At 37.7% G+C, this 72089-nt stretch overlaps 3 protein-coding genes across 3 annotated transcripts; 1 reads left to right on the plus strand and 2 right to left on the minus strand.

The window, feature by feature from the left end:
• Positions 1-7961: 7961 nt before the first annotated feature.
• On the minus strand, positions 7962-11048 carry LOC109184081 (pentatricopeptide repeat-containing protein At1g18485). The gene has a single exon (XM_019334118.1). The coding sequence runs from the start codon at positions 11000-11002 to the stop codon at positions 8402-8404; it is 2601 nt and encodes an 866-aa protein (XP_019189663.1). The 5' UTR covers positions 11003-11048; the 3' UTR covers positions 7962-8401.
• A 6743-nt stretch (positions 11049-17791) lies between these two features.
• Positions 17792-18823, minus strand: LOC109184098. Its single transcript, XM_019334140.1, has one exon. The coding sequence runs from the start codon at positions 18821-18823 to the stop codon at positions 17792-17794; it is 1032 nt and encodes a 343-aa protein (XP_019189685.1).
• A 7009-nt stretch (positions 18824-25832) lies between these two features.
• On the plus strand, positions 25833-32178 carry LOC109184198 (serine protease SPPA, chloroplastic). Its single transcript, XM_019334252.1, has 13 exons — positions 25833-26458; positions 26660-26843; positions 27388-27525; positions 27648-27818; positions 27954-28057; positions 28578-28645; positions 29043-29209; positions 29298-29367; positions 29532-29686; positions 30577-30682; positions 31241-31328; positions 31421-31564; positions 31708-32178. The coding sequence occupies exons 1-13, from the start codon at positions 26036-26038 to the stop codon at positions 31939-31941; spliced, it is 2052 nt and encodes a 683-aa protein (XP_019189797.1). The 5' UTR covers positions 25833-26035; the 3' UTR covers positions 31942-32178.
• The last annotated feature ends 39911 nt before the right edge of the window (positions 32179-72089 follow it).

Consider the following 72089-nt stretch of genomic DNA (forward strand, 5'->3'; position numbering starts at 1 on the left):
GCGTATGAAAAGTATAGGAAGAGGATTGCAAATGAATGAAAAGCATGACCAATGAGGTATTTATAACTATGAATTCGTGCAAATGAATAATTTGGAATTAAAGACTAATAGCTATTGCATTGCATGATTTCCGTGCATAGTAACATATGAATAATAATTCCCATGTTACACGTACATAGTAATTATAGTATTCTGCGTTTCCCAGCTGAAACACAAAAAACCACGTGCATAGTAATTATAGTATTCTGCGTTTCCCAACTGAAACACAAAAAACCAATAACACCTCCACTGAGGCTCAAACTCATAACCTTTCAAATGGAAATCCAACCCGGGTACCGTTAGATCACATAGTCCTAGTTAATTAAGGATGATTTAATTTAATTAAGGATGATTATTTGTTAATACTAAATATATAGGCTGATTTAATTTAAATGATTTAACTGAGAATGATTTAATTTAATTAAGAATGATCTAATTTAATTAAGGATGATTATTTATAATACTAAATATATAGGCTGATTTAATTTAAATAATTTAATTAAGGATGATTTAATTTAATTAAGGATGATAATTTGTAATACTAAATATATATGATGATATAATTTAAATAATTTAATTTAATTAAAATACTATACTATAATAACGAATTATTGCTACTATAATAATAATAATAATAATAATAATAATAATAATAATAATAATAATAATAATAATAATAACCAATATTATATTCTTCTTTTACTCAACATGTTAAATTACATGAATTTATTTATAAATTAGCTAATTCGTTATTATAGTATAGTATTATAGTATTATATTGTTATTATTATTATTATTATAGTAAATTATAGTAAATAGTAATTATAGTAATAATAATTCGTCAAGGCTAATAGGATGCATGGTTCCGTATTTCTGTATGTAAAAAATTCGTTTTGTGTGTGAATTATTATTACTATAATAATAATAATAATAATAATAATAATAATAATAATAATAATAATAAATAATATTATATTCTTCTTTTACTCAACATGTTAAATTACATGAATTACATGAATCTATTTATAAATTAATATGAATACAATAAATGTTTTCACATTTGGAGGAAAAAATTTTGTGACAATTATTTTGCTTTAATGTATTATATGTGTGTGTAATAAAGATAGAGATTTATTTTAGCGAGTTGAGCTAATGCCTTAGTTGCTCTTTATATGTTAAATAGTCATGACACTTCTAGTGTCTTGCTATGGATTTAGATTATAAAATGAGCAATTATATAAGCAATTGTGTTGTCGACAACTATAATATCTACTATACTAATAAGAGCCCAAGAGAGTTAGGCCTATAATAGGTAGAAAAAATGGCGGTCAAATTTTTTAATCAAATGAATGGCTCAGATTTGATCAGATTTTAATTTTTTCTTAAGATTTACTAATTTATCCTTAATTATATGATTATCCATTAAATATTATTTTCTTCGTTAGTTTCTGTTAGTTCACCGTTAACTTACTCATTGATTTCAATAAAAAAGGTCTTAAGTTCGAATCTCATCCCAATCAAAATTGTCATAATTAGTACTCTATTTTACTCTTACTAAATTAAAAATAATAATTTAGTAGCTACAACAAAAAATAATACATATGCATTTCTTTAATTTTGAATTATGTGTCTACAATGTCTTTATTCAAAAAAATTATTCATTATCAATAAATTAAATAAGAGAAATAATTTCATTAATTCTATTGTCTTTATTTTTCTCCAATATAAAAATTCTTTACATTCAAATTCAACAATTGATTATATTCGCTACATTGTCCCTACAATGTCTTTATTTAAAAAAAATTATTCCTTATCAATAAATTAATTAAGAGAAATACTTTTATTAGTTATATTGTCTTTATATTTGTCCAATGTAAAAATTCTTTACATTCAAATTCATCAATTGATTATATTCACTACATTGTCTATTGTCTTTTTTGTGCACTATTTTTTTAATTAAATATCAGGTTATAATACAAAATAATGCTATATATTTATTTACCAAGTATTTTATTAATACCATGACAAAATTTAAAAAATATAATTAATAAAGGCAATTATATTAACTATTTGGGAAATTTGTTGACAAAGAGAGTATTCAAATCACACAACAAATTGAAGTGAGAAGTGTCTCGCAATGTCCTTGTTTGACAATCAACAGTTAGCGAATTTGAGTAGCGAATTATATCAATGGTTGATAAACAGATATTTGAAAAAAATTATATCAAGGGTATACATATATTTAATAATAATAATAATAATAATAATAATAATAATAATAATAATAATAATAATAATAATAATAATAATAATAATAATAATAATATTTTTAAAAAATGAAAAATAAAAAAAAAAATGAAAAAATATATAATTAAGTCAATCATATTAACTACTTAGGAGATTTATTTACAAAAAGAGTATTCAAATCACACAACAAATTGAAATGGGAAACTATTTCGCAATGTCCTTGTTTGGCAATCAGCGGTTATCTCTTCAATAGTAGTAGATATTTAATATTTTATGCCCTAATTTTTATTTGCTCTCCCTTATGTCCCGTATTTGGTTTCAAAATACCTATACAATTATTTTATTGACAATTATAATCAATCTTGACTATATTATCTTGCATTTGTAAACTTAAAATTACCTATTTAAATACACAAATTCAACATTCAATTATCTATGCATGAACAATTTCAATATAATATTGCCTTGATATACTTTAAAGTACTTACTAAAGAAAAACATTGGGCATTATCCCAATCGCGCAATGCGCGTAAAAAACTAGTTTTTATCATAATTTTCTTTCATATTCATAAAATTCATGGCAATTTCTAAATCAACCAGATTGTTGTCATTTTCTAAATATATTTAGATCTGGTCGTTCTGCATCCCTAGTATTATGTTTGTTTGGTGCAACTATAAATTTACTAAGGTTTTTTTGTCATTTGGACGAATGTCTCCAGGACATAATTCTTTAAAAAATTTCAAGAGTGACAAAGTTTCTTTACTAAATTTAGTTTTATGATTCTTATATTCTACACGGATAGATTTCCTACACTTGACGCCAAGGAGTATCGATAGATATATTTGGTCTATGTTGGGAAGGTGTATGGGGCTTAGTCACCCTTTTATGATCAATATGATCAAAAGGTATATTTGGCAGATTATTTGCTAAAATTGCAAATTGATTATCTTTTGAACTTCTAGTTCAATCTAACTAGTACGTAGGTTTAAATAATGAAGATCTTTCCATTCCACGAAATTTCTCTGAATTCATTTGGGCACATATCTCCTCCTAATGCCGTGAACCGATTCTCATAAAGTATGAAGTTAGCGTACCTTACTATTTATAACAAAATGTATACCTAGTTTTATTAAAGAGTCCCTAGAGGTACGCTATGATGGTGATACTAATTATAAAACGCAAATGGAAAAATGTTTGATTTTGAACCACGTACTGATGTATAGGGAAATAGCTATGATATGTAGTGAGTCAGATTTAGATTCTAATCAATAGTATATTAAATTAGATGTCACAACAAAAATATGTAATTTTGGGATTTCTTTAACTTTTGTTTGACATGTATATAATGTCCAATCAAGGTTATTAAAATCCGACTCATCATATTTTACCTAGGATTATCCAATTTCTTATGCCGTAATTTAAAGTAAATGGTCATTAAATTTTGAAATTTAACGCAACATAGGAGACACAATATACCAATACTCACTAAACAAAACTATAAAGTATAGTGTAAAACTCTTGTAAATAATAATAGTAATATCCAATGGAGCAAATAAAAGAAAACATAGCAGTAATTTTATGAAATTTAAAAGTCTAAAAATAGATAAAAACGATCACTCACGGGCGTTTGGTTGAATATAATTTGGTTGTAATTGAATTGTAATTCAATGAAAGCCTGAATTACAGTGTTTGGTTGGATTGCAATACAATGAATTTGAGAAAGGAAAGTTAGATCAAATGACATTACTATCCTTGATTTTTATTGCTATTATTATTGTATAAGTGTATTTTAGTCTTTATATCACATTTTCCTTCTCATCCCCAATAATTCTATTCCTGCCTACCAAACAATGTAATTTAAATTTCTACATTATTCCTACCTTATTCTTTTTCCACCGAATTACAATTATTTTTCTTCTTAATTCTTTCCTTCAACCAAACACCCCTCATTGTCTCCAAAGTCTTCGAGCTCAGCTTCGAGGAGATCATCATCATCAGGCATAACTACATGATGTGATTCACCTTTAATCTCATTCATCTCATTCATTGATTTTTCCTTTTGCACTTTTTTATATGCCTCAACCAAGTGTATTGGGGTGCCGGCGGCAGATGCGAGACCAATGTCCCACGCAATCGCACTAAGACCATCTCCAACTATCTGTACTAAGGGGGTATATTCAATTATGACTTTTGTAGAGTTTTAAAAACTTTTAAAATGATATATTTTAATAAACTTTGATTGATTTTCATAGAGTCGTTCAAAACTTTTTAAAACTTTATAAGACTCTATAAAAGTCTATATAAAAAACATTCATAGATTTTTATCAACTTTTTATTTTAAAAAGTCTACAAAAGTCATTGAAATTCTAAATTGAATACATCCTTACAAACTTTCAATGATTTTGATTCTTATCATTTATAATTTTCTTACAAAACATTTATAATATATCATAAAATTCTTCTTATTATATTGTTCTTCACCCACATCAACATTCTCAACATTATTATTTTTATCCATAGTATGCTGAGACTTATATGTTAATTACTTATATATATTATTAATAAACATCAACAAAAAAAAAAAAAAAAACTGTTTCATTAGAAATTCATAACAATATTGAACAATAAAATTTATAATAAAAGATTGATCAAATAAAATATTTAAAAATATAATTACAAGTTGCATAAAATAAAAAAATAAAAATCTAATATTAATAATATATATAAAATTATCCTTGACATATTGCTAGGCATCACGCAAAGAACTATTATTTGCAATAGCAATTTGAGACTGCAAACAACAAGAAGGTGCTACTGTTTGTAACTCTAAATTGTTGTTGCGAATAGTAATTCGCTATACGTAGTAACCTGTTGTTTAAAAAAAAAAAAGGAAAAATATATATTACGAATATAAACATGAAAAAAAAAAAAACAAAACATATAAGTATTTATATGAATATTATGAAACATATACTAAAATTTGACGATGAAAATTTTGCTTTGTTCATGTATTTAGGAAGAATTAGAGAAAGCTAGGGATAAAAAATTCATAGAAAAAAATAAAAACCAATATAAACAAGAAATAATGAAGTAAAAATAATATTTTTTCGAATTTCTAGATGAAGATTCTAAAGTTTAGGAGAGAGAGAAAAATTGGTAGAGTTTAGGTATGAGGAAAATATAGGATAATGAAGAAAAAATAATTTTATTGAATTTAGATAGGTTTATAGAGGCATTCAAAAAAAGATAGGTTTATAGAGTTTAAATAGGGAGAAAAAATAGAGTTTAAATAGAGAGAGAAAACATTCAGAGTTGTTAGAAAGAAAATTTGAAATCTTGGGGTTGATGGTTGGATTTCAACTATTTCTATTTGAGAAGGAAAAGTCTACAAAAGTCTTAAAATTAAAAAGTCTACAAAAGTTCATAACTTTTTAAATACCACATGACTTTTAAAGACTCTTTAAAAAGTCTTAATTGAATACCACATGACTTTTAAAGACTCTTTAAAAATCTTGATTGAATACCGCCTGACTTTTAAAGACTCTCTAAAAGTTTGAATTGAATACTTCCAAACCCATAAAAGTCTTTAAAACTCTATGAAAGTTATGATTGAATACACCCCCCTAAATTCTGCACCAAATTTTACATCAAAATGAATATTCCCAGCTTATTTTTACACCAAATTTTTTTCATCTTCAACCCATTACACCAAATTTTATTCCTACACCCTCATAAAGTTTATATTTATACTTTTATTATTTTAACAAAACTAATAGTTGTAATTTAATAAATTAAACTTTAATTATATTTTATGTAATTTTATTTTTAATTAAATTATATATAATATTAGTTTTGTTTTAATCGTCTTGATTAGATCTTTCAAATGATATAATTTTATTTTAATAATATACAATTTATGTTTAATATTTGACGAAGTATGTAAATATATAAAAACAAAAAAGGATACAATATAATTATAATGCAAATATTATTTATTTCACAATAATAAATCATAGAACATTTGCTATATTTAATTTTCAGAATTACCATAATGTTCCCACATATGCTCGATCAATGCATCACGAAGCGCATAATGCGTTTATCTTTGGTTTGCCTATGTCGAGCAAGAAACTCTTCAAAGACAATTCTTTCATCTCTACCTATATCAACCTCAGGAGTCGATGCTTCTATCCTTAACAATTTTTTCAATTTTGAAGTATGTTTAAAGTAATTTTAATTAAGCTTTATGTGTTTGCTTTAAATTAAGTATGTAATTTTCTTTAATTTTGTTATAATTAAGCTTTATGTGTTTTCATTTTTAATTAATCTATGTTTAATATTAGACATGTTTTAATCGTCTTTGATGGGATCTTTCAAATGATATAATTAATTTTAATAATATAAAATTTATAGTTAACAATTTAACAAAATACACAAATATATTAAAACTAAAACAAAACAAAAAAAAAAAAAAAAAAGAATTACAAAAAGAGCAGGGGTCAAAATGCAAAAAAAAAAAAAAAAATCAGATTTGGCGCAAGGTGAACAGTGCAACGCCAAATATGATGGAGATTTGGTGAAATGGCGAGAAGGTTGGAGATGGTTTAATAACAAATCTGCTTATGGCGAGTGGTTTGTTGAATTTCACTTGATTTTTGTGCATCCCTTTTGTCCATGATCATTAATATTGTTGAAACGTCTTCCTCATCCTCGTCCCCGAACGAGAACCACTAGTATCTCCTCGACCCTCCCCCTACCTAGGGGTGTAAATGAGCCGAGCCGCTCGCGAGTCGCTCGTGAGCGGTTCGGTCAACGCTCGGCTCGAACTCGGTCAAAATCGAACTCGGCTCGAGCTCGAGTAGCTCGTGGATTAAACGAGCACGAACCGAGCTTAGGCATTGTAGGCTCGCGGCTCGACGAGCCGCTCGCGAGCTTTATAATATATTATATAATATATAATATATAATATAATTATATTATATTTAGTATATAAAAATAATAATTAGGGAGGGAAATTAAAATACTTTAATAATTATGTATGGATAAAAGTCATAAAACAAAAGTAGTTTAAATTTTAAATCAAACAGGTCAAATTCGAGATCAAAATTGAGCTCAAATTCGAGTCTAAACTCGATCTCGAATTCGAGCCTAAACTCAATCTCGAATTCGAGCCTAAACTCGATCTCAAATTCGAGCCTAAACTCGAGCTCGAGCTCGAGTTCAGGCTCGAATTCGAGCTCGAGCTCGAGCTCGAGTTCGAGCATCAGTTCACGAGCTCGAGCTCGAGCAGTGCTATCATTAACGAGCACGAGCACGAGCATGAGCATACCCAGGCTCGGGCTCGACTCGGCTCGTTTACACCCCTACCCCTACCATGTTTCCTTTCGCCCCTATGAGCAGTAGAATGTGCTTCAGGCACTGCCCTCTTTTGTAAAGTTATCTCTTTTGCTATCTATTAATGTAAATGTAAAGTTAGCTCTTTTAGTATCTATTAATGTTGCTCATTGTTGTTCTTCAAGTTTGCCTATCAATTACAATGCCATTGGAGTATGGTATGTACTTGTAATTTTATCTAACCATTTGTTTGTGTTACATCAAAAAAATGAAAGGGGTGGGGAGTCATTGAATTGTTGCGATTCCTTGGAGGGTCAGATTGAATAAAAACGAAGTAGTATAAGCAACAACAAACAAGATATTATAATATCTTCTATACAAGTTAGGGCAGCTTAAAAGAGTTAATCCTAAGCCAATAGGACCCACCCTAGAGCCACTGCATAGGTAAATCGTAAATTATGTGCGCACAAGGGATCTAATCCGCACCTTCATCCCGAACCTTTTTTCCATTCAGTGAGATTTAGACCCCCGTACTGACGTCTTCAATCGTGACATCAAGTTAGACGACAAACCACTACGATAAGCCCGGGGCTCAAGCATACCATTCTTGAAATCAATTCCATCTTGTTGCCCATCATATGGTAAGTAATAGGCATTACTAGTGGTCCATATTAGCCCTAAATTACAGAACTCTACAGCCTGCAAGACCAGCATCACCAACCTAAACTTCTTCACAAGATATAATGAATTCAATCCACCATGGCATTCTCGTACCAAAACTTAAGATTCAGAAAGTATATTGTTACCAACTACAAAATTATGAAATTTTCCCCCAACTTCGATATAACTGCAGCCAATATCCTTTTGCAGGTTTCTTTCTTTCATCATCCTTCTCAACCTTCTTACATCATTCCAGTTCCCAGATTCAGCAAATAAGTTTGAGACCAACACATAAGTTTCTGCTCTATTTGGCTCTAAATCTAACAATTTCTCAGCAACATTTTTTCCCAAATCCAACTCGCCATGAAAAATGCAGGAACTTAGCAACGAGCTCCAAATCCCAGTATCCGGTTGCACGGGCATATGGTTTACAAGACTTAATGCCTCGGCAAATCGTCCTGCACGACCCAGCATGTCGATCACACATGAATAGTGCTCCAATTTAGGTCTTACACCATACAAAGTCTGCATCTCGCCAAAATATTTCAGACCTTCTTCGATGAGCCCAGCATGGCTACATGCCATTAAAATAGCAGTAATTGTAGAGCTATTAGGGTTCAGACCGAATTCTTGCATTTCTTGAAATAGCTTAATAGCCTTCGTACCAAGTCCATGAACTGCACATCCTGAAATCAAGACCGTCCACGGTGCAACATCTTTTAATACCGAATTCTTGAAAACAATTTCTGATAATCCTATTAGCCCACATTTGGCATACATGTCCATAATCGAGCAGCGGACAAGAGTATCATCAGTATAATTAGCCTTTAATGCGAAGCAATGAATTTCCTTGCCCAGCTGCAAAGCCGATAACTTTGAACAAGCTGCTAAAGCACTTGTTACTGCAATTTCATCGGGTTGGACCCTAAGAGACACCAATTCATGGAAGGTGCGTAAGGCTTCATCCGCTTGACCATTCTGCAAATAACCAGCAATCATTACATTCCACGACACTGAACTTCTATATTCTGTCCCGTTGAATAAAACTTGTGCATACAATGGATTTCCACAGTTAAAATAAAGCGAAAGTAATGAAACAAAAATAGACGGATCCGTTTCTAAGCCAGTCCTAAGCACAGCCCCGTGTATCTGTTTACCATATTGTAGCAGTTTCGGCTCAGCACAAGCTAAAAGAAGGCTACTAATGGTAAAACAGTCGGGATGAAAACCTAAACCTATCATTTTCCGATACAGTCTGAAAGATTCAGATGGATCTCCGTTTTGTGCATAGCCACCTATAAGAGCATTCCAAGAGCTCACCGTCTTATTTTCCATGCCATAGAAGACATGCTTTGCAGAAGTAAGAGAACCGCATTTTGCATAAGCCATAATAAAAGCATTTGCTAACAATTCATGACTCTCTAGCCCATGCCTAATGGAGTACCCGTGCAGTTCCTTAACTCTCACCAGCTCCGACTCCTCTGAACAAACCGGCAAAGCGTTCAATATAGTAACCTCATTAACCTTTACTCCATCACCAAGGCTTTGCATATCCCTCACAAGACAAAATGTTCCCTTAACATCTCCTTCCCTAGAATAATCCGCGATCATTGAATTCCAAGAAACTACATTTTTGCACTCATTTTTCTCAAAAAGAATCCTGGCTTCATCTGAGCACCCAAATTTACTGTACATATCTAATAAGGAATTGTTCACTGTTAACTCCTCATTCAAACCCAATTTCACAGAAAAAGTATGAATCTGTTTTCCCATTTCAACTTCTCCTTCCTCAGCACAAACTGGTAATATACTCACTAATGTAGCAACATCCGGAATCAAAACTTCCTTTGCCATTAACATTCTCCTGAAAAGATCAAAAGTTTGTAGGAAACGTCCGTTAACTGAAAAAGCAGATATCATTGAATTCCATGAAACCAAGTTCCTCTCAGGCATTTTATCGAACACCACTGCGGCCTCGGAAACAAACCCAAACTTCCCATACATTGCTATTAAGGCATTACAAACATACGCATCAGCTGAGAAACCCATCTTTATTGCCATCCCATGAACAGTTTCTCCCAACCCCACATCGTAAAGCCATCCACAAGCCTTAATCACACACGGAAACGTGAAATTATCAGGCCGATATTCTGCACTTACTATCAACTCAATAAACAGCAAAACGGCATCACACCAGAGCCCATTTTTGGTGTATCCACTCACAAGAGCATTCCACTGATACAAATTTCTGTTCTGCAAACTATCGAAAACCGCCCGAGAATCTAAAGGAGACTCGCACATTGAGTACATTGTGATGAGTTGAGTATTGAGAATACAGTTATTCCTGAGCAAGGCCGATGCGCAGATCATTTCATACGCCTTGCGCCCAGTTTCGAGGTCCTTCTCGTTACCGCAGGCCCGCAACAGCGCACCTATGGCCTCGGCCTTTTGAATCGAGTCAAAGGCGCCATTGTTGAGATTCTCTTGCAAAAAGCTCAAGCCTTCTGCTGGGTTTTGGGATTCACAGAGTCGATTTATCTCATGGGGGAGACTGAACTGAGAGGCTTCTGAAGTAGAAGAAGCTGAAAGAGGTGTCGATTTTGAGAGAATTGCTGAAGGGGAAGTGGGAAGAGTTACTATGCTATGAGCAAGCGGGGTGAACGGAGGGCGCTGATGGTAGCGAGGGTAGTAGGGGAAGAGCGGTGGCGCCACCACAGCCATTGGGGAAGCTCGGCGGTGATAAACAGCTTAAGATTTTTCTTCTTTTTAGTTAGGAATAAGGGTCAAATAGGCCACTGAACTGCACACCGAGAATGTAATTAAGGTCACTGAACCTAAAAATCTTACAATTGGGTCCCTAAATTAACCAATTTTATTCAATTTGTCCATTTTTCAGGTTTCTCAAGTTACTAACAGGTTACCCCTCCACCTAGGATGCATATGTGGTATTTTTAAAAAATATAATTTATTTTTAAATTAATTTTTTAATGTTTAATAAATAAAAACTAAAATAATTTAATTTATTAATTTGTTTCCTATTAAACAATCGGATTCCTTGTTTAGGTCAAAGAGATTAATCGCAAGAAAATTTCTTGCAGACTTCATCACAGCCACCTTCAAATTAGATATGCATAATATATTTTACTTTTTCCATTTAACAATAGTACTACTAATGTATAGTATTAAAATAATTTAATTACTGCCAAATGTATAATATAATTCAATTACTGTATCGTGGCTAGGAACAAATAAAACAATTAACAAATTATTTATTTAAAAAAAAAACAAATTATTTGTATTGGTGATTTGCGAATTTTAAACAAATACAAATTATTTTATTTAAAAAAAAAAACAAATTATTTTAGTTTTTATTTATTAAGCATTAAAAGACTAATTTAAAAATAAACTATTTTAGTTTTTATTTATTAAATATTAAAAAAATTAATTTAAAAATAAATTATTTTTTAAAAAATGCCACATAAGCATCTTAGGTGTATGGGTAACTTGTTAGTAACTTGAGAAACCTGAAAAATAGACAAATTGAACGAAATTGGTTAGTTTAGGGACTCAATTGTATGTTTTTTAGGTTCAGTGGCTTAATTGCATTCTCGTGTGCAGTTCAGTGGCCTATTTGACCTTTATTCCTTTTATTTAGTTTTTTTATGGTTAATTTCAGTTTACCATAATTCTTTTGTCCTAATATAAGATTAAATAACTTTGGGAAAATGATCAAATCAACCTCTAAGTAAACCCGATAGTGCAATTAATCCCCTAAGTAAAAAAAAAAAAAAAAAAAGTTTTGTGTAAATCTCTTAAATCGGTAAAATAAGTCAATTAAATCCAGTTGTTCCTAACCCAACCGGTAAATGCTTAGTTGTCGTCAATGTGGATAAAGTTTTGCACTATCTATTCTAAGTGGAATTATTTTAAAAAAATAATAATAAATTTCACAGATCGAATTAAACTCTAATTATCTTCACCTATATCGTCGATCTCTCTATCTCTCTTACGCACTTTAGCTCTCTCAACTCACAATCGAATTAAACCCTAACTCGCTCTCTCAATTCAATCGATCAGTGCAAGAGACTAGGAACTACAAAGCTATTGGTAGTTAACATTGAGACGACTTCGCTTCCGTGTAAAGAGGTAATAATCGATTAGAGCTTGATTTGATAGTGTTGAGTTAATTGCATGTTGGTTTGTAAATTTTGATTTTCTAATAGTTGTAGTTTTATGTAGATATTTTATTCACAAATTTGTGTGGGCAATGTGTTATGTTGATATGTGTATTGTAAATTTTAGTTGTAGTTCCCTGGTTTGTTGAAAACAGTGTGTGAATGCTTTGGCCCCTCTCTGTAGTTGATAATGGAGACATGGTGTGTTGTTGTGGTCTCTAGAAATACTTTTTTTTTTTCATTTATATAATTACTCTGTTGTCGTTGTGGTCTCTTTCTATACTATTTATCTCAACTGTAATATGAACTGTATTACTGCTGTTTTGAAATTAGGGTTCACTCTACATATTGCTTACATCAATTTTTGCATCTTTACTGGTTTTCTTGGATACATCTAAGGGCGTTGGGGATTGAACTTGTAACCTCTTATCTAGAGTCGCTTATGCTACTTGACCATAAGGTCTTTGGCACTACTTCTTTACTAATAGATATTAAGGATATACCTATAGCATTGATCTTGTTTTCTAGTCAACATTAGAGTCTTTTACCCCTTTTGCCTGGAGATGGTCATCTTATGCTTCAATTAGCATCGTCATATGTATTTGCTAAATTTTTACTGATGGTGTTGCTTCATATTTGTGATGGTGTCCTTTTTTGCTTTGAATCTGAATTGATTCTTTTTTGAGTTGAGCTTATCTAGGTTTTATAATAACACAGTTATAAAAATATTTGCAGGCAGTAACCAACTATTAAGTTGGCGTATATTTCTTTGATCCACCTTCTATCTATATCTACCATATGCTCATATACAGTAAATGATTACTATTTCCATGTTCTAAATCATATTCAAGTATTTTATTTTCCCCAAACTTGAAATAATCTTTCTTATGTAGATGACACCATTCCAACTCTTCAATACCCATAGATGTTAAAATTGAAAAAGAAAAAAGAAAATATTACTCTTGTTTTGATTAATGCTTTATTATTGTGGTCTACACTAAAGTGTCTGTATTCTGTATATTTTGTTGTTATAGGATGTTTGAAGTAGTTGAGTTAATACATCATCATGGAGGTACCTTTGCAAAAAATTCTAGGTTGTCATATATAAAGGGTGAGGTAGAAGTAATTGACATTAACCGAGATAAGATTTCATCTCTTCACTTAATGAAGTATATTAAAAAAGACAGATCTGGACAAGTAGCTGCACTTTACTTTAAGGGAGTAGAGTAGTCTTTGGAGATGCTTGAACTATTATATGATGATTGCAGTACATTATATGCTATGCTTCTGGAAATAATTGTTGGATCACATTAGTTAACCCCTACATAGTAAGAATATCAACAGAATGCACATAACAGTTATGCCATAAGCAGAAATCAGGTAATTTAAAGTAGAATGCAAGCAGTAAGCAGTAAACATGCTCGTATCCAAATCCTAAAAAGTGAGCAGTAAGCATGCTCAGAAAACAAGTAAGCAGTAAAACATACTCATATCCAAATCCTAAACAGTAAGTAGTAAGTATGAATGCTCAGAAAACAAGTAAGCAGTAAGGAGGAGACCATCTTATTTATACTGTCGTTTTCTCTTTGGCTTAGTCAGGCGGCCCCTCTGCAACTATGCGTAGGTTGATTGATCGATGAGGCGAAGCCACTACTTTTGCAGGTTGTCAGCCGCTGCTCTGCAGGCGCAAGTTGGCCCTTATAACTTATCGTGTAAGTTACGTTTTCGGCTCTACAGGCTACGTCATCTTGCAGGCTGACCGGTTACCCTACGGTAGACCGGTCGGGTGAATTTTCGTCGGGGCAATTCCAAGGGTGATCCGAGAGCATCTTCTCTTGTCATGAGGCCTATTGGTACGAACAGTACGGTTGACCACAAGTGTTTTAGTCATGTCGGGTTCATGACCGTGACGGACCGGTTATACGGATCAGACTTCTGTGCGTATTTACCCATCAGCTCCAAACCATATATAAATTATTTGAAATGTGCAAAGAACATTTTCTACAACTCTATTTGTTTTTATAATTACAGTACTCCCTTGATTTGAGTTCAAGCATTCTTGAGCATAATCTCTTAATCTTTTAAATTGATCATCAAAACCAGCATTCACTTTCTTCACAATTGCCCTGATTGCCCTCCTAACCATGCTAACTGTCAAAGTGATTTTGAGCTCTGACTCAATATGTTTCTTCAACTCCACAATACCAATTGTTGGGTCTGCAATGACTTTATCTTTGTACTTATCCTCTAGCCACTTCTGGCTCACTATACCTAACTTCACTGTAGTGTTGCATCTATGATCATTAGTTATTCTTCTAAGTTGAAAACAACGGTACCTTTTATCCCAACGACCACAACAGTAGAAAAGGCAGTTCTCTACGCACTTAACTTTGATTCTATTTGGCTCATTCTTAGTAAATCTAAGGTTTCTCTTTTTGTCCACAACATAACTAATTATGGCTTGTTTAAATTGGTTGCTATCTTCAAACAACAAACCTGCTTTTAGAATTGGTGGATAAACTTTTGGGTTATATGAGGGGAACTTAACCTTACTAGAATGATCACCAACATCATTCAAATTATCCTCACTTTCATAACTTAGTGGGTCATCGGAATCATAATCTTCACAAAATGCAGCCCTATCTTCACATCCACTATCACCTCCAGTTTGTGGTCTGTCTTCAAATCCATTATCACTTCCAGTTTGTGGTCTGTCTTCAAATCCACTATCACCTCTAGCTTGCTGCCTATCTTCATCATTGTCTGTATTTTCAGCCCATCAATGTCTTCTTCAATTTGTTTCTTACCAGTCCTCCCAACTTCCCTTACCTCTTCATCATCATCGGATAGAAAAGGCTCAATATTGTCTTCTGCATCAGTCCCATCTATAGATATTTATAGTCGATCTTCTGAATTTAGCTCAAACAAACTGTCTTGGATTTCCTTCTGAACTTGACTTCTCAAGTTATTCACTTCTAGTCGTCGATCTTCATGTTCCAGCAAACGCCTGATCTCTGAACTATGTCTAAGAGCAAGTACAAACTCAATTTGACTTTGATGCAATTTCAGAGATGACTATAGAACTAGATCCTGAACTAATGAATTGTTCCATAAATCAAAACAATATGAGGGAGTAAAAGTTATTTTGTTTTTATAAGATTCTTTTTCTCAATGATCAATTTTATTAACATCCGCGATTCTGAAAGCATCGCCCTGGCCATACCTCTTCCTGAGATAATTCTAGACTTCTTCCGCAGTCTCCATCCACAAAACTCCTTGATCTACGCTCGGAATGACAAAGTGCAAGATCCATGAGAACACAAGGTTGTTAGCTCTCCGCTATGCAAGGAAATTTCTTTCTGTTTTCTTTGGCTTATTCTTCGTCAGTAGAGCCATGCGCATGGTTCTTTCCCAAGGATAATAGTTATTTCCATTCAGCAGAATGGAAATGAGATTTTGCGAAGGATTCTCGCTTGGAGAAGCGTGATATGGATTATTGGAGTCTTGTGGATTGACCACAATTTAAATCTTAGGCTCATCTTCTCGGTTGTGGGATCCTTGTGGCTTGTTCGAAGCAGCTTGATTGTTCGGAACACTCCAATTCTATGCTCGTTGCGGAGAAGCCATAGGGAGGACTGAAGTCCCTATACCAGGAATAGAGGTTTTGCTTTGCCATGCCATGATAGAGAATCACACTTTCTTTCCTTAACGCTCTGATACCATTTCAAAATTTCAACCATAGTTGTGCATGGACGGGAAGGTGTAGAAGGGATGAAGAATGGCTGAATGGGAAAAGTTGCAGATAGAAGGAATGAAGGAGAAAAATATTTGTGTTATTGATATGAAAAAAAAAACGAACAAAGCATGTATGTATGTATGTATGTATGTATGTATGTATGTATGTATGTATATATATATATATATATATATATATATATATATATATATATATATAAAAGGTTGCAGTAGGCGCTAGGCGCTAGTTGGGCGGCCGGGCAGTGCCTAGCGCCTAGACGGAATCTAGGCGGCGCTATGCGGGCTCTAAAAAAGAAAATTATAAAACAGTAGTAGACTTGCAGTTTGACAAATTTAATGAAGTTGTTTTCAACATTCAATCAAATAGCACGTCCAAATAATAAACTATCATACATTCCTTCAAACAACTAAACAAGTCAAACACTCAATTACTCAAACAACAATACCACATTTAATCATCCAACTAATGAAACAACATCCAAGTATCATTGTTTAAACTTACAAGTTACAAACTTACAACATAATTAACATTCAACATTCAAGTCCAAAATTTAAAATTTTGAAATCCAAAGTGATTCATGAATCATGATTGAATAGGATCATTGCCAATTTCTTCATCTTGTCCATATTGCTCAATAACACATTGCCCATCATCTTCAAACTCCACTTCATTTATTTCCTCCTCACTTTCCCCTTCCAATTCAAAGTTATCTTCATCAAGATCCCTCAATCTAGCATTTCTATAGGGTTGTAATGCTTCATCCACTTCCATAGCATTATTGTTGCAATCCAATCCCGGCTCAATCTCATCATTCTCAAGATTTTCCACAATCCAATCTTGTATTAAACTTGCATCACTACCAACCAACTTTTCAATATTTTTATCTTGCTTGTTCTTGTTCATCAAAGTAGCATTAAATTGGACAAAAACTAAATTGTTGAGACGATATAATTCAAGCCTATTTCTCTTCTTTGTATGTATCTACAATTCAAGTAATAAAAACATTCAAAAGTTTAAATAATGATTAATAAAGTATTAACTATCATAATTCATATTTATATTAACATACCAAGTTGATAACAAACTAAATAAAATATCATATTAAGTTACTAACCCTTCAAACGTGCTCCAATTTCTTTCACACCCCGAAGAACTAGATGTTAAAGAAAGAATCTTCATGGTTATTCTTCTCAATAAAGGGACTGAGGTACCAAAAGTTGACCACCAATTTGCTACAAAACAAAGTTCATAATAGTTAATAAATATAAATAAATAAATATAGTTAAGTAAACAATAAAGTATTAAAGAATAAAGAATGACTTACCGGGATTAAAGTTGTCATCATTCACCTCACATGCTTTGATTGTGATACTTCTTCCAAACATCCCCTCTGTCTTCTTATATTTTGACAATTCTTCACTTAAAATCTTATTTTGCATGTCAAAATTATTGACGAATAGAATATCACAAAAATCAACAACTCCAACAGCTACAACTTCGTCCAAATCAAGTTATGGATCCTTATAATGATAATAAGGATTCAACAAATATGACATCAAATGAAGAGGAGAGTCAAGCCTATCTTTCATTTTTTTCTTCAATAATGTCAATAATCAATTTATAGTTCCTTGGGACATCGGACAAAGCATGTTTGATTTCCTCTTTTGCTCTCATAAGCTCACCATATACAAACCCCATTGATGGCTTGCTATCACAATCAACAAGTCGAAATACTCTCACCAATGGTGCAAAAACCTTCAAACATGCCATTACACCTTGCCAAAATCCCAAACTTGTTACGGTTGTGTGTGCTACCTTCCCTTTAGCTATCTTGGAAAATTTACATGCCTCCCATTCATTGCTAGAAAACATTTCCCTTAATTCAATCTTCTTCTCGACTAAACTTTGCAAAGTATGGAATGAAGATGCAAATCTAGTCACACCAGACCTCACTATATCTCTCTTGTTTGTGAAAGTTCTCATCATTGCCAAAGTCTTGTGATGAGCATAAATAAAGATCGTTAAAGCCTTTGCTTGATCAAGGACTTTCTTGTACCTTGGGAGATTTCCAATGCTTTGAAGCATTAGATTTATCGTGTGGGTGGCACAAGAAGTCCAAAAGATGGTTGGCCGCTTCTCTTTCAATAACTTTGAAGCTCTCATGTTGTTTGAGGCATTATCCGTGACAACTTGAACAACATTTTCAACTCCAACTTGTTCAATGACATGCTCAACAAACTCATAAATATATTCACTTGTGTGTGAATCAAGTGAACATTCTTTAGAAGAAAGGAAAACGGTGCCTAAAGTTGAATTCACACACAAATTCATTACACTTCTTCTCTTTCTATCGGTCCAAGCATCCGTCATGATTGAGCATCCATTTTGCTTCCACTCCTCTTCATGTATCTTCAAAGACTCTTTCACTTTATCCACTTCTTTCTTCAAGAATGTTTCACTCATCTCATATCTACTTGGTGATTCAACTCCGGGACCGAATTGTCCAACTGCTTCTAACATCATCTTGAAGCTATCTCTTTCAAATGCATGAAAAGGAATATCGGCCTCATATGTCCATCTACATATATATTCTTTCACTCTATTTGTCATTTCCTTACATAGTGCATCATAAATACGTTGTTATTGCAATGTCTTTCCTAAATTCATTGAAGGTTCGGGATTGATGCCACTTGCAAACTTATCCATTGGGCCAAGTGAACGTGGTGACTTCGTAGATCCAAGAGACCCTTGCAACTCGTCAACACTCACTTCTACTATCAATATTCACCTCGGCTCTTAAATTATCTTCACTAACTTTTTTATTTTTTTCTTCTCATCTTACCTTCATTGATTGCATTCCTACACTTAAGTTGATCATCCTTAGTAGCTTTAGAACATGGAGCAACATTTCCTTGTATATGAGCAATATGCTCTTTCATTCTATACACTCCACCGGATAAAACTTTCCCGCACAACAAACATTTTACTCTGTCCAAATTTTTTGCATCAACTAAGGTACTATAATCCCATCCTACATCATTTGATCTCCTTTTAAGTGTGGATATTTCCGAAGATCTAATACTTTGAGTAGCCGAAGCACTTGATGAAGCCATTATCACTAAAAAACATACACATTAGTACATTACACAATAAATGTATAATTCATTTCACATTTACAATTAACAAATTTATAATCCGAAATTCACCAACGAACATCTATCACTAAATCACTAATCATCAATTCATCATTGAATCATAATTCATGCATTTTGACTAACAAAGTAACAATTAACAAATAAAGAGAGAAAATTTCAATTTTGGTCCACTGATTATTGCACTTGTGTTAATTGCAACACCTGACTTTCAAAAATGTTAATTTAATACCTTGACTATGCAATTTCTATCAATTTTGGTCATGCCGGCCAAATTGCCGGCCAAATGTGACCGGAAAAACTTAAACATTTTTAAATTTTTTATTCATGGGGACAAAACAGTCATTTTACGTTAAAAAAAAAAATTATTGCTTCTTCTTCCTCAACACCTCCGGCCAAATTAACGAAGACGGAAGCATGGCGAGACCCACCCACCCACCCAGCAAGTTGATATACATAATCACTACGGTAATTGTTGTGAACATCACACAAATATTTGAAGGTGTATAAATATAAAAATCACTACCACCAATTTTTGTTTTAAAAAAATGAAGGTTGTAGTCTCTTATAATAAGAACTGTATCGATCATTTTATATCTAATTGGGAAATTCCAAATCTAACTCTTTCGATAAAAATAAACCACAAATTCTAACAGCAAAAAAGTAAGCACACTTTACTCAAACAAACCTTGGCCATTGTGGCTAAGGTGATGCTGTGGACCATGGATCTACCTGAGTTGCAGAGATTGAAGAGCCGACGAATTAGTTTTCTCCTACTCCGGCTGCTTTTTCCGTCAACGTCGGTGACAAACCCTAATTGCTTAACGTAAAATGACTGTTTTGCCCCCCTAAATAAAAAATTTAAAAATGTTTAAGTTTTTCCGGTCACATTTGGCGGGCGTGACCAAAATTGATAGAAATTGCATAGTCAAGGTACTAAATTAACATTTTTGAAAGTCAAGTGTTGCAATTAACACAAGTGCAATAGTCAGTGGATCAAAATTGAAATTTTCTCCAAATAAAGAGTTAAAAAACAAATATGGAATTATAGATACTGCACACTGCTTAACTGCTTAGTGTATTTGAAAATTTGATTTGATTAACAAATGATGCATAAATCATAATACGGCAAATTGACAATTGATTAACATTTAACAATTAACATAATAACATATCAATAACTTAATTCTTAAGTAGCAATGTAGCTGGTAGCAACCGTAGCATACGACAATTGATGATTAACGGCAAAAATAACAAATTAACAACAAAAAAAACATACAGCAGTCAGACAACAGAGTAGGCAGTAGCAGACAGCGGAGTAGGCAGTAGCAGACGGCTGAGTAGGCAGTAGCAGACGGCAGACCATAATCGGACCAGTAGATGCACGTCGGAGCTTCAGTTCGGCACTTCAGCAGACGCACGCTAGAGCTTCAGTTCGCCACTTCAGTAGACGCCTAACGCCGGACCTTCGACTGACGGGCTTTGACTCGCACTTCAGGTCTTCAGCACTTCAGTTCAACGGCATACAGAGAGAAAGGACAACTGAAGAATAGAAGAAGTGAAGACTGTTGGGGAGCTAGGGTTTACTTCAGCGTTTTGTGCGTTTATTAATTTCGATTTTTTAATTGGGTTTTTCGCTTAAAACGACGTCGTTATGAGTGAAAAATCCAAAAAAAAAATCAATTTATTCGGTCAAAATCGGCCGACTCGGTCGAGTTGACCGACCCGACCGATTTTGACCGACTCGGCCGACTTTGACCGCCTAAGGCGGCTGGCCAATTTTCCACCGCCTACTACTGAAAACGGCAAGGCCTAGGGGCGCCTAGCACCGCCTAGGCCAATTTTTGCAACCCTATATATATATATATATATATATATATATATATATATATATATATATATATATATATATATATATATATATATATATATATATATATATATATATATATATATATATATATACAAGAGTCTAACTGATCTGTTAAGTACGTGGTTATACTCTAACAAACTAGTATACTTGTTCAACAAATTGAAGCTAATTCTAACTGATAGACTATGCTACTTTCCACTATTCTGTTGTGCACCTTCTTCACGTGTGTTCCCCTATTCAGCAGGGGTATCCTTCAATAGTTTGCGCTACTAACTCTAGCTTTTGGCATAAATGGTAAGCGCTTGATCCTAACAAGTGGTATCAGAGCTAGGTCACAGATTTGAGTTCCAGCAATAACATTTAAGATTGTTGGATGGGTTTGAGTCCCAACAATAACATTTAAGATTGTTGGACGGAAATAAAGTTGCGCTTAACATTATCTTTAATCTTTAGCTTTTGATTTCATTAATTTGATCCAAAATACTTAGGCAGGTACATGTATAGATTTCGGAGATGGAGAAAGGTAAAGTATGAGGAGTTAGGATTTTCAATAGCTTGCTGGCACTCGTATGCATGGCTCAAAATGACTTGCTTTTGCTCAATATGGATCTCTATTAGAAGCACCCTTACTAAGCACATATTCAAATATACCAAGTTTCTCTAAAGTTGAGATCCTATTCGAAGCCCTCAAACCATACTATTTTTTTGAAAATAAAGGAACTCATTCATTTAATCATAAGCCGAAGCGATTGCAAATAAGATCGATGGAACTATATATCATTCCTTACAGTCAGACATAGAAACAACTTCCCTAGCAATGCTACAAAGAACTTGAATCGCAGACTGTTTCACAAATTTGAAGCTGAATTCGTTAGATGAATTTAACGCTTCTTTAATATCATTGAAGAATTGATATGCAACGTAGTCAAGACTAACTTTGGTTGAAAAGTCTTGCACACCACCTGAGTATATGTTTTCCATTTGTCGTTCATTGACAATATATCCATCGAGCTGAGATGCAGATGCTCTTTTACATTCTCATCTTTGTCACCCAGGATGAAGTTCACATACACCATGCCCAACTTATATGTTTTACACTTATGAAGAAAAGAACTTGTCAAAGAAACGAGAAGAAAACAAACTCATTACACAAACGAGAGAAAAATACAGAACACTAAAGAAAAGCGAAGCAGCAGTACACCTCTTGAACTTCTTTATCCAGATCTGACGGAATCCTTAAACTTTAAATCTTTGGAACTACCGCAACTTCCTTGAAGAGTTGGTGGCTGAACCGACAGTGGACTTTATTATGAAACAAAACAAAAAAAAACAAAAAACAAAAGAAAATAGGAGACCGTCGGCCAAGAAACGAAGCTTTGTCAAATGCACAAAGCTTTGGCCAGAGGCCAACGGCTACCATATGAAGAAACGCCCAAAAAAGAAGTGAGGTTTTGTGAGACAGAAAGAGATGTTTCAGGAGAATAAGGGTTTCTAAATCTACACATAAATGACAAAATGTAATTGAGTTCATTCTAAATACATTAAAACATCGTTTCTCATTACTATTCATTAATTCATTTACCATCTTTCTCCCATTAAAACATGAAGTCATGCATGGCTTCTTTTAAATATGCTTCAAAAAGTATACAGACATATACCCGGTCATACAAGCCACTAAGTCCCAAAATTCATCCTCATTGTCCAAGTACTCCTTAATTATGATAATTTTCATAATTTGCTCAGTATTATCCATGTCTTGTTGCCTACACACAAATTAGTTTATTTACTATAGAATTCCTATTCATACTGTTAAAAACCATAAACAAATTACATAACATTTGTACAATAAGAATTCATAATAATTCATACAATAATAAATTACATAACAGTTCATAACAAAAATTACATCACATTTCCTACAATAAGAGTTCATAATAGTTCATTAAATAAGAAATTACATTCATAATAGTTCATACAATAAAAAATTACATAAGAGTTCATAATAAAACAATAGTAAATTACATAACATTTCCTACAATAAAAGTTCATAATAGTTCATACAATAAGAAAGTACATAAAAGTTCATACATAACCACTACTAAAGAAAAATACATAACACTACCAAAGCCAAATACATAATAGTCCATGCATAACCATTAATGCTTGTTTTCTTTCTCATACAAGAACTTGATGTAGTCAACTCTCACCTTATCATTTGGTAATCCAGAGATAACAAATCATTTTTTTGGATCTTCAATTAGCGTGCAAGCAAAAAAAAAAAAAAAATCAGGGGTGCCGAATTCAAAATCAGGCAAAACATACAATTTTGCCAATGCATCCGTAACTTTCATTAGGACTTGGGTTTTTCATTGAAGTCAAAACATCCATAAGTGACATATTCACCTCATTAGATACATTAGTTCTTTCTCCAATAATTTGTAACATACTATCAAGTTTCTCACTCAATGTCGCAGTTGCTCCTCCTTTTTTAGTGGTTTCAGTCCTTGCACTCTTACTACTTTGTAAAGAATTAACCTCTAAAACCCTCTTGCCTCTACTTTTTTTCACTTTTCTCAAATTGTGTATCTTGAGGGTTAAGTATAGACTCTGACACATCATCCCATGTATTATAATCATTATCATTACCATGAGTCTCATTCATGTCACCAAGTTCAACATGGGGAGTATCATTACAAGGAGGGGAAGGAGCATAAACTTCATCACTTTCATGTTGCAAATGTCCTTGCGAGGAATCAAATATTGGACTAAATTTAAGTGTTCATTGAGCATAACAACCAAAATTTTGACCCATCTTAGTTTCTAGTTCAAAATCAAACCCTTCATCCGATCTTGAAAAGCCTCAAACTTTGAATTTTCCTTAATTTTCAAATCTCACCACTCATCAGTAGCACTAATAGTTCACTTCTTAGGATCCCATCCTAATCATGTCTCTCTTCCTTTGAGTTGTTTCCACAAACCCCCCATCTAATTCTCATCCAATGTACCTTGTTTTTTTAGTTTCACTTTATCCCATTTAAGGTTTGTATTTTTTTGAAATTCTACTTCTATCTTCTTCCACAATAACCTTAGCTTTGAGAGGTTACCCCACCGCTTTTCCCTTTAATTTTTCTCAACATATTGTATACAGAGATCACAAAGAATGTGAAGTTGTTATTTTGAACAACTAACCCTACCTGAATCTTTACCATGTTGGTTTTCATCGTTGTTCTCACTTTAACCTTCATGTACATTTTTTTCGGTTCGGTGCCATTTAAGTAACATAATAATAAATTAGTGTTTACTCATGAAATTTCATACTGCTTCGGGATATAAGATAAATGGTAATATGAATCACAAAGACCTCTAATTTAAGCATTGCATTTATTCAATACTCACCTAAATAAATCACAATTAAAGATAATTCACTACATAACAATTGATGTCTAAATATAAATTCACACAGTTCAAAAAAAAAAAAAAAAACAGAACACTAGAAAACCAGAACATATATCCCCAGAAAACCAGAATATATGTACCCATAAACTATAAAATATATTCCCAGAAATAAATATTGTTCGAATGACATTTGCTGGAGAAGAAAACACATTTTAATCTTTGATTTTGCATATGAGCTAATTCGACAGTGGGAGAAAACCAACAAAAAATAGGCATTTTTCATTAACACAAGTGGATTGGAGGGAAAGATATATGGAGGGATGAATTAACCTTAGAGAGTAGAAATGGTGACGGGCGATTGGAGAGAAATAGTGAGGACTGGGGAGAGCACCTTGGACCGACAAGAGCTGTGGCGACCGGTGTGAGATGGTGGATCGGAGAAAGCAGTTGCGAAGGACAACAAGCACTTAGCAGAGGTAGTCGCAAGTGAGAAGAGGCGGATGGAAAGAGGTCGATGCAAGTGAGTGAAATGACAGAGGTGAAAGGTGAATTCAGATTAGGGATTTACATGGATAGAAAAGTCATTTTACAAATAATTCACAACAAGCTGATGAGAAACGCTTGTGTAAGTAGCATTATGTATTTTGGCTGATTAGACCAATCAACCAAGCTTTATAAGCCATTTATCAAACACTCCAAATCAACTTATTCATGGTCAAACAGCCAAATTGAGTCAAATAAGCCATTTTTGGCTGATCAGCCACTAACCAAACACTTTGTATGAATATATAATGTGGGTGTTTGGTAAATAGCTGTTAGCTGATTGTGTTAGTGTGTTTGACTAGTTGATAGCATTAGCTAATTATAGAAAAATATTTGATAAATTAACTGTTAGATGATAGTTGATTAAATGTAAAATGATTTGTTAAAAAATTTATTTCAAACAACTTTTTGAATTTCAATATTTCGGAACAATAAATTGTTACAAAAAATTAATTAATCAAATACTCATATTAATTGTTCAATCAAGACAACTAATTAATAGTAATTAAATAATTTAAAATTAATTGATAAGCTAATTATGTTATCAAACATACCTTTTCAAAAAAAAAAAAAAAATGTTATCAAACATACCAATATATTGTGATAGCACGAGTGAATTGCTACTTGCTAGTTTATTGTAAATTGTAAAAGTTAGAACTATTTTAAAATTCAATTTCAATATATCGTTCTAACTAATCGTAGACGTATCTACTGAGCGTAATGTGGATGAGCCGTGGACTGGTGGCTGATCAGCTCGACGTGGTGCTCAGCGAGCCTTTGTTTCATCAGCTCCTAATTCCACTCTTCACTTCCATTTGAACACAATCGAGAGAGGAGGAGAAGAAGAAGAATAAGAAGATGTCGAAGCTGCTTTTTCTTCCCACCTCTCGTCTGACGTCACTCCACCTCCGCTCCTTCACCTTCTCTCTCTCCCGACTCCCCTCCGCCGTCCACCTATCTCCGATTCCGCTTTACAGTCCACTCCCCAAGCCTTCCCCTGTCTACAGCCGCCGCTGCTTCTCCGTTTCCGCCATCGACACCAAAAACGACGGTGTATTTTCCTCCGCCAAAGAGGAGATGAAGAATGATGCTACTGCTGAGGTTAACGGTGACGGGAGTGCTCGAGGCTCCTCCGGCGAGGACCAGTACCCGACTGGAGAATTTGTGTTTGAAGAGTACGGCGCTTGGAAGAGTTTCGTTGTGAAGCTCAGATTGCTATTTGCGCTTCCGTGGCAGCGTGTGCGGAAAGGCAGCGTTTTGACTATGAAATTGCGCGGCCAGGTTCTACTTTTATTACACCGATTATTGTAACACTGAGTATATCCATAGATGATTTTCAGCTTTTATCCAATCCAATAGACAATAGTATAAATAGAAATAGAATCCATAATGTGTTTACTACTGGTCTTATATCTCACAAAAGATATTTATGTGAATATAATGTACTGGATTCGTAACTGTTCCTCTTTTTTCTTGTCACAGGTATCTGATCAGTTACAGACCCGTTTTTCTTCAGGACTATCTTTGCCTCAAATTTGTGAAAACTTTATAAAGGCTGCATATGATCCCCGGATTTCTGGTGTCTACCTGCACATTGAACCACTGTCATGTGGGTGGGGCAAAGTTGAAGAAATTCGGAGGCATATATTGGATTTTAGAAAATCAGGTCAGGAGCAATATTTTTGAATTTCTGTCTGAAGTAATTGAGAAGTTGTGTTCATGCAGTTAAGTAGACCTTGACTCCTTGACATTGTCAAGAGGCAATCTAAGTGTTATTGCTTACCAATGGGAAATTTAAAAGGGAGAAAAGGAGTGTGTACCTATTATTGTGAGGTACTCTGAACACTTCATAATTCTTGATACCTCTCTATGGGAAAATCGATGTTTGTTATGCTTATATGTCAATGGAGTATTGGAACCGTGATGTGATGATGTCAATAGGAACTCCAGTCTCCACAGGAAGAAAAATAAAATATTTAATTTGCCCCAAGGGAACTGAAAACTGGAAAAAATCCCACTCGAGTAAAACAAAATGAACTTGGTAAAAGGCTAGTTTGGGAGAAGAAGAGGAAGAAGAAGGGAGGTTAAGAACTATTTCCATTTTATTCCATATGGTAGTGTTATTTGTTTTATGCATGTCAGCCAAGGTAAATAAATTATTCAACATAATATCATGGAGGTATAATCTGAGTTTATATGTTGATGTTCAGGTAAGTTTATCGTAGGCTATGCGCCTGCTTGTGGAGAAAAAGAGTATTATATTGGCTGCGCATGTGAAGAGCTTTATGCTCCTCCGAGTGCTTATTTTGCTTTATATGGTCTCACTGTCCAAGCATCATTTCTGGGAGGTAAGCACTTATATAAAGGTGCATGTTGATGTTTATTTTTAATGGAAAGAAGTGCAGGATCAGAATTTAACTACAGTACCAACATGTGATTTATTTGAAGAAGCTTTTGACCTGCTGTGCAGGTGTCCTTGAGAAAATTGGCATTGAGCCACTAGTGCAGAGGATTGGTAAATACAAGAGTGCTGGTGATCAACTTATGCGCAAAAATATATCAGAGGAAAACCGTGAGATGCTGACTGCATTGGTTGATAACATCTATGGCAATTGGCTTGATATAGTCTCTCTTACAAAAGGTAATTTTTTTTTTTTGAAGTACATTCAAGACTTAGGCAGGGAGGCTAATCCCTGGGGTTCTGTCAGGCACTTATTAGAGGGACCTAATCCCTTGTATTGTTTCAGAATAACAGATTCCTTTCAAAAGTTTGCAGGAAAAAAAAGAGATGATATTGAAAATTTTATTAACGAAGGAGTCTACCAAGTTGAGAGGCTAAAAGAAGATGGCTGGATAACGGATATCAAGTACGATGATGAGGTATAGTAACTTGAGCGTCATGGTATTTTGCCATAATTTATGTAATGTTAAGGATTCACCTTGCAAAGAGCAGAAATTGGATCCTTAAAAGCTGCAGTGAAGCAAATTTCAATGGAAACACTTCAGGAACAGCTTATGTTTTATTTTATGAAATTACGACATGATGCTGTTATGGTTCTTTCCTTGAGACTTGAGATTAACATTAATTATAAATTTCTTGTCTTTACAAGTATACCTCTTCTTAGAAGTTAGAAATATTTATCAGGTAAATTAGAAAATGCTGTAGATAATTCTTGCAAAATGGATGAAATGCTGGGTCACTAGTTTTGCTTTGGCATAGACTCATAGGTGAATCTTATTAGAAAGTGTAGCTCAGTTTTCACTTAATGATGATGAGTTTTCTGCTTCAGAAATATTGTTCCATTAACAGTCAAGTCAAATGAGTAAATCATTGATGTGAATAAATAAGCTTTGTCTTCTTCGACTGTAGTTTCTGTGCTCTAATATGTTGAGCTTTCAGGTTATGTCTATGTTGAAAGAGCGTCTGGGAACTCCAAAGGATAAAAAGCTTCCTACAGTGGATTATAGGTCATATTTTGACTCTGTTCCTCTGCTTTTTGAGTTGTCATCAGCCTTTATGTTTTGTTTGTGATTTTTTAAAAGGGTTAGACGATAAATGTTGTCTTCTGGGTATATGGTTTTTGAGCTTTTGATACTTTACTAGTGATTATTTAACAAATAATTTCATTTCTCAAAGTTTTCTCAATCCTTGTGGTATGATGTGGCTTGTACAAAGAAGTGAAGAAACCATCCTTTTTTTTTTTGTTGCAATATGTCCCCTTTTTCTTGATAAGTTGAGACACTAAGAAGTCAATACTAGTTATTTTGATTCTCTTGCCATTCAAACACATGTAAATATGTAATGAAGTATATACTTCACATCCTTTTGTTGAATGTCTTACTTATAATCACCTGCTGATTACAGGAAATACTCTCGAGTTAGGAGATGGACTCTGGGCCTCGCAGGTTATAAAGACCAGATTGCTGTAATTCGGGCCTCTGGAAGCATTAGTCGTGTACGTGGCCCATTCAGTGTGTCAAGTTCAGGGATTATAGCAGAGCAGTTCATTGAAAAGATTCGTAGTGCTAGAGGTATATTTTATCTTGTGTGGACAACATGGTTTCCCATTTCCCCTAGCGAAGAATTTCTTTTTAGTTCATAACAATTACATCCTAGCAGAATCAAAAAGGTACAAGGCTGTTGTTATCCGAATTGATAGCCCTGGAGGCGATGCTCTTGCATCTGATTTGTAAGTTCTTTCTGCAATGGCTCTTTTCTTTGTTTGAACTAAAAGGTGTAATATTAATTTTACTGCTTAATATTCCTTGGGAAGTGACTAAAGGAATTAAAAGTGAAAAGTTATAATGAGATGCAGGATACATAGTTTATTAATTGAACATTCTTTTATTACAGAATGTGGAGAGAGATCAGACTTTTGGCAGAGAGTAAACCCGTGGTTGCATCAATGGCTGATGTGGCAGCTAGTGGTGGATATTATATGTCAATGGGTGCGCAGGCTATTGTGGCAGAAAACCTTACATTGACTGGTTCAATTGGAGTTGTGACAGGTGAGTTAACTACTAAAGCTGTTTATTTATCCAAGATTTTATTCTTCTATCTACCCACTGATTAAGTCTGCCCATGGTGGCATATTATTGAGCTCAAATGCTGTTTGTGTTTATCCTGATCAAATGGAAATGAAGGAATACAATCCATTTTGGCTTGATATTAGAGTAAAGAAAATGCAGATCAGAAAAATTTCAAGGAGAATGACTGATATCAGGCTTCTTAATTAAATCAAAAGTGTATCTTAACTCTGCTAGTATCAGAATCTACCTAGAATATGTTCCATCTGATGGATATTACTATTGATCTATGGAATTTAACTTTACATCACAATTTTTTTTTTCGTTAAATATATTTAGACTTTCTGCATGAGTTAATATTTTTGCTTTTTCCCTTCTGGATAAGTAATGAATTTATTCACAAAATGATAGCTCCAAATTGATTCTTCAGAAGATCTACAGAAAGTAGACTTAGCATGAGGTATTATTTACTATATTTATTTTTATGGCCTAGTCTGAGAGGAGTCAAATGGCCCCTTTGGTTGGAGAATTATGAAAAAGTTGGTGAACTTAATCAGATTATGAGATAATGTTATTTCCATGATCTTGAAGACATTATTTGTTCTTTCATACAAAGCTTGATTCAGGGGATCAAGACTTTGTTTTAGTTACTGTTTAAGATCTCAGGTCCTTTTAAGTAATGAGGATTCTGAAGTCGTTTAGTTGCCTTTTTCTTTTCTACCCAATGGTTTTCTGCTTTGAATATCTCCTTCCCTTATCCTGCTCAACAGACTCCTTCGCTTTACTCTTTTCCTTCCTTTCATGTGAATACAAGTTTCTAAGGTTGGCAGTCCTATTCTAGGATCTCTCATGCTTTACCTAACATTTTGCAGGGAAGTTTAATCTTGGGAATTTATATGAAAAGATTGGCTTCAACAAGGAGATAATATCAAGGGGTAGATTTGCAGAGCTTACTGCTGCTGACCAGCGATCATTCAGGTGAATCTCTAATATTCTGCTGGGAAGGCAAATAGCAGACAGCAGAAACTTGTAGATAATATATGTCCCTCTCTCATCTGTCGGTCTTTTTTCATTTGATAACAGTGCCTAGAAAATTTACTAGTGGATTTCCTGTAGTAGCACCATACCTTCCTACTCTCTTGGTTCACCTCCTCCTGTTCGTTTCAGCCATCAGTTGCTACTTGCTAAATGCTCCTTGGATTTTGTCATTCTTTCATGCAAAATGAAGTTCTGAACTTCTAAGCATTAGTGAGAGACCAAAAAACAAAGGGAACGAAATGTCCCGTTTTTCACTCTAATTTAGCTGCCTGTGGTGCCATCTCTTACCTCACACATCTGAGATAAGGTGAAGAAAAGCTTCAGTGGCTAGGATTTACTCAAAATAGGAAATTTGCAGCTTTTATATATCCAATATACTCACTCTGGGCTCTGGCATATCTTGCTGGATGATCATGGTTCCTTTCAAATAGAGTCGTTTTTTGCTTGGCATTTTCCAAAATCTCTCCGTGATGAGATATTGCCAAATTTCTTCTGCAGGCCTGATGAAGCAGAATTATTTGAGAAATCTGCACAGAACGCATACAAACAATTCCGAGATAAGGCAGCATTTTCAAGATCAATGAGTGTATGGTATTTTGATGAGGCATACAGATAGCATTAGACGACTGACTACCTTAATTTCCGGTGCAATAAAATATAGCTTGTCCTTACATCCAGGTAGACAAAATGGAAGAGGTTGCACAAGGGAGGGTTTGGACCGGCAATGATGCTGCTTCACGAGGCCTTGTTGACGCAATTGGTGGTATTTCTCGTGCTGTCGCAATAGCAAAACAAAAGGCCAACATACCTCAGGAAAGACAGGTTGGTGTGAGCACACCGAACATGGGCCAAGATTGAATTCAATCAATTAGCTAGTCTAACCTATGACCTTATAAACTCATTTTCGATGTGGAACTCTTAACCGTTGTATTCGTCGCATTTCTAATGATTAAAAAAAACTGCAGGTTGATGTTGTTGAGATGTCAAAGCCTTCCCCGACGTTGCCAGAAATATTGAGCGGTGTAGGGAGCAGTTTAGCTGGAGCTGACAGAAGTTTGAAAGAATTGTTAAATGAGTTGGCATCTAGTGATGGAATCCAAGCTCGAATGGACGGAATCATGTTTGAGAAGTTGGAAGGAGCTGCTGCTCATGGAAACCCCTTACTCATGTTGATAAAAGATTGCCTCAGTTCCCTATAAATTTCAATTAGCCTCTCATTTCACCTTCATTACGATTTGACCATTCTTTACTACTCCGTATAAAGTTTCTTATACAGTAAAGCAGCATTTCCACGGCCTTTATCTAATGCTGGCCGCTGGATAGTCAAATTAAGGGAAAATTGTATTTATCATCCTTAAGTTATAGGGTAATTGTAGAATTTGTTCTTATTGTTGGTTATGCTCACTTTTCATTCTTAAGATATCTTTAGCATTGTACTTTTTGTCCTTTTATTAAATTTTTATGCTCACTTTTTGTTCTTAAGCTATACTCACGTTGTAAATGTTTTATTAGTAAATGAACAAAAAGTGCAACGACAATGATAGCTTATCGACGACGAAAAGTGACTGATTAAAAATTAAAAACAAATTCTATACCTTAGGAATGAAAAGTGTTTAGATGAGATTGTGAGATCAAATCTTGTGCATCAATCTAACTAATTTTAATGGTTTAGATTACGTGTGTGCGAACGCAATTAAATGTGTGCTAATATAATTAAGTGTGTGCGAATGCGATTGATCTTGATTGATCTAGACCATTAAAATTTATTAGATTAATGCACAAGATTTAATCTCACAATCTCACCTAAATAAGTGAGATCTCATAGAAACCCTTCTATATATATATATATATATATATATATATATATATATATATATATATATATATATATATATATATATATATATATATATATATATATATAGGGTTGAGTTCAAATGAGGACAACAATATATATAGGACTGTGAGGACAAATAATGGGCACACAACAAATTACTATCAGGCACACAATTTAATACATGTAAGCATCAGGTTTCGAACCCAGGCTCTATTAATTAACAAATGTATGCACGCGACATACAAACTGTGGCACACGACTACATTCGACCATGCACACAACATACAGGCTAATGACACACACTACAATTGTCCTCACAGTCCTCTATAATATACTTGTCCTCATTTGAATGCAAGTCTATATATATATATATATATATATATATATATATATATATATATATATATATATATATATATATATATGTATATAACTTTTGACTCGGTTATCCGATTTGTACAATTTTTTTTCAAATCGCATATTTTTTTCAAAGGCGGTTTGGTCCACTAATTTCTCAAAAAAAATGCTTCTTTGTCTCTTTAGCTTTTAATTTTAGTTTTTTATGTGTTTAGATGGTTTAAACAATCTTTTGAACAATTTTACAACCACTTTTGTAAATAGTTTCTAAGAAATAACTATGAAAATCTTATATTTTAGTACTAAATTTTTAATTTTAAAACTTTTTTTAATTAAAAAAAATAAAAAATAAAATAAAAAACCGACGCCTAGTGAGCGCCTAACGTTTTTTGCAACATTGGTGTATATATATATATATGTATATATATATATATATATATATATATATATATATATATATATATATATATATATATGTGTGTGTGTGTGTGTGTGTGTGTGTGTGTGTGTGTAAGTGTGTGTGTGTGTGTGTGTGTATATATACATATATATATATATATATATATATATATATATATATATATATATATATATATATATATATATATATATGTATGTATATGTGTGTGTATATGTATTTATAAATACATATATATACATATACACACACACACACACACACACACACACACACACATATATATATATATATATATATATATATATATATATATATATATATATATATATATATATATATATATATATAGATGTGTATTCAAATGAGGACAAGTATATTATAGAGGACTGTGAGGACAGATGTAGTGTGTGCCATTAGCAGGTATGTCGTGTGCATGATCGAATGTAGTCGTGTGCCACAGTTTGTATGTCGCGCGCTAGATTTGTTAATTTATAGAGCCTGGTTTCGAAACCTGATGTTTACATTTATTCTTGTGTGCCATTATGTATTAAGTTGTGTGCCTGGTATAAATTTGTTGTGTGCCCATTATTTGTCCTCACAGTCCTCTATATATTGTTGTCCTCATTTGAACTCATCCCTATATATATATATATATATATATATATATATATATATATATATATATATATATATATATCCAAATTTGTCAAAACTTGCGACTGCTTTTTGTGTAATTTTTGAAAGTTGTGATTATCTTCTTATCATCTTTATCATTATTGAGATGATCGGAATGAGGATGATATTGGGTTGAAAGGGAAACTCGGGTCTCTTTGCATTTGTCTTATTAAATATTGGACCATTTTGGGTATTGAGTGTTCCACTTCAAATGGAAAAAAGAATCTGGGTATAATAATAGTGATTGATATATTACGATCGGAGCAAATCGATCCGAGGAAACGGAGTAAGAAAGTATAGAGTGGGCCCGGGGCCCCATGCTCGGCCCAAGACGCCTCGGCCCAAGGCGTCTCGGTCCATGGTGAGGCAGGCCATATGGGCTCGACCATGGGCTTGGCCATGCTGAGCTTGGCCTTGAGAGTTCGACCGTGTTGATCCACGGACCTGGTCCACGCTTAGACGCAGTCAACATGGAGATGCAACCATCCCCCGGTTTAGGGGGAGGCGGTTGGGGATTCGGTTTGTATAACCCCCTCCCTCCCCCCCTCCCCCCCCCCCCACTTTGTCTCACTAATACATCTTCATCATTTTTGTCCTAATCAATTGTTCTAATAGCTTGACATTCCCTATTTAATACAATATTCAGTCTCCGCGACCCTACAACGACTTTGTTTCGCCTTTACGCTATCCTTTCACTATTTACGTTCTTTATCGGGTTTAGTAATTCGGGCTACCCATGGGTTAATTAAATCCATCATTGGTGCTTTCATTGAGAGCCGACATCAGGCCCAAGCGTGTTAGTTTTCCACTAGTTATGGCAAGATCGAGATCCAACTCTCGTAGTACAAACGGTTCCCGTGGCACCCGAATCGCCCCGACCGGGAACGGCCCCAACAGGGCCCATAGCCACCAACCGACCGCCTACATAAAGTCGAGAGGGGACCTGAGAGATCACTTCACCAACCACCACAATGGTGGTACGCCGGTTCCCGACGCCCCCTACTGCGAATTTCGCCCTGCTCTAGGAAGGGGCGGCCGCCCTTCAACAAGCCTCTACGACTTTGGCCCGCCTCGCGGAGGGGCTCCACCTCCCTCAAGACGGCCCAGAGGCCACCCAAATAGTGTCGACCCCGCCTCCACCTCTCTTAAGGGGGCGTAGCGGTTCAGGCACCCAACCACCCCAGGCACCCAACACTCAACTAGAAGGGGAGGTTAACTCGCCCCGACCGTCAGACAAGCGGGGAGGGGGTGACACACGGTAGTACCGCCATCGAGATGACGATAGAAGAGGGCCAACCCAAGCCAGGCCTGTTCTGGAGAGGTTGGGCAATGGCGTGTCGGCCTGGGATAGGTTGGGTTCAAGACCAACCACCAACGGGCCACTAGCGGAGGAGTCATGCTCCCGCAGGTCGCCGAGCAACGGGTTCCGAGCCCTGCCGCGACAAGAATCGTTCGCCCGATGGTCGCTAAGCCACGGGCCTTGAGCCCAGCCGCGACAGGTGTCATGCTCACGTAGGTCGTCGAGCCGTGGGCTCCGGGCCGCACCGCGACGCGAGCAAGCCTCCAGGGTTGAGCGATCCGGAGAAACGAATGGTCGAGCTCCGGGCTCCCATCGGGATGAGGTTGAGCAACTTTAGTAGAGGATGGATGAGCTTTAAAAGAAAATCGACGAGAAAGACAGGTCTCTAGAGCCCCAGGACGTGCTGTCCACCCTTTTTGTAAATTCCATCATGGAGGAGCCCTTACCCAAAGATTTTCGTTTCCCCACCATCAAAGTGTACTCGGAGACGACGGACCCGCGGATGCACCTCACTAGGTATAAGGCCGCCATGATGATAACTGGGGCCACTAATGCCATCATGTGTAGGGGGTTTTTCTCCACTCTAGATGGGCAGGCGCATGATTGGTTTGGGTCCCTACCGTAGGGGTCCATCTCTACCTTTTCGGACCTCACCAACCGGTTTTTGTCCCATTTCCCCAGCAGCATACAGAAAAAGAAGCATAACGCCGACCTGTGCTACCTGAAGCAAAAGAACTCGGAGCCATTAGCCGAGTACCTTGGCAAGTGGAAGAAGGAGGTGTAACACCCCCTTTTTCTTAAACTTACTTAACCAACTAAACCTTTTTAAGATAAACTAAGCAGCGGAATTAAACTTAATAAATAACTTAATGGAGTGTCACTGCCACAACAACCCTCCACGGTGATTGCACAGGCTAGGGTAAAATTAAACAATAACAAGTCAAACTAACATCCGAGAATCTAGGGGAATAAAACCCCGGTGTCCAGCACCATCAAAAGATAAGATAATACATCCAAAACATGATTTTGGACTACAAGACATCTATCTAACTAGTCTATCTCGAAACTCTCTCGTACCTACGATCTTGGTCCACCTGAAAGGGGTTAACAAATAACAAGCAAACCCGTTAGCACGAAGCTAAGTATAGCGCCACCCAACCCTGTAAAATAATTACATCATATACTTTGGGAAAACAAGGTTCCACATTCTTAGCTCAAACAAGCTCAAACACTTAAACATACTTTGGCGTAACTTCTAGATGCTTGTTACTTAATACTCAAGTAGACATACTTAAACATGAACAACTCATCACATTCTCATCTTATGGATAAACCACGCTTCACAATTAAATCATTAATCACATGCTTTCTCATATAACTCAAATAAGCAACTCATGCTATTACCTACTAATCATGCAATCTCGTGCGAGACATAACTCATGAACCATCTCATACTATTAATCATACAATCTCGGCTACTACTCAACCAATCTAGTACAAGACATACAATAGCAATCTCATGCTTCTACTCATGCAATCTAGTGCAAGATGTATAAATAAGCAATCACATACTACTACTCATGCAATCTAGTGCAAGATATATATAAACAAATAATCTCGTGCTACTACTCACGCAATCTAGTGCAAGATATATAGATAAGCAATCTCATGCTTCTACTCATGCAATCTAGTGCAAGATATATAAATAAGCAATCTCATACTTCTACTCATGCAATCTAGTGCAAGATATATAGATAAGCAATCTCGTGCTACTACTCATGCAATCTAGTGCAAGATATATAAATAAGCGATCTCATGCTACTACTCATGCAATCTAGTGGAAGATATATAAATAAGCAATCTCATACTACTACTCATGCAATCTAGTGCAAGATATATAAATAAGCAATCTCGTGCTACTACTCACACAATCTAGTGCAAGATATATAAATAAGCGATCTCATGCTACTACTCATGCAATCTAGTGCAAGATATATAGATAAGCAATCTCATACTTCTACTCATGCAGTCTAGTGCAAGATATATAGATAAGCAATCTCGTGTTACTACTCATGCAATCTAGTGCAAGATATATAAATAAGCGATCTCATGCTACTACTCATGCAATCTAGTGCAAGATATATAAATAAGCAATCTCAGGCTACTACTAATGCAATCAAGTGCAAGATATATAAATATATACTATCACACTCTTTCAAAGAAGTCTTTCTGTGAAGGTTTCTTGTTGTCATAAATGACTGCTTTGCTTTTCTTTTCTTTGAGTCTCAATGACTTACTTTCTTTCTCTTGAGTCACTATGACTCACTTTCTTTCTCTTGAGTCTCTTGACTTGCTTTATTTCTCTTTACTCGTGGGCGAGGCTGGGCTTCACCATAGTGTGAAATAACCCATTGGGTATGGTGTATAGCCAGCCAATCTCTCATCACGCCCACAGAACCAATCTCGTGGTTCCAATACTCATACTCTGTGGAATCAGGTATCGAACTATCAGTGTGCACACCCCCTGGCCAGGATTCCAAGCCTGGCGGGCAGTTTCCAACCTCGTAAAGTGAGAATACGACGTGCTACATGATATCGGATCGCAATGTCCGTTGCTTTCTCTTTTACTCCGAAAGGACATAGTCCAAACGGGTCCTCCAAAAATAGTGTTTTCCCCACGATAGATATATATAGATATATCACTCATGCAACTCAAATCATACAATACTTTTCTTATGCGAATATGCACCTACTCCTTAACTCAATCACAAAATGACAAGATAATAGCTTTCTACATGAAAATGAGATTTTAGAAAATAATACTTAGGCTCACAATGGCCACTTATGCACCTTTAAAACATGGAATGCTCAACAAAGACATTTACTGTGAAATAGTGCTTCTAACTTCTATTCACTGTGAAACTCAACAACTTCATATATCATGCTTGCTACTCAAAACATAACAATTCTTCTCAATAAACACTTAGCAAGTATTTAACATGTTCTTGGAACTCAAAAATACTCTCAAGATAGGCATGCTTGATAATAGCAACTTGGCAGTGAACTTCTTCAACTCATAGTATACAATTTAGGTATGCTTTGATAGCTAAACTCAACTAATTAAGCTCATGCTTCTCTATTTAACAATCAAGTCTCATAAACTTAAGCACATTCCCTGTTAATTACTCAAACAATCTCTGCAACAATTAGGTTTACAAATCTTAGCATAAAATGCTCAATTCTTTTCCAAACTCAACGAAATCAAAGCCGAAACGTGCGTCAAGATGGACCCGAGGTGCTGAGCCACAAGGGCCCTCGACACCCCGTCCAAAACGACACGTAGCTGAGCCACAAGGGCCCGGCCACTGTACAAAGAACAACAAACGGATCTAGGGGCGGAGCTCAACTAGGCTCGCCTCTCAGGCCGTTCATTGACCGGCCCTAGGTAACGGCCCTCTCCTAGGGCCGTTCCCTAAGCCCGGTGGCCAACGGTCTTAGCCAACGGTCCCCTTGTTGGGCCGTTGGCTGGGACCGGTTGGCTTTCTAGTGTACACTACTTGTGCACCAGATGCCTCATTCTCACCTATAAACACTTCTCAGACAAAAATAACTCATCGAAAACATCAACAACACATCATAGACAAGTATTAGATCATCTAATAGCTCAAACACAACATATATTTAGCATTTCTACTCACTAAAGACTTCACAGAGTCTTGTAAAAAGATTGGGAGTCCATGGTAAAATTTTGCATTTTCTCCTTTTTAATAAATTAACAGGATTAGGCACCTGTCCGAGATTACTGATTGATTCAATTTCGAAGATAGTCAGTAAAACTAAATCATGTAGAGAAGGAAGAGAGAGATAGCAACACACACTCAACGACACACAATATTTACCCAGTTCGATACAATGTGTATCTACGTCTGGGGGACGATCACATAGGCGTCCAATCCACTAAATCATAATCCAATGTACAAAGGTAGATATACAATAATCTTACCCAAGTGTCCCACACAAGGTACAAACCTAGTATACACAGGTTTAGTGGATTGTTGAAGATGGAGAGCCATGCATACAGATGTCCAATGAAATCCCTTCACTTGGAGAGCCCACTCTGATGCAGTCCACTTCAATGACGCTCTTTAAGGTTGTTCCCACAACAGTGTGATCACAGTGTCCTTTCGTTTAAGCAGCAGTGATTCTTCTCAAGTTCATCATCTTAATCACCATGAACATATTGTATTGAGAAGATGCATGACAATCAAAGATCTAATCTCATATAGCAGATGGGGAGTGTTTCTTCATACTTTCGGCGTAACACTAATTCTTTTCGAGTAAGGGTACTTATAGGTTCTTCAATAAACACTCTCCATAAATGACTTTGATTGTAGAAGGTAGGACTATAAAAGAGGAATGTAATCTCAGAAGATTTGGTCCATACCTTTCTTGAAAATATACGCTGATCTTCTTTCCAAACTCGTCTGATAAAACCGCGTAAGACTTTTTAGAAAACAGCTTCCTAAATCAGATCTTCAGTGTCAGTCCTACTGTTGTTACTTCTGATTGATCAGTCGTCTGTAGAGCTGGACGGACAGACTCTAAACCTATCTTAGTATGCCATAATAATATTGCCAATTATAATATGGGGTTTTTGAACATTTTAAAAACACTAACAAACTCCCCCTTTGGCTATTATTTGGCAAAACAACTCGACTATATAAATATACACAACATAAAGAACTAAGATAGGATCATATAAAGAAGCAACCCAATAAGTATGATCAGATTACAAGGAATGAAAACAGAAACATAAGATCCAAAAAAGTTTATGATCAAAAACAAAAAAATGGTGCCATCAATAACAACGCCCAGCCAGGGCCAGAAGGTACCCAAACACAAAAACTCCCCCTGAGTCAAAAACTCCCCCTTTTTGCCAATGATAGCCAAAGGTCAAGCATTGGAGGGAGTGTCACTGTCAGACTTCGCAGGATCAGTAGCAGCAGCAGATTCAGATAGGCTTAAACGAAGAAGAACGATTGCCAGCTCAGTACGGGCCCCTGTAAGTTGCTGTACTGTCTCAAGATCAGCGACCCTTGCCTTCAACTATATGGAAAACTGAACATCCTTAGCATGAGGAGAATCATCAGACACAGCATCAGGTTTAGAAATGGATGGGGCAGTCACCGGAACAACATCTCGAAAGTGATCTCCAGTCAGCAGGCGTTTATCAATAGTATAGAGCAGCGTTGGACTGATCACTTCACTGGGCATAGGCTCAAGACCCTGAGTGGTAAGAATGCCAAAAATCAGATTTGGAAAGGGTAGTCTTACCTTCTGTTCCCGTGGATGAATCAAGGTAAGGATGTGAGAGTAAATCCATTTTCCCAGATCAATTGGCATCTTTGTTCCAATTTGAAATAAGAAGCCTGCCAGTAGTTTGCCAATAGTGTGGAAATGGGCTGATGGGAACCAGTCGTGAAGGGCCAGGCGATGTAAAATCACATATCTGGATGTGAGATGCGAGCTCTGCAGATAGTCCTTATCTCCTGTAGGCCAAGATTCTGTCTGTCCACCAGTAAGAGTTCTGGCCACCAAGTTCCAGTCAGTGACAGGGTCTTCTTGCACAACAGTCAAACCATAGTATTCATTGATCATGTCCGGCCCAAAAACGTACCACCTTCCTCTAATGAAAATCTGCATTGGTCGTGGCCCAGTTAGGATGTCAATCTCGTCATTGAGATTGCAATAGAATTCATACGTGAGAAGCATAGAGTATGGGGAGATGTTCGTGACAGTCTTCAACAATCCGACTTCATTCAGCAGAGGTAAAATGTCACATACAGAGTTCAGCTGGTTCTCATCCACAGATCGTTGAACAATAAGGTCCCTTCTAACCATGGTAGACCATTTGGTCTGAGCAGCAGGAAAAACAAACTGAGGCCTGTAAACAGATGGGTCAGTTTCTTCAACAGGTTGAACCTCAAGAGTAATGCTTCGACCTCTTGATCGAGTGGATGGCTTCTCTTTTTTGGCAGATGGTGCAGGTATAGAAGAAGCTTGAACTGCAGGCCCATTTTGCTTAACAGACGATCGCAGAGTCTTGAACACTTGTTGAATAGTCGGATTTCCTTCAGGCTTAACAGCCTCACTCGACTTCCTTTTCTTCTCAGGCTGATCCACATCAGCACTATCATCACCAGTCTCAACAGCAACCTTTACTGGAACATTCTTCCTTTTAGACCGTCTTGTTTCCTTGGTTGGAGATTGAACAGGAGTCACAGAGTGACTGGAATCAGAAACATTGGCAGATGAGCTCCCAATAATATTCGAAATTTCTCGAATTTTGAAGGTGGTGGAGTCAGGATGAGCAGTGGCTTCAATAGTTGGAACATCAGATGGAAGTGCTTGAGATCCATACACTTCAGCCAGTATTTTATCATCTTCACTGGAGGATTCAGAAGGATGAATCACTCGATACGGTTGAGGAATTGAAGCAGATGGTAGGCCAGCAAAGTGTCGCACATGTTCCAAACTTTCACCTAATGATGTGGCAGTGTAGACTGGAATTCCACCTGTTTTCTCAGACTTGTGGGGGCTTGATAGATCAACAGTTTCAACATTAGCAGGTAAGACAGGAGTGTCATCGACAGAACAAACTTCTTTAGGGTCATCAGCAATTGCAGTCACAGGCAGAGCAATATTATCAGAAGCGTAAACAACTAAACTCAATTTATTTGGCTCATCAGAGGACTTTTCTTTCTCATCAAACACAAGCAAGGCATCAGTTTTCACATCAACAGACTCACTCAAAGGCAGAGATGCAGAATCAACATCCACAGGTGGATTCTCGGAATCCAAAGCAGTTAAATTTTCAGAAATATCAGGCACACAAGATGGGGTAGCAGAATCATCAGGTTTATCAGGTGAAATTTCAATAGGAGTTTCAAAATTGTTTGACCTGTTTCGGAGGATCTCCTCTCTGTGTTTTGCCTCTTTCTGAGCAGCTTCGAGATACAGAGGTTGGGACTCTGCTCGCCGTCGAGAGACCTCAACAGATTCTAGGGCTCGTTGTGCAAAATATCGAAGGAAAACCCCTGACCGATTTCCATCCGAGGGTTCTGGAATAGATACTGGAGAAACTTCATCACTGGCTTTGGAAACCATCATAAGCAGTTCAGTCGCATCATCTTCAGACCATTCGGCATAAAACTCTGGGTAGTTGGACATCACAGTCACCAAAATCTCATCGCGAAGCAGAGGATCAAGTTTGAGCTTCTTCTTCATAGCAAACTGCAATAGCGTCTGAATGTGCTTAAGGGCCACCTCCAGAGAATGTGTCTTCCTTCCGAGCTTGATGATGATATTTCTTACCGGGTCCGCCATTGGAGAAATTTTTTGTGAGATGAGAAGAACACAATACTGATAGCAGATATGCTGAGAGAGAAAGGGTTTGAGTACTGAGATGCTTGAAAGCCTGTTCTCTTCTTGGCCCGATATCAAATAGACTAAAGGGTGAAGAACCCTAATCAATGCGGCTTGTCAAATATCATGCAGACGCGATTGATTGACACAACGATACAGCTTCTTTTTAGGAAGGAACAGGAACCCAAGGAAATTTGAATTTCGAAAAAAGATTACAATCTTTTAAAATATCATTAAGGCCAAAATAAAACCACTTAACAAAAATAGAGAGGAGTCTTAAAAAAAAAAGTCAAACCGTAATACTAACCCGTGTACACCACTCCTCTCTGACTGACCAACTGCTTTAATTAGTCAATTCTACAAATTCCCAGAGCAGACCTGGGAATTTCAAAACGATTAGCGTCCAGTGGCTTAGTCAGAATATCCGCCAGTTGTTTGTCAGTTTGAATGTATTCCAATTCAATTTCCTTGGATTCAACCAAGTCTCTGATGTAATGATGCCTGATGTCAATATGCTTTGTTCTGGAATGTTGAACTGGATTCTTGGAGACATTAATAGCATTGAAATTGTCACAATAGAGTGTCATTATCCCTTAAGAAAGACCATAATCCAGAAACATCTGTTTCATCCAAACCAACTGAGTACAGCATCCACCTGCAGCTATGTATTCTACCTCTGCAGTGCTTAGTGAAATTGAATTCTGTTTCTTGCTTAGCCATGATACTAAGTTCTTACCAATAAAGAAACATCCCCCAGAAGTACTCTTTCGATCGTCAATATTTCCTGCCCAATCAACATCACAGTATGCAACCAGACTCAGTTCACTGTCCTTGGAGTACCAGAGACCATACTGCATTGTTCCTTTAACATATTTCAGAATGCGTTTTGCAGCTATCAGATGTGATTCCTTTGGGTCAGATTGATACCTTGCACAGATTCCAACACTGAACATTATGTCTGGTCGACTGGCTGTTAGATACAACAGACTGCCTATCAAGCTGCGATAAACTGTGTTATCCACTGATACACCAGTTTCATCTTTCGATACTTTTGTGGAGGTGGAGATTGGTGTCCTGGATGATTTACATGATTCCAGATCAAACTTTTTAACTAGATTCTTAGCATACTTCTCTTGTGAAATAAAGTATCCTTCAGGACTTTGCTTGACCTGTAGACCTAGGAAGTATGTCAGTTGACCAACCATAGACATTTCAAACTCTTCCTTCATCACTTTTACTAACTCGTCAGTGTATTTCTGTAAGGCTGATCCAAACACAATGTCATCAACATAGATTTGGGCTATGGTTACATGACTTCCAGTAGTTTTCACAAACAGGGTTTTGTCAACACTTCCCCGTTTATACCCATGCTGGAGTAGATACTGTGTCAGTCGTTCATACCATGCCCGTGGGGCTTGTTTGAAACCATAGAGAGTTTTTCGAAGCTTATAGACATATGAAGGATGATCTGGATCTTCGAAACCTTTAGGTTGAGCCACATAGATATCTTCATGGAGATAGCCATTCAGGAATGCTGTTTTGACATCCATCTGAAACAATGTGAATCCCAAAATGCATGCGACAGCCAACAAAATCCTGATTGACTCGAGTCTAGCTACATGAGCAAAAGTCTCATCATAGTCAATTCCTTCAATCTGAGTATATCCTTGAGCCACTAACCGAGCTTTGTTCCTTGCTATATTCCCTGCTTCATCAGTTTTATTTTTAAAGATCCACTTCGTTCCAATTACGTTAACACCATCCGGTCTTGAAACTAGATCCCGGACATGATTTCTCTCAAACTGATGTAGCTCCTCCTGCATTGCCTTCATCCATAGATCATCCTGTAAGGCTTCTTTAACATTTTTGGGTTCTATCTTTGAGGTATAACAAGCAAACCCAGATACTTCTGTCAGATTATTTCTTATTCTGCTCCTGGTCTTCATCCCATCTGATGGATCTCCAATAATGTTATCTGATAGATGGTTTTTCTGAGTTCTGGTGGGTTTGTCTTTGCCTGTATCATTTATGAGGTTTGTCTCTTTATCCGAACTTTTTTGATCTTCATTTGACGATTCTTGTGGTTTGGGCTGACTGTTGCTATTAGTGGCAATTGGATCACTGAGAGAAAGTTCTGTCACTGAATCTGTCACTGTTGTGTCTACTGATTTTTCTGGACTGTCATCTATAACCACATTTATTGACTCCATCACAGATTGAGTCCTCTTGTTGTAGACTCTGTAGGCACGACTGTTTGGAGAGTATCCAAGGAAGATGCTATCATCACTCTTTGGTTCGAACTTCCCTCTTTGTTCTCTATCAGCTAGCACATAACACTTTGTCCCAAACACATGAAAATACTTCAGATTTGGCTTCTTACCCTTCCAGATCTCATAAGGTTTTTTGGTTGTTCCTGGTCTAAGATAGACCCTATTTATGGTATGACAGGCTGTATGTACTGCTTCAGCCCAGAAGCGCTGCGGCAGATGCGAGGCATGTAGCATAACTCTAGCCATTTCTTGTAAAGTTCGATTCTTTCTTTCCACTACTCCATTATGTTGAGCAGTTCTAGGGGCTGAGAACTCATGTGATATACCGTGCTCGGAGTAGAAATCTGAATATAGTGAGTTCTCAAATTCCTTTCCATGATCACTCATCAATCTCTGAACTTTTATTATAGACTCATTCTTTTCCTTCTGAACTCTTATACACAGAGTTTTAAAGGCCTTGAAAGCTTCTGTCTTTTCTCTCAGAAAGTATACCCAGCTGTATCGAGAGAAATCATCAACACACACAAATATGTATTTCTTTCCCCCAATGCTTTCAGTCTGTGTTGGTCCCATGAGGTCTATGTGAACAAGATCTAGGCACTTCTCAGTGGTGATGCCTCTTATTGCTTTGTGTGGAGTTCTGATTTGTTTCCCAATAGCACATGCACCACAGATTTTTTCCGGATCTATTATGATCTTAGGTACACCTTTCACTGCTTCCAGTTTTATCAACTTATCCATATCTCTGAAGTTTACGTGACCCAGTCGTCTATGCCAGAGTTTTGATTCATCTGATTTGGATAGGTGACTAGTAGTTTCATTTGCCAAAACATAACAATTGTCTGAGGACCGAGTTCCTTCCATGACTAGTTGATTTGCTTTGTCACTAACTCTGCAGTAGTTACGATCGAAACACACATTCCAATTTTGATCACACAACTGACTGATGCTAATTAGATTCGCTTTCAACGCACTGACTAGTAGGACTTCTTCTAATTGAGGTAAACCTGGTACATTTAGGATACCGTTCCCAACTATTTTCCCTTTTTGTCCATCTCCATATGTTACAGCTCCACTGCTGGGTTGAACAGCCATCAGACACTTAACATTTCCTGTCATATGTCTGGAACACCCACTGTCAAAATACCATCTAGCGTCAGTTGTAGATGCAGTCAGAACAATGGTGGGGTAGCAGATAACTTCTGACTTCCTGACCCAAACCTGTCTAGTGAATGGTGTAATGGTCTTATTCTGATATTTTTCCTTCCTTTGATCTCTGTAGAAAAAATAACACTCAGGCCGAGTATGACCTTTTGTTTGACAGTAGTGACAAATAGGGGTGTAATATTTAACTTTGACAATCTTATTTTTGAACCTTGAATAATGAGATTGACGAGTTAATCTGACCAGGCCAGTATCAGCAGTCTGGTCGTACCTCCTTCCCTTGTTCTGTACTGACTGAGATGACTGTCCTTGTTCATAGTTGTGATCAGCTATGGTCTTAGACATACCCTCTTTGATGAACTTAGGTGCGTTATTCGAAGATTCACCTCGTTCAAATCCCAGACCCTTTTTATCATTCGGATTTCTGCCAGAGTCTAGAATCTTATCTAGGGTAGATGTGGTGTCCATCATCTGGATATTTTTCTTCAAACTCTCCAATTCCTTGATCAGTTTTCCTTCTCTGGACCTTATCTGAGTGATGAGATCTTCTTTTATGACTAGATCTGTATTCAGTTTCTTTAGAAGATCATCTCTTTGCTTCAGCTCGTCATTCAGATTCTTATTCACTTTCACAAGTTGTTCCCAGCTAGCAACAAGTTTTGCAAATTCTGTTCCAAGTTGGCTATGTCTCTCTTCAAAGTCATCAGTCGATATGTATGATTCTTCATCTGATTGGTCTCCGTCTGACTGAAGGTCTGTAGCAGTAAAGAAGGCTACAAAATTTCCCACGTTATCATCTGACTGATCATTTGAAGTTTCCTCCTCATCGTCACTTAATGTAGCTACAGACATTGCCTTTTTCCTTTTGAGATACGTTGCACATTCAGCCTGTATATGACCATATCCTTCACATTCCCTACACTGCACTGACAGGTTGAGAGATTTACCTGTGTCTGTGGAACTGGTTCTGTTTTGTCTTGATCGACCGGTCTGAGATTGATTGTTCTGTGAGAAAGGTGCTATTTCAACCTTTTGATATGAGGAGTTATTGCCTTTGTATTGAGTCCTGGTAGGCTAACCTTGACCCTTTCTGTTGAAACCTTTTAAGATTTTCTTAAAATTCTTGGTTAGAAGTGCCAAGGTTTCATCATCTATGTCGTCTGTGTCAGATTCTCGATCAGCCTTAGCCACAAAGGCCACTGACTTTCCTTTTATGTTGCTTCCAAGATCATCATCAGCAAGAACTTCTAGTTCATATGTGTGTAAGCTTCCCATAAGTTCTCCGACAGTCTTCTTTTCCCAACCTGTGTGTTCCTGAATAGCAGTTACTTTCATTCGAAAGCGTTTAGGTAAAGATCGAAGGATCTTTTTGACCACTCTTTCATCAGTGAATGACTCTCCAAGAATTGAGGCTCGGTTCATAAGATTCTGAACCCTACTATGGAAGGTCGAAATGGTTTCTTCTTCAGTCATTCTAAGTGCCTCGAATTCTGACAGAACCATTTGTAGCTTTGACTGTTTAACATCACTAGTTCCTTCAAATCTGGTTTCAAGAATTTCCCATACCCGTTTAGCTTCTTTTACTCCTGTGACAAGAGTAAAAACAGATTCATGCAAAGATCCTACAATTGAATTTAATTCCTTATTGTTTAGATCTGAGGCATTCATTTCATCGTCTGTCCAGGTCTCCATGGGCTTATCTTCAGTAAATCCTTGTGCATTCTGAGTAGTGGGACGACTCCACCCAGTTAAGACAGTACGATAAACCCTGGTACCTTGTGCTTGAAGATATATCTCCATGCGAGCCTTCCAGAAAGAGTAGTTATGACCATGTAGTTCTCGTGGTTTCATACTTGCATCCATCCTGAATACAAACAACCATCCAACGAACACAAAGAAAAACTTGCGAAAGACAGAGAGAATGCAAAACTAAAAACAACCCGTCGGATCAAGTCACTGTGTAGACTTAAAGGCTCTGATACCACATGAAATTTTGCATTTTCTCCTTTTTAATAAATTAACAGGATTAGGCACCTGTCCGATATTACTGATTGATTCAATTTCGAAGATAGTCAGTAAAACTAAATCATGTAGAGAAGGAAGAGAGAGATAGCAGCACACACTCAACGACACACAATATTTACCCAGTTCGATACAGTGTGTATCTACGTCTGGGGGACGATCACATAGGCGTCCAATCCACTAAATCATAATCCAATGTACAAAGGTAGATATACAATAATCTTACCCAAGTGCCCCACACAAGGTACAAACCCAGTATACACAGGTTTAGTGGATTGTTGAAGATGGAGAGCCATGCATACAGATGTCTAATGAAATCCCTTCACTTGGAGAGCCCACTCTGATGCAGTCCACTTCAATGACGCTCTTTAAGGTTGTTCCCACAACAGTGTGGTCACAGTGTCCTTTCGTTTAAGTAGCAGTGATTCTTCTCAAGTTCATCATCTTAATCACCATGAACATATTGTATTGAGAAGATGCATGACAATAAAAAATCTAATCTCATATAGAAGATGGGGAGTGTTTCTTCATACTTTCGGCGTAACCCTAATTCTCTTCGAGTAAGGGTACTTATAGATTCTTCAATAAACACTCTCCATAAATGACTTTGATTGTAGAAGGTAGGACTATAAAAGAGGAATGTAATCTCAGAAGATTTGGTCCATACCTTTCTTGAAAATATACGCTGATCTTCTTTCCAAACTTGTCTGATAAAACCGCGTAAGACTTTTTAGAAAACAGCTTCCTAAATCAGATCTTCAGTGTCAGTCCTTCTGTTGCTTCTGATTGATCAGTCATCTATAGAGCTGGACGGACAGACTCTAAACCTATCTTAGTATGCCATAATAATATTTCCAATTATAATATGGGGTTTTTGAACATTTTAAAAACACTAACACATGGGTTATACCTTTGTAGCTTTCTCTCCTTCTAGCTTTGATTCCACCTTCTTCCTTAGCTAGCTACAACCTCCTTCACCTCCTAAACATCTCAAACAAACCACACAAGCTAAGCCTAACAAAACTCAAAGATTGAAAGCTAGGATGGAACCTTAAGGAAAAGAGGTGAAGGGATGAGATGAAAAGCTTACTGTGTTGTTCTTCTTCTACATGGCAGACAAGAATTTGGGAAGGCAAAGAAGAGATCAGGAAAAGACAATGTAGCTAAAGAGATATTTTATAGGGTCCAAAACCCTAGGATAAAAGCCAATGAATGGTTGAGGGCAAAGTGGAATTTTGATTGCTGCTAGCCTGCTATAAAGACCAGACAAAAGCTTGAAAGCTTGTGGTCCACCTTGCATCATGGACCAAAGTCTAGAGTTGTTATTTAAAATAGTTTGGGGTTGAAAATGGAATTTTCCCAAAATGATTTTTAGATGAACACTTGTTTAAGCTTCTCAGAATTCTCCGGATTTCACTCAGATATGTTTCTCAGTTTAAAACTTGGCACACAATGGATATTGTAATTTAAATCCAGTCTTGATGTCGAATCTAATTTTAAAGTGGCTCAGAATAATTTATTCAACACCGAATACATTGCAAAAATTTTTATGGAGTGAAAATTGGCTATTTCGGATTTTCTTAAACCTGGATTTATAAAATAAATTTTTGGGTTGTTACATCCTATCCCCCTTAAAAGAGGTTTCATCTCGAAACATAGGATAAACAAAAGGTTCTCTTGGTAAGGAAGCTTTTAGAAGGATACTAAGAGTATCAAGATTGGGTTTAAGGATTTCTTGTGAAACACTTAAAGGCTTAGGAATCTCTGAGTATAAAACAAGCACCCAAACAACTAAGACGTTAAGCTTAATCTAACTACTCGAACTTACTAACTCAAAGCTTCCTCGTAACTTCTCTTATTCTCATCGTTCTTACCACTTCTTCGGTCTCGATACTTTGAACTTCTATGTTTTCTTTCATGGAAACTGAAAGTGTTTCACAAACACTTTTCTTCTTACTCGATTGTATCTTGCTATTCTTTACTAGAGTCAGATACCCACAAATTCAATCTACTACAGATCACAACTTCTCTTGCTTGAAGTATTAAGTTCGTCTTTACAAACTGCTTACCGTTCTCACTCATCACTGATAGATTACAGTAACAAAATCCAATTCTTATAACTCCATTAAGTTCACTTCAACCATAGTTTATTACTTCAACTACCACAATCCTTTCATTTCAACGTCAATAATTCCTCATTTGTTGCTTAATCTTCTATCCATCGATGACAAACATCATTGACTCTCAAAATTGCTTTGCTCATCGTACTCATTATTCGGTCTTTATCGACATACTAGACATAATGTCGTAGCCCATCTTCCATACCATACATGGATACTCATCTTAGGGGTATATCAATCCCTCTGACCACGTAATGTGATCTAACTCACTCTTAGTTCTCTTTATTGTAGACCAAATATAGCAACTCTCTTTCAATCTAGTTCAGTGTATTCCTTCTGGGGCTTCCTTACTAATTCCATGGTATAACTTATCCCTTTGCCAGGTACTTTGTTCTAAAACTTCTTGATAATACTTAACTATCATTTCATCCTGTCAAGTGATTTTAATATAGAGTAACGTGCCTCTATTAACAGAAGGTTTTAACTATCCTTGTTGCTTTCATCAACTTGCTACTTATCTCTTACTAGCCTTATTCACCTTTTCCACCTCAATGGAATTCTCACACGAGAAATACAATCATACACTTTCTCTACACTTCAAATCTTTATCTACGTTAGTCAACAGTGCCACGTATAAGTCTCTTTTACTGAGTCTTTTCCCAAAACATGTTATAGTTCAATAAACTCCAACCTTGATTCCTCCCCTTCTTATAAATCTTTACCATAATCTTTCACACGAAATGTAACACCCCGGATTTTTAAGACTTTTAAAACTTATATAATGGAGATAGAATCTCATTAAATCTCAAAATACGATACAAGAGTACGGGGTGTTATGCCACACCCGAGCTAGAGAACTCAGGTGCACAGGCTAAATAGAACCTCAATCAGTATTAATACAAAGTCATGGCACGCAGGCCGAAAGGGAGAACTATCTAATCTACGCCCCAAGCTTCTAGCGCGCTCCCGTGATCTACTCGTCTGTGCCTGAAAGCCAAATATATCTGTTCAGCGAGAGATGCTGGTAACCCACTCCAACGCGTTGAAATACAATACATAGAGTCATATATATAGATATCCGAAAACCAATTTGAAGCATGAAGATATATCCTACGAGACTCTAGCTTTTAAAACAGGGATCACTCAACAGATAGGGCTAAGCACCGACAGCAGTTATACCAAGCATATACAGTTTACAACAGGCAAGACAGGTAAGATAAGAACAATTAATAACCATAATCCAACATATATGATTCCCAGTATAAATCCCATAGTCACATCCCCAAGGTACTCATAGCAACAACTCATTCATATCTCATCACATAGCACACCTTGTTGGCGCCACAGGACCAATCGCATGCCCATACATGAGGGTCAGCGCATATAGCTCTGACACTGCCCCGCAGCACCCTGCCCCGTATCGCAACACGGAGGGGTCGATCGCAACCGACCAATGAACCGCAGCTCATCATAGTTTGATCGCAACCAAACAGTGGACCGCAGCCCAAGAGTATGTCATCTGACCGCAGCCAGGAAATATGAACCGCAGCTCATGTAGAAACGTTTGATCGCAACCAAACGGTGGACCGTAGCCCGGGAGTGTAAATCTGACCGCAGCCAGCTTCTGAATCGCAGCTCAGGAATAACCAATCCGATCGCAACCGAATTGGGGTATCATGCACACATAACACATAGCAAGCACATGCAACCCACATTAACACATTGGGAAGGGGGAGAAAGCGTATAACAAACCTATGCGTGATCCTTCACATAATAAGAATAATCCTAAGGGGTTCATACTTCCTTCACCTAGGTCAACGGGATACCAATTCAACTAGCATGCAATATATAAGACTCATACAACCTACGAACGGTACCTGAAATATCAAACTAGACATAGGCACGATATACGGAGTCCGTTGGGACACCACGGAGATCGGGGAAACATCAAACGGGGAAGCCAAAATCCCAAATTGGGTACAAACCAGCGGGTAGCCGGTGGGTGAGGGGTCACCCGCCGACGGCACTGTTCCGGGCAGCGGGTGCCCGGCGGGCAGCTGCCCGCGGCCGGCGTTGCCCGATTAGGCCGCGGGTAGGTGGCGGGTCCCCTACCCCCACCTACCCCCCACTGACTCTTTTTCACCAAAAATGCCCCGGGAACCTTTGTGGAACCCGAAACCATGCTTAGACACTTTCAAACGTAATTGACAACACACGTAGACAATTAACGGATCAAAATATGGCACATAACCTACCATGCTTTTCTAAACATAATCAACACCCAATCATGCGAATTCCCACCCAATATACCAAGAATAATACCATACGAATTCCACGATATACCTAGGGTTCTAATTATTTTTAAATCAACAAGAACACAATTCATCCTCCAAAATCAAGATTCGGTAGGAATATCATATAACTATCAAGAAACTCATATAATCATTAAGAACATTAAGAACACCATATAATTATCAAGAACGTTATACAATCGTCAAGAACACCATAATTATCAAGAACCTCTCCTCATCAAGATCACCCATGGAATCATCCCACCAATCATCAATAATAATATCCCAAATCATCAATACACAATAATATGGGGAAATCCTAAGGGGGAAATCATAGATATGGAAATAGGTTTTGTTGAGACATGGGTTACCTTTTAGCCTTAATTAATTCCTTGGCTACGAAGGGTCTTTCTTGAAGCTTTCTTCTTTCTTGATTTCTCCTAGGGGAATTCTTGGAGCTTCTTGTGTGGTGAGGGATTATTGTCGTTGGAATTCTAGGTGCCTCCTTATGTTCCCTATTTATATATCTAAGAGTCTTACTTAGGGCCTAATCACTATAGGTTTGCTAACTCTATTCCTTTTAGGACTAAGGATTGGGTTTAGGGATAAGGGCCCGTGGACTATGGTGAGCCTTTCCTAATTAATTATTGTGATTTAATTCTTTCTTTTGGGTAACTGGTTAAATGATTAATTGGTTTTAGGGATCGTAACACGGGGTGTTACACTCTCCCCCCCTTACGAGGGGCTTCGTCCCCGAAGCCCGGTGTGTTAATCCATTCCTTCACCCCTAGGCATCCCGCATCTTGGCCTCCCGGTTAGGAATGTGGCCCCACATTTTGCCTTAGCTGGGGTAGACTGGATTTCTGGTGGTGTTGTGATAGAAGGATTTTGGGTCTACCTCGGTCTCCTGCTTCTGAGCTGGACGCCCCGCGAGTGCCCAAGGTGGCCTCGATTGCTGCCACCCTCTGATCTAGTGCGCGTGTCGTACGGATCAAGGATGAGAACCCTTCCTCCATGATTTGGATTTGCCGGTTGAGCTGTGCGAGTATGCGTTCATTGATTGAGCCCTCGTTTTACTCCCTTGGGTTCCCTCCTGATCGTGGTTGCACCGACGGGTTGGGTTCGTCATCCTCCTCTTGGTCCTCATTTCCCTCCAGGATTCCGCAATCTTGCATTGCCCGTTTAAGCTTCTTGTTGGAGATGTCTAATTGGTCTACCAATTCTCTTCATTCATCCTCGGGTTTTTGGCAAATTTCTTCGAGGGTGAGGTAATGTCCTCCCTCGGTGTAGTAGATATCATTGCGGCGTAGGTTCTGGGCATTAAAGACCATGCCATTTGCGGTCTTGACCTCGGTGTGGCTTAGGTCCACCCCCTTTTTCTCCATGATCCAACTTAGGATCATTCTAGGGTAGGCTAAGCCGGTTGCTTGATTTGCAAAACTCCATGTGTTTTAGCATGAGGGCCGGCAGGTTGAACTTGATTTTGTGTTTCAAGTAGTAGGCAAAGGTGCACTCTAAACTCCCCACGTCCTTGCTTTTATTGTTCGTGGGCAGGAGGCTATCGGTTACAATCATAACCAATATCTTTTGTTCCGCCGATAGCCACTTTCTATTCGGTCGTGTGGCCGAGGTGAATCCTTCCTCTTTCCCGAGTAGGTACCCGAGGTAGTCTTTGAACCCCGTGTTTTGGGTATCAATCCACCCCTTTCGGTCATAGCTTGACACACCTGTGGTGGTCAATTTCAAAAGCTTGGCCAAACGGCCTTCGGAGAGTATGATTTCTTTGCCGCGGACCTTGGTGGTGATTTCTAGCTTATCACCCCGTTTGGTGGCTACAAGATGTTGATAGAATTATTTCACCAATTCGGGGTACGTATCCCCCTTGATAGCGAGATACGTATCCAAAAGCCCTTGGTGATTAAGCATATCAACCAATTCTGGAGAAAACTGGTCGGGTTCAAGGGCTTTACCTCCGATTACGGTATAATCGGCGTTGCTCCATTCCGGGGTACGGGTTCCAAGGGGCTTCTTTGGCATCTTGGTTTTCGGCTAGGCGGCATTTTCCAGCGAGTCTCCAGCGAGTTCTCCGGCAAGTTCTCCGGCGAGGAGGTGGTGCGGGTTTCTGCGATGCGGCGGCGGCGGTGGCTCGGCGCGATGGTGGTGGTTTTGGGTGGAACGGGCAATGGCGAGGCGTGTGGCAGCGGGGTTCGTCCGGGTGGGTGGCGGATGGTGACGGCGTCGCGGGTTGCCTCCGGGTAGCGACGGTGGCGTGCGGTGGTGCGTTGCTTGGACGGCCGGCGGTGGTTCGGCCGGTGACGGCGACGGGTAGGTGGTGGTTGCTGGGTGTTTTTGGGTCGGCGGGGGTGAGAGGGAGAAGAGGGGAGAGAGAGGGTGTGGAAGAAGAAGAAGAGAAAGAAGAAGGGTTTTTGATTTGGGGATTTTTTTTGTGGGTTTAGGGACTTGTAGGGCTTTAAGAAGAAAGTGTTCCCTTGAGGTTTCAAGAAACACTCTTAGCCTAGTGGTCAAGACCTTGGTCTTGTATATGTGAAGTCAAGGGTTCCATTCTTATTGGCAACACCATGCTTTTGATGGTGTGGTCCTTTGTCTTTTTCCCTCTTTCGTCCTCTAGTGGTGGGAGGTTTGGCTTGTAGTATAATTTTGGTTTTATCTTTGTACGTAGGATCGGATTTCGATCTAATCTTTTATTTATAATAATTCCGAAGTAATTGAGCTAAGTAAGTAGTTTTACTACGAAGGTGATTATAAGGAATTTGCCGGTCTAACCTAGACAGAATTCATCTTCTTGGTTTTCTTCCGCGGGGTTTGCGCGGTCCTCGTCTTCTGGGGTTAGGGTCCCCTCCTCGAGGTTGCTCTCGTTCCCGAGGTCGGCTTGAGTGCAGCTAATGACGAATATTTTACCGGGAGCGCCGTAGTTCCCTTGGTGGGTGGTGCCTCCGTGTTGGCCCGTGGTGGTGGGGCGTGGCCTTTGGGGTTGAATGCACTGGAAGGCCTTGTGCCCTTCTTCTCCGCAGTTGAAGCATCGCCAGGGATTGCCCATGCAATCTTTCCCTCTATGGCTTTTGTTGCATTTTGGGCAAGGGATGCTTCTTGGGTTTGATTCATTGTTCCCTAGGGACGGTCTCTGGTTGGTCAGGTTGCTTGGTCTTGTGTTGGTGTCGTTCCTTGTTCTTTTTACCGGTGGTGCTCCCCCTCCGGCGTTCCTCTTTCGTACCTGTTCCTGAACCCCGCGCTGGAGTAGTTGGATTCGATAGAGATTGGCGGCACTGGAGTAAGCCTCATTGAGAGTCCGAGATCGGCTTACCACTAGTGCTTTTCAGGCTTCGAAGTTGAGGCTTGAGACGAATCTTTCTATTTTGGTTACTTCGGTGGGGACTAGCTCTGGTGCGAAGCGCGCTAGTTCGAGGAATCGCTTATGGTATTCCATGACGGTGCTGTCCCTTGTTTCAGATGGAGGAACTCTTCGTACATGGATGCTTTCACGTGTGTTGGTAGAATCGTTCTCGTAGTCGTGTTTTGAGGTTTTCCCAGTTGAACCCCGGTTCTTGTTGGTAAGCGGAACCCTCGTGGATCCACCAAAGATCGGCCTCGTGTCCGAAGTAGAACGAGGCTATCTCCACGCGACGTTCTTCTGGGCATTCTACTAACCCGAGAATCTTGTCGAGGGTCCGGATCCATTCCTCCAGGATCACGGGGTCCTCTTCTCCTGAGAACGTGGGCGGTCGATGGTTTGAAACTTGTCGGACGACGTCTGAGTTCGTGTTTGATGGAGGAGGCGGGGGCCTGTTGTTGCGAAGAGCTACGTCGCTTAGTGCCTGGGCGACTTGCGTTAGTTGTTGTAGCGTTTGGGTCAGAGGGTCGTGGGTGGCGGGTTCTGGAGTTCTTGATTGTCTTCTGTTTGGCGCCATGTTGTTGTCTTTCTGGGTCAATGTTTATAAGAACGTTAAGTTAGAGCTTGGTGCTCTTCTTTCGATGTGATAAGTGGGGGGAAAAGTCTTCTTTAGACAGGGGAGGGATAAAGTGTGTAGGTTTCACAATCTCACCGCGCGTCCTAGGATTCTCGAATCCTATGTCCCTAAAGTTCAAGTCTATGTCATAATGGTCTGTCTTAGGGTCAAACTTTAGGCTCTGATATCAACTGTAACACCCCGGATTTTTAAGACTTTTAAAACTTATATAATGGAGATAGAATCTCATTAAATCCCAAATTACGATACAAGAGTACGGGGTGTTATGCCACACCCGAGCTAGAGAACTCAGGTGCACAGGCTAAATAGAACCTCAATCAGTATCAATACAAAGTCATGGCACGCAGGCCGAAAGGGAAAACTATCTAATCTACGCCCCAAGCTTCTAGCGCGCTCCCGTGATCTACTCGTCTGTGCCTGAAAGCCAAATATATCTGTTCAGCGAGAGATGCAGGTAACCCACTCCAACGCGTTGAAATACAATACATATAGTCATATATATAGATATCCGAAAACCAATTTGAAGCATGAAGATATATCCTACTAGACTCTAGCTTATAAAACAGGGATCACTCAACAGATAGGGCTAAGCACCGACAGCAGTTATACCAAGCATATACAGTTTACAACAGGCAAGACAGGTAAGATAAGCACAATTAATAACCATAATCCAACATATATGATTCCCAGTATAAATCCCATAGTCACATCCCCAAGGTACTCATAGCAACAACTCATCCATATCTCATCACATAGCACACCTTGTTGGCGCCACAGGACCAATCGCATGCCCATACATGAGGGTCAGCGCATATAGCTCTGACACTGCCCCGCAGCACCCTGCCCCGTATCGCAACACGGAGGGGTCGATCGCAACCGACCGATGAACCGCAGCTCATCATAGTTTGATCGCAACCAAACAGTGGACCGCAGCCCAAGAGTATGTCATCTGACCGCAGCCAGGAAATATGAACCGCAGCTCATGTAGAAACGTTTGATCGCAACCAAACGGTGGATCGTAGCCCGGGAGTGTAAATCTGACCGCAGCCAGCTTCTGAATCGCAGCTCAGGAATAACCAATCCGATCGCAACCGAATTGGGGTATCATGCACACATAACACATAGCAAGCACATGCAACCCACATTAACACATTGGGAAGGGGGAGAAAGCGTATAACAAACCTATGCGTGATCCTTCACATAATAAGAATAATCCTAAGGGGTTCATACTTCCTTCACCTAGGTCAACGGGATACCAATTCAACTAGCATGCAATATATAAGACTCATACAACCTACGAACGGTAACCGAAATATCAAACTAGACATAGGCACGATAGACGGAGTCCGTTGGGACACCACGGGGATCGGGGAAACATCAAACGGGGAAGCCAAAATCCCAAATTGGGTACAAACCAGCGGGTAGCCGGTGGGTGAGGGGTCACCCGCCGGCTGCCCGCTGGCGGCACTGTCCCGGGCAGCGGGTGCCCGGCGGGCAGCTGCCCGCCCGCCGGCTGCCCGCTGCCGGCGTTGCCCGATTAGGCCGCGGGTAGGTGGCGGGTCCCCTACCCCCACCTACCCCCAACTGACTCTTTTTCACCAAAAATGCCCCGGGAACCTTTGTGGAACCCGAAACCATGCTTAGACACTTTCAAACGTAATTGACAACACACGTAGACAATTAACGGATCAAAATATGACACATAACCTACCATGCTTTTCTAAACATAATCAACACCCAATCATGCGAATTCCCACCCAATATACCAAGAATAATACCATACGAATTCCACGATATACCTAGGGTTCTAATTATTTTTAAATCAACAAGAACACAATTCATCTTCCAAAATCAAGATTCGGTAGGAATATCATATAACTATCAAGAACCTCATATAATCATTAAGAACATTATGAACACCATATAATTATCAAGAACGTTATACAATCGTCAAGAACACCATAATTATCAAGAACCTCTCCTCATCAAGATCACCCATGGAATCATCCCACCAATCATCAATAATAATATCCCAAATCATCAATACACAATAATATGGGGAAATCCTAAGGGGGAAATCATAGCTATGAAAATAGGTTTTGTTGAGACATGGGTTACCTTTTAGCCTTAATTAATTCCTTGGCTACGAAGGGTCTTTCTTGAAGCTTTCTTCTTTCTTGATTTCTCCTAGGGGAATTTTTGGAGCTTCTTGTGTGGTGAGGGATTATTGTCGTTGGAATTCTAGGTGCCTCCTTATGTTCCCTATTTATATATCTAAGAGTCTTACTTAGGGCCTAATTACTATAGGTTTGCTAACTCTATTCCTTTGACTAAGGATTGGGTTTAGGGATAAGGGCCCGTGGATTATGGTGGGCCTTTCCTAATTAATTATTGTGATTTAATTCTTTCTTTTGGGTAACTGGTTAAATGATTAATTGGTTTTAGGGATCGTAACACGGGGTGTTATACGAAACCCTTAATGTTACTTTCTTTCTCGCCTTAGCCACGTTACATCTCTTCACAAGTCCTTCGATGCAAAGTCTTGTTCTTATTCAAGAAAGTTTAATGATTGCCTTAATCGTTTAAACTTACTTCTACCAATCTCATTCCCTCAATTATCCAATCGTTCTATAAGTTCAACTGCTTCTTGTTCCATTCTCATCACTAAAGTTCTCGCGTATCTTGGCATTTTCCAATCCTTCATCCTTTCATTCGTTTCTTCTTGCTTAATTCATCCTTTGATTCTTTCACAATTCTTAAGGTCACCACTTATTCACCATGTTTCTTCTCATATATATATAACTCAGTTTCCAAAGTTACTATGCACATCATAAGCTTTACTCTGTCGGAGTTCACAACTCCTAACTCTTCTCTTCCCCATCTCTTTAAAGGTAAAAGTTATTACCTTACTTTATATACCTCAACCTTAAATTCCAATTCCTTAGGATCATACGATTGCTTACAACGTTCTTTCTATCCTCTCATATCTCAAGGTCTGATGTTATTAGTCGTCATTTAAAACTTCACTCCTCGGAGTTCACAACTCTTAGTTCATCTCTTTCTTATCTTCTTAAATATAGGAGGAACTGTTTTACTCTGGTGTAGCCCAATCTTATGTTTCAATTCTCTATGTTTAAAATTTAACTTTCACTCTTTGAGGTTAACCTTTGAAGGTTTTTTCACCGTCGATCCAAAAGCATAAAAGCCATGAAAGTTGAAATTCCAAAATCAACTTTATTACTTAAACAAGTATGGCGTACATTAGAAGTGTACTTGTCTTCGCCATCAATCTTTTCTTGAGCTCCACACGTCAGTTGATTACTGCCACTATTACCTTGGTCTTGGTTTTCCTTCCTACTTCTCTTATTCTTGTTCCTGTTGAAGTTGTCCCTTTTTCCACTATTGTCTCTCTTGTTTCTAGACTGGTTACTATAAGATCTTTCCTTCTGCTGATGTCTATTATCGTTAGGTCATGAACGTAAGGTGTAACGCCCCGTGTTACGGCCTTCAATCCCGGATTAATTATTTAATTAATTCCATTAATAATAATTAAAAAGGATTTAATTTGGTTAGGATTCCCTTTAATTAGTTAATGTGGTCCACCATGGATTGTGGACCCTTGCCTAAACTAGAGTCTTAAGACTATTAGGAATAAAGAGAGTAAACCTTTTACTAGTCAGATTCTAATTAGGAATCCTAGACCTATATATCTATTAGGAATAAAGAAAGTAAGCCTTTATTATTCAGATTATGATTAGGATTCCTGATTATATAAATAAGGATTAGAAAGCAATTAGAACCCTTGCCACCCATAGTTATATTACACGAAAATATTCCCGGGGGATTCCCCACCACCAAGCATAGGGAGATCAATCGGATGGAAATCTTAGAGAAGAACCTTAATAGCCAAGGGAGGATTAATTAAGGCTAAGAGGTAACCCATGTCTCAACAAAACCTATTTTCCTTGCTATCTTCTTCTTTGGCTCCATTGATATGCAATTCTATGGTTGTGTCTTGATAAGGCTTTTATGATGATTATGATATGATCTTGAGGTTTATGAGATGATCTTATGTGTTGATCTTGATAATCTTGATGATTATGAGAGGATCTTGATAATTGTGTGTTGATCTTGATAAATCTTGATGTTCTTGATTTTAAAGATAAAGTTATGATTTTGTGATTTAAATATGATTAGAGCCCTAGGATAAATTATGGATTTGTGTTATGATGTTCTTGATATGTTTGGGAGCGATTTTGCATGTTCGGGTATTGAGTCTTGGTTATGTTTAGAAGTCATGTTAGGATGTATTTAATGTGATTCTTGGTTTTAATCCATTACATGATTACGTGGTGTCGTCGTTTGTGTTTGAAAGTATCTAGATATGGTTTCAGGTCCCACGAAAGATCTCGGGACCTAATTATTACAAAAGAGTCAGTGGGGGTAGGGAAACCCGCCACCTACCCGCTGCCCCAAATAGGGCCGCCGGCAGCGACTGCTCGCCGGGCACCCGCTGCCTAGAATAGCGCCGCCGGCGAGTGGTCCTCCACCCGCCGGCCACCCGCTGGTTTCCCAAGTGGGGCTTGGTGGTTTTCCCCTTTTGATGTTTCCTCGTGCCCCGTGGTGTCCCATCGGACCCCGTTTGTCGTGTCTGAGTCTAGTTTGATGTTTCGGGTACCGTTCGTAGGATAAAAGAGTCTTGTGTATTGCATGGTAGTTGAATTGGTAACCCGTTGGCCTAGGTGAAAGATGTATGAACCCCTTAGGCTTATTCCTAGTATGTGGTTGACCATGCATAAGTTTTATTTATACGTTTTCCCCCTCCATATGTGCTAATGTGGGTTGCATGTGCTTGCTATGTGTTATGTGTGCATGATACCCCAATTGGTTGCGATCAATTGGCTATACGGGCAGTTGGATGTGTTGAGAACCATCGGCTATTAACCAGGCCGGTTGCGATCGGTCAAGTATATAAATATATATAGGGCTGCGGTCCACCATTTGGTTGCGATCAAACGTTATAAATGAGCTATGGTTCATAATCTGGTTGCGATCAGAAATACACACTATTTGGGCTGCAGCCCACCGTTTGGTTGCGATCAAACGTTATGATGAGCTGCGGTTCATCGGTTGGTTGCGATCAACCCCTTCGTGCTACGGTACAAGGCAGGGTGCTTCGGGGCCGTATTAGCGCTATATGCACTGACCCTCATGTATGGGCATGCGATTGGTCCTGCGACACCACCAAAGTGTGCTTATGTGCTAATGATTGAATACTGATATGTTTGATGTAGAATAATCTTGTGACCTTAGGGTATATGCTAGTATCTTTATATGCGTAATTATGACTGATGAATGTGCCTATCCTTACTTGTTGAATCTATTCTCGGTTTTAAATTAGTCTCCTAAGTATATATATCTTCCGGCTTCAAAATGGTTTTCCTTATATATATATATATATATATATATATATATATATATATATATATATATATATATATATATATATATATATATATGTATATATATATATGTATATATATATATGTATATATATATATGTATATATATATACATATATATATATATATACATATACATATATATATATATATATATATATATATATATATATATATATATACCCATATTGTATTTTAACGCGTTGGAGTGGGTTACCAGCATTATTCGCTGAATAGATATATTTGGCTTTCAGGCTTAGATGAGTAGCTCCGGAGCGCGCTAGAGGACCCGAAGCTTAGTTAGTTAGTTTCCTTATCGGCCTGCGTGCCATGATGCTGTATTGACACTGTTTTGAGGTTATTTAGATAGTATAACCTGTGCATCTGAGTTCTCCAGCTCAGATGTGGCATAGCACCCCAAACACTTATATTTAGATATGCTCTGTTTCGAGGTTTAATGATAGTATTGCCTTTATTTCATAAGCATTCAAAGTTTTAAATTTTAGGGGTGTTACAGTTGGTATCAGAGCCTATGTTTGACCCTAGGATATGACTCTTAAGACATGACTTTAGGACATTAAGCTTGAACTCTAGGTATTTAGGCACATAGGACTCAGGAAACTTAGGACGCGCGGTGAGGCTGTGAGTTTATCTATCATTATCTGCCTAACTTCCCCTCACACTATCGTGTGCTTAGTTTAAAAATCACCTATACTTATAGCATCAAGGTAAGGATGCAACCCACTAACTTACTATTACGATAAATATTGGCCCTGTAGACCATCAGTATGGCACTAACAAGAAGTCAATCAAGGACCCCTGAACCCTCCGCTCACGAATCCCTAGCTCAGAATCTACAACAACAGGTCGCCCAAGCACTAAGCGACGCTGTCCTCCGTAATAACAACCAACCACCCTCAAACGGGAACCCAGACATGGCTCGCCAAGTCTCGAGCCATCGGCCACCTATCCTCACAGGGGAAGAAGATCCTACGACCCTCGAGGAATGAATCCAAACGTTCGACAAGATCTTTGAAGTAGTGGAATGCCGGAAGAACGCCGTATGGAACTAGCCTTGTCCTACTTCGGACATAAGGCTGATCTTTGGTGGGTTCACGAGGGACCTACCTGTAGGCAAGAACCAGGATTCAACTGGGAAACCCTGAAGGCTTGGATACGGGGTTGTTTCCACCCCGCGCATGTCTCAACTTCGAAACTCGAAAGGCTTTAACCGTAAGCAAAACCAGGACCCTCAACGGGGCGTGCGCTGGCACCGATGACCTTCACTGAATCCAACTTCTACAACGGAGAATTCAGGAACAGACCCGGAAAAAGAGTAACAGACCACCTGCAAAGAAAACTAGAACACCAGAAATGAAGTAGTGCATGAACAACGTCTTTTCTTAAATCTCTAGTGCGAGGTAAGTATATCATGTCGACATGTGAACCCTTTGCCCCAGCTTAAAGTATCATTCTCCCTTGAATCCCAGTCTCTCGATATTTCTAATTGTTGAAACCCTTGCCTCGAATCCTTGATTATCCTTGAAAGTAATTAAACACCCGTTATGCCCTTACTCACTCTTGTACCTAATTTATCCTTGAAAACCTTAAATCGTTAAGAGCTTGGAATCATTGCCATTGCTCTAAACCTGTACCCCTCTCTTTCGAACGCTTGCTAAAACCCTACCAGTGGTGTAAACCCCTTGCTTCGTCTAAGTGGCATAAGGGTTGATGCTTATTAGTGTTAGGATCGTTGTTGAAAAAAAGGACTCAGCGTATCAAGAAGAGGCGACGGACACGCGGAAAACATCGTGCACTAAGCTTCCCTGCAATAAAGGTCTTACCTTGGAATAAGGACCTTGATGGTTTTAAGGCACCGTAAGAAGTACATGTGACACACAAAATCGCCAAACGCCATGAGACGTCGAGAGTAGTCAACCAAATGCATTCCAAGGAAGAGAAAGACATCACTAAGCATTTGGTCACTAAGGGATTAAACAGGGACCGGGTGACAAGCCGAACTTCGAGAAAAACCAAGAAGGCTTGCTATTAATTAAGGCTAAGCAGCAGAATTAAACTTAATAAATAACTTAAAGGAGTGTCACAGCCACAACCACCCTCCACGGTGATTGCACAGGCTTGGGTAAAATTAAACAATAACAAGTCAAACTAACATCCGAGAATCTAGGGGAATAAAACCCCGGTGTCCAGCACAATCAAAAGATAGGATACTACATCGAAAAACATGAGTTTGGACTACAAGACATCTCTCTAACTAGTCTATCTCGAAACTCTCCCGTACCTATGATCTTGGTCCACCTGAAAGGGGTTAACAAACAATAAATAACAAGCAAACTCGTTAGTACGAAGCTAAGTATAACGCCACTCAACCCTGTAAAATAATTACAGCATATACTTTGGGAAAACAAGATTCCACATTCTTAGCTCAAACAAGCTCAAACACTTAAACATACTTTGGCGTAACTTCTAGATGCTTGCAACTTAATACTCAAGTAGACATACTTAAACATGAACAACTCATCATAGAAGAGGTTGTCCTAGACCTCAACCGACCTGACCGGGTCGTGAAGGTTGGGGTCGGCCTTCCGGCCGAGCTCCGGACTCGAATCGTCGACACAATCAAGAACCACAAGGAGATCTTTGTATGGGATCCCGAGGACATGCCGGACCTCAGCTAAGACGTGATCACGCACAAATTGGCCGTAGACCCTTCGGTCAAGCCAATCCAGCAGCTCAAGAGGTACCTCTGCGCTGAGAGGAGGGAATTCGTGAAAAATGAGGTCAACACCCTCTTGGAGATATGGCACATTAGGGAGGTCTTGTACCCTCAGTGGCTAGCCAATGTGGTCCTTGCCCCAAAACCGCCCACCTGGAGGACGTGCGTGGACTACACCGACCTCAACAGGGCTTGCCCTATAGACCCCTTTCCCCCTACCCAAGAATGATCAACTGGTGGATGAGACTGCGGGGTGTGCCCTCATGAGTTGTGTAGACGCTTTCAGGGGGTACCACCAGATCTTCATGGATGGGGCCGACAAGGATAAAACAGCCTTCACCACACCGGAAGGGGTCTACTGTTACAAAGTCATGGCCTTCGTGCTCAAAAATTCAGGTGCCACTTACACTCGGGCGGTGGCCAAAGTGTTCAAGCAAGTCGTAACTTACAGGCCTACTTGGATGACATGATAGTCAAAGGCACCGAGGCCGACCCCTATGTGGACGACTTAGATGAGGTATTTTCAATAATGAAATGGTTTAATTTAAGGTTGAACCCTAAAAAATGCACCTTTAGGGTGCACAGGGGAAATTTTTAGGGTACATGGTCTCGAAGATGGGCATATAGCCCTATCCTGACAAGGTCAAGGCCACCCTGTACATGGAACCTCCGAGGTCCCTCCTGGAGGTGCAACGCCTCAACGGGCGGTTGGCAGCTCTAGGGCGCTTCCTCTCGAGGTCGGTCGAAAGGTCGCTACCCTTCTTTGGTGTGCTCAAGAAGATTAATGGGTTCAAGTGGTCCGGGGAGTGCCAAAAAGCTTTTGAAGACCTCAAGATGTACTTGGTGTCACTCCCCTCTAGCTAAATCCGTCAAGGGGGAGGTCATATACTTGTACTTGGGTATCTCACAAGCCGCGATTAGCTCCGTGCTGGTCCCGGGATGATGAGGGGGTCCAACGACCCGTCTACTATGTAAGCTGAGTCATACGGGGCCCCGAGATCAAGTACACACCTACCGAGAAAGCCATATTAGCGGTAGACACTACAGCCAAGAAACTCAACCACTACTTTTAGGCCTACCCCGTGCATGTCCTCACCAACCCGCCCCTCGACTCGATATTGAGAGTCTCGGGGTCGGCCAGCAGGCTAGTCAGGTGGTCCATGCGGTTGAGCTAGTCTGACATCCATTTCAAGCGCAGGTCGACTATCAAGGGGCAGGCACTGACTGATTTTATAGTGTAGTGCACAGCTCGGGAGGTCACTTAGTAGATTCGTGACGAAGAAGAAGAGTGGTGGGTCATTTCCACGGACGGGTCCTCAAGCACAGAAAGTTGTGGGGGTGGGGGGGGGGGGGGGTCGCCCTTATCACTCTGGAGGGGTTCCGAGCCAACTACGCCCTCAGCTTTAACTTCAAACTATCCAACAACGAGGTCGAGTACGATGCACTCCTTAGAGGGCTCCAACTCGCGCTAAATATGAGGGCGGAAAAGCTCAAGATCCGGTGTGATTCCAGGCTCGTGGTCGGGCATATCACGGGTGAGTTTGAGGCCAACGAGGAGAGGATGAGAAGATACCGTGACGTGGTCCTACAGTTGTTGGGGGCAATTAATCAACTATGAGGTTTTGCAGGTACCTCAGGAGCAAAACGTGGACGCAGACGTGTTATCCAAGCTGAGCCAAGGGGCACCGGAGCACATCTCTAAAATAGCCTGAGTAGAAGACCTTAAGAGGCCGAGCTTGGAGGCTTACTCGGTCTTCCCCGTACAGGCCCGACCCCCCTGTTGGCTAGACTACCTCAAGGAATACAAGATGACAGGTGCGCTACCCCCCGATGAGGTCGACGCCAAGCTAATTAAGAGGAGCCCCCCCCCCCCCCCTACGTGGTCATGGGGGACACACTTTACAAGAGGTCGTACAATGGTGCCTTATTGCGCTGTTTGTACCCAGACGAAACCAAGTCGGTCATGGAGGAAATCCACGAAGGGACCTGCTCCGCCACTAGGGGGCCTACACCATGGCATCTAGAGCCATTTTGCAAGGGTACTTCTGGCCTAACATGGCTAAGAAGTGTGCAGGCTACGCCAAGAGCTGTAACACATGTCAACACTTCCAGGTCGGCCCTGGTAGACCTGCCACGAACTACACCCCTATCATCTCGGTCATCCCCTTCTCCAGGTGGGGGTGGACATAGTTGGAGCTCTACACATGGGGTCGGGCAAAAGGAAATACTTGATAGTGGCGGTGGACTACTTCACCAAATGGTGGAGGCGGAGCCCCTAGCAAGCATCACAAGCATCCGTTGTAAACAATTCGTTTTGGGATCCCGATGCAACTCATCACCGACAATGGACGCCAATTGGAGGGGCAAGAGTTTGAGAGATTTTGTGCGGAGTGACGCATCAACCATAGCCGAGTGGCCGTTTGCTACCCACTAGCAAACGGCCAGGTGGAGAACGCCAACCGCACCATCGTAGATGTCCTAATATCAATTTATATATTTAAAAATTATATTAAAAGTACTATTAAATACAAAATATCAAATCTAAAAATAATAAAAAAAAATACTAATAAAAATAAGTAAAAAAGAAAGAATTAGTTTTACTAGTAAATAGCAAACAAATACGTAAAACGAGACAGAGAGATTAACTAATATAATTTCCGAGCAATACTTAGCTATATTTATAATTAATTTATTTTGAATAAATTAATTTATTATAAATATATATTATGATGAAATAAATAATATTGAAAGGGTGAAAATGTAAATCTTTTTTCTTTTTGATCATGCATGCATGGAGGAATATTTTTATAAAGGGACAGTGTTAATTGAAATATTTTCACTGTATGTGTGGACGAAACATGGACGGAGGCAAGTGCTTGCTTAGGGGGCCCCCTCCCTCCACCCCAAAATTTTTTAATATTATATATGTATTAAATTTTTTTTAAAAATATTATATAGAATTTTAAAATTTTTTTGTTTTTATGTTTTTAAATATTTGGCCCCCTTCACTTAATTAATTTTACATGTTAAGTTATAAAATTTTTCATCTTCTCAATTTTTTTTCGTTCTCTCCTATTTCAAATTATGTATTCCCTATATTATTGACTCACATTAACAAAATCTATGCATATTTTTCAAGTTAATTTTTATTTTTTATTTTTGTTTCTAACTACTCTTGTTTGGTTAATTTTTGTTTCATGTTTTATTGTTTATCTCAAATAATTATTTTGTTTGATTCTAAATCATGGATATCAAGGTGCATTTGTTTGGTTAATTATGTAAATTTGTAGTTGTGTGATAAATTTTGTTTATTTAATTTAAAATGCATAATAATGTAACAATTGTGTAGTATATGTATTTGAGAAAACAATTGCTATTATGTTATGTTGTGAAGAGGGTTTTTCAAGAAATAATCAATAGTCTTTTAAAACATGCGTGCATGTTTCATTCTTTCAACCGTACAAAGCATATTGTAAAATAATTTAATATAGATTCAATTATAAATGATTTATTTTAAACTTTATTGAATTTGTAATGTAATGATTATTTTGAGATATGTTAACAGGATATCAATGTATTTGATTTAGTACTTCAATCGTAGTTGGTCCCCGGCACTATTCCGTCCTGGCTCCGTCCCTGGGACGAAAGATACAAAATGTATGAAAACATGCTTTGTTAGTATATTAAAGGGATGGAAATAGTATAGACTTTGTAGTCACTTAATAAAGCACCAGTAATGAACTTGATGATTTGATGAACATACATGTAAATATGCAATAATAATTTATGGAGTACGTAGACAGTTATGACAAGTCACTCATAATATAGAGATATTTACCACAGAAAAGTCAAACGTTCACCACATATTTTACTGAAAATTAGCATTAAATAAGATAATGAATTGGCAGAGGAGTGATGTGAAGCTCAGTAGAGATTTATTAAATTCTGAAGAGCCTGGAAGAAGCAGTGACTGCGTTGCTACGCTGTCACTGTATCATTGCATCAATTCAAAATATGGGACACACCCACCTTAATTGCTCATCACTACCAAAACCCCAACATGCATTATCGGACAAAACTATATAATACATAATATGTGTTCATTTCCAATATCTCTTCTGTCCCAAACTAAAGGAGTAGTAGTGGAGGGGGCAAAGATTGTGAAATCGCTTTTGGAGATTGCTACTTATGTTTCCAGTTGAGAATGACTTCTCGCCGGTCGTCTTATGTAAACATCTTGTGTGTCTGCTGCGCCCACGCGTAATATCTGTTAATCCACGCTTGAGAAAAAAATTCTGATACAATAGTATAGGATACAACTCTAGTCTATATAGAATAGTATCTTCTGGTCTACATGGGGAGCTCAGTTAGTATGAGTGAAGTTTGGGAACAACGACACGAAATTGAGTCTCACAGTGTGAAAGCAACCTTTGAAAGTGAGGGAGACTCCTTGTACGCAATAAACAAAGGTATAACATCTGTGTTCAGCTGAGTTACCATGATTTACATCATCTCAGATGTTCTGTCAGGTTGGGATGTGGAAGTCCTTGAGATTGGGGATTTAACCTCTTGGGAACATCAACAAGAATAATATTTTCTATTATACTTAATTACTTGGTTATAATTTGTGCGTGGATTTGGTAACAATTCTTAAATACTTAGTAGTTAGTACTAAAATTTGTGAATCTATAGACAAATTATTGTGTTAGTCACGGTAAAAAAAATGACGTCGTTTTGACGTTAAAAAAAGTGATCCACGCGCTTATGTGTTACAATAATGAACTTTATGGGGTATGATAATGTATTTTATGAGTAATAATAATGTACTTTATGTGTTAGAATGAAATTTCTGGGGTAAGATAATGCACTTTATGAGTTAGAATAATGTACTTTATGTGTTAAAATAATGTATTTTATGAGTTAGAATAATGCACTTTGTGTTTTTATACTGTGGTTCACACAGCTATGTGGACTACGGTCCACACAATAATGATTGGAATATATATCAACCTCATAAAAGCACAATTAGTTCTTTGAATATGTAATAAATGAAATAATATTTCAAAGAATAATAGATTTATTTCATTGTTTGTTTTGACATTTTATTCTCAGAAATAGTATTCATTAGAATAAGTTATTTCCCTTTGTAGGTGAATAGTCATTCGATAGGGATCCCCTAGTATTAGTTAGTCCCGATCCCCTAGTATTAGTTAGTCGTACTAGGTGAGGTTGTAGACAAATGAATGTAAGTATCATAATTTCAATTATAAACTAAGTATTACATAAGTGTTGGGCGTCGGCCGAATTCAGTCCTTGCTCAATTCGAGACATGGTGTTATTGCTTACCATGGAGGGATGTGATTAAATAGTTAATGTCCACATATTTATCATCAATTGATTTTATGTAAGATATGACAACCAGATAGATAAAGAACTCTATGGTTAAGTATGCTTGACTTATAGTCACAAGATGGGTGGCCTAACGATTTATCTTATTACAATATCTTTCAAAAGTAATATTTTACATATAAGTATTTCAATGTTTACATTAGAATTACACATTGTATGTATCCCAATTTCAGTTATAAGTATTTCAATATTTATCATTAATAATAATCATTATGATCTAAATAATATCACACTTTCACATATAAATATTACAAAATATGTATTATAACTAACATTTTATTTATTTCAAATTGGTAGTCAATCTGTAATAAGTATTATGTTTTCAATGAAGTAGCAAAGAACTATCCTGCGACCTATCTCACAGATTAAAATTTGTGAGACAGTCTCACACATATATATATTCATCATTTATTTAAACATATATTTATTTTTAGAAAAATAGTTATAATTAATTAAATAAATGCATATATATATATATATATATATATATATATATATATATATATATATATATATATATATATATAGAATGGATCAGGTGCGGGTATAGCTTCCCGTGCGGTTAGATTTGAAGCGTTGATCAAATTCAAATCAGCGGTTCAAATCAATATTAAAAAAAATGCGTGTCTGGAAGAAAGAAGCATAAGCTAAAAATGGCGCACTTTAAGTGATAGAAACACACACCTTAAGTGTTAAAACAACGCACCTTAAGTATTAATTAAGCTCAACTAAGTATTAAATTCAAATCCCAAATAGCTACCAAAGTACTAACCTTACAAAATTATGTCTAATAACATGAGAGAAAACCTCTTAATAATATATCCTCTTTTGTTGAGAAAACCCCTTTGCAACTAACTGAACATTGAATCTTTCCTTTTTTTTCTTTTTTTTTTTTTTTAAATACGGGTGGCTTTCCTATAGAGTCACTTGCACCCTATAGCCTTCTTGCCTTGAGGAAGCTGAACTAGCTAACTTCCAGGTATGATTCTTATGTAAAGACTTCATCTCCTCAGTCATACTTTTCATCCTTTTATCTTTTTCCTGGCTAGAAACAGGCTCTTGAAAGATAATTGGATCATTATTAGCAACAAGAAGTGCAAAATAAACCATATCCTCAAACTCATACTTGTTAGGTGGTTTGACATTGGTGCGTCTCGGTCTATCTCTTGCTAAACAATAATCCTCTTAATTCTGTTAACTTGAACCTACCTACTACGGATGTGGAATCTGTAACTTTTTGAATCTCAATCATAGGTGGATTATTTGTTATGTAATTCAAAGGTACCTAATCTATATCTACTTCTACTATGCTAGAACCATCAACCAGTGCATCTCCTTTATTCGGTTGAAGCATGGAATTCTTTCTTAATATATTATGTCTCATTGGCAGACCTCAAGTACTTGATTTCTCTGCAACTTTAATTTGGTTCTCAACCTAAGCCTTCCACTGCTTGAATTTCTCAAAAACTTCGGAACCATTTACTAACTGGAAGTTTCTGGAAACTAGAAAATAGAAAACAGAAAACATGTTACTAGCACAATTTTCCATTTTGAAAACTGAAAATAATTTTTCAGTTTTCTAAAAAACTAGAACACTCTTCAGCTATCATATATTTAGTTATATGTCACTATAATCACATTACCATGATTACATTCATTATCTTATTTTACTTATCACTGTCTTCTATCTTTTCTACTTACTTTACTTATTTAAACATAACTTATTTGCTTATACTTTAAAGTTAGACATTATTTACATTATCAAAATTAAGAATTAAACTCTATATAATATTTTAGATTTTGATTGAACTCAATAGATTATGAGTTTGAATATTTTTAATTATGTTACCATCGTAATACAAGTTCGGTCC

This window comes from Ipomoea nil, unplaced genomic scaffold (genome assembly GCF_001879475.1).
Source record: "Ipomoea nil cultivar Tokyo-kokei standard unplaced genomic scaffold, Asagao_1.1 scaffold1250, whole genome shotgun sequence".
NCBI classification, from domain to species: domain Eukaryota; kingdom Viridiplantae; phylum Streptophyta; class Magnoliopsida; order Solanales; family Convolvulaceae; genus Ipomoea; species Ipomoea nil.

What these genes read in the sequence shown, in the direction of transcription:
- LOC109184081 (XM_019334118.1), bottom strand. Translation starts at nt 11,002, where the DNA reads ATGGCTGTGGTGGCGCCACCGCTCTTCCCCTACTACCCTCGCTACCAT.
- LOC109184098 (XM_019334140.1), bottom strand. Translation starts at nt 18,823, where the DNA reads ATGACAAATAGAGTGAAAGAATATATATGTAGATGGACATATGAGGCC.
- LOC109184198 (XM_019334252.1), top strand. Translation starts at nt 26,036, where the DNA reads ATGTCGAAGCTGCTTTTTCTTCCCACCTCTCGTCTGACGTCACTCCAC. An exon ending in ATTGGATTTTAGAAAATCAG is followed by an intron (nt 26,844 to 27,387) that starts GTCAGGAGCAAT and finishes GTTGATGTTCAG; the next exon opens with GTAAGTTTATCGTAGGCTAT. An exon ending in TATAGTCTCTCTTACAAAAG is followed by an intron (nt 27,819 to 27,953) that starts GTAATTTTTTTT and finishes AAAAGTTTGCAG; the next exon opens with GAAAAAAAAGAGATGATATT.